Here is a 72,089-nt window from a genome sequence, read left to right as displayed (position 1 = left end):
TTCAGATCATGATGCAATAAGAATTATTTGTAACAAAGAACCATGGAAAAATAAGCTAAAAAGTAATTGGAAGCTAAATAATCTAATTCCAAAGAATGAGTGGGCCAAAGAACAAATCAGAAAAACAATTAATAACTTCATTCAAGAGAATGACAATAGTGAGACAACATACCAAAACTTATTGGATGCAGCAAAAGCAGTTCTTAGGGGAAGTTTTATATCCCTAAATGCTTACATGAATAAAATAGGGGAAAAGGAGATCAATGATCTGGGCATATAACTGAAAAAGCTAGAAAAAGAGCAAATTGAAAATCCCCAATTAAATACCAGATTAGAAATACTGAAAACCAAAGGAGAGATTAATAAAATTGAAATCAAGAAAACTATTGAATTAATAAATAAAACAAAGAGCTGGTTTTATGAAAAAACCAATAAAATTGATAAACTTTTGGTCAATTTGATTAAAAAAAAGAAAGAAGAAAATCAGATTGCCAGTATCAAAAATGAAAAGGGTGAGTTCACCTCTAATGAAGAGGAAATCAAAACAATTATTAGGAATTATTTTGCCCTATTGTATGCCCATAAATTTGACAACCTTAGAGATATGGATGAATATCTACAAAAACATAAATGGCCCAGGTTAACAGAAGAGGAAGTAAAATTTCTAAATAACCCCATCTCAGAAAAAGAAATTGAGCAAGCCATCAATGAACTCCCTAGGAAAAAAATCTCCAGGGCCAGATGGTTTTACATCTGAATTCTATCAAACATTTAAAGAACAGTTAATTCCTATACTTTGTAGACCATTTGGGAAAACAGGTGAAGAAAGAGTCCTACCAAATTCTTTTTATGATGCAAATATGGTACTAATACCCAAACCAGGTAGAGTCAAAACAAAGAAAGAAAATTATAGACCAATTTCCCTAATGAATATTGATGCAAAAATTTTAAATAAAATATTAGCAAAAAGATTGCAGCAACTTATCTAGAGAATAATACACTATGACCAGATAGGATTTATTCCAGGAATGCATGACTGGTTCAATATTAGGAAAACTATTAGCATAATTGACCATATCAACAACAAAACTAGCAGAAACCATATGATCATCTCAATAGATGCAGAAAAAGCCTTTGACAAAGTACAACACCCATTCCTACTAAAAACACTAGAAAGCATAGGAATAAATGGAACCTTCCTTAAAATTATAAATAGCATCTACCTAAAATTATCAACAAACATTAATTGTAATGGGGATAAGCTGGATGCATTCCCAATAAGATCAGGGGTGAAACAAGGATGTCCATTATCACCCCTACTATTCAATTTGGTACTAGAAACTTTAGCTGTAGCAATAAGAGAAGAAAAAGAAATTGAAGGAATTAGAATAGGAAAAGAAGAAGCTAAATTATCACTTTTTGCAGGTAATATGATGATTTACTTAGAGAATCCTAGAGAATGAAGTAAAAAACTACTGGAAATAATAAACAACTTTAGCAAAGTTGCAGGATATAAAATAAACCCACATAAATCTTCAGCATTCCTACACATTACTAACAAAGCCCAAAAGCAAGAGATAGAAAGAGAAATTCCATTCAAAGTTACTGTAGACACTATAAAATATTTGGGAGTCTATCTGCCAAGACAAACCCAGGGCCTATATGAACATAATTATGAAACACTTTTCAGGCGAATAAAGTCTGATCTAAATAAATGGAAAAATATCAGTTGCTCATGGTTGGACTGAGCTAATATAATAAAAATGACAATTTTAACTAAATTGATCCGTCCATTCAGTGCCATACCAGTTGAACTACCAAAAAATTATTTTACAGAGCTGGATAAAATAATAACAAAATTCATCTGGAAGAACAAGAGGTCTAGAATATCTAAGGTATTGATGAAAAGAAATGCTAGAGAAGGTGGCCTAGCCATACCGGATATTAAACTGTACCATAGAGCAGGAGTCATCAAAACTACCTGGTACTGGCTAAGAAACAGTTGTGGATCAGTGGAATAGGATAGGAACACAAGATGGAGAAGTCAACAACTATAGCAATCTACTCTTTGATAAACCCAAAGAGGCCAGCTTCTGGGCTAAGAATTCACTATTTCACAAAAACTGCTGGGAAAAATGGAAAATGGTAGGGCAGAAATGGCATAGACCAATATCTGACACCATATACCAAAGTAAAGTCAAAATGGGTTCATGATTTAGGAGTAAAGGCTGATACTATAAGTAATTTGGGAGAGCAAGAAATAGTTTACTTATCAGATTTATGCAAAAGAAAAGAATTCATGACCCAACAAGAGATAGAGAGCATTACAAAATGTAAAACAGATAATTTTGATTATGTTAAATTGAAATGTTTTTGTACAAAAAAAGCCAATGCAACAAAAATTAGGAGGGAAGCAGAAAATTGGGAGAAAATCTTTACAACTAGTGTCTCTGATAAAGGCCTCATTTCTAAAATATACAGGGAACTGAGCCAAATATATAGGAATACAAGTCATTCCCCAATTGAGAAATGGTCAAAGGATATGAACAGGCAGCTTTCAGAGGAAGAAATTAAAGATATCTATAGGCATATGAAAAAATGCTCGAAATCACTACTGATTAGAGAAATGCAAATCAAAACAACTCTTAGATACCACATATCTCCTATCAGATTGGCTAGAATAACAAAATAGGAAAATGATCAATGCTGGCAAGGATGTGGGAAAATTGGAACATTGTTACATTGCTGATGGAGTTGTGAGCTGATCCAGCCATTTTGGAGAGCAATTTGGAACTACACCCAAAGGGCTATAAAAATGTTCATACCCTTTGACCCAGCAATACCACCTCTAGGGTTGTATCCCAAAGAAATCACACAAGTGGAAAAGCATCCATATGTACAAAAATATTTATAGTGGCTCTTTTTGTGGTAGCTAAGAATTGGAAATCAAAGGGATGCCCATCAATTGGGGAACAGCTGAACAAGCTGTGGTATATGAAGGTAATGGAATACTATTGTGCTATAAGAAATGGGGATGATGGACTTCATAACAACCTGGAAAAACCTACACGACCTAATGCTGAGTGAGTGGAGCAGAGCCAGGAGAACATTATGCACAACCATAGATATATGGATTCTGTGAGGACCAACCCTGACAGACTTCGCTCTTCTCAGCAACACAAGGTACAAAGACAACTCCAAAGGACTCACGATGGAGAATGCTGTCTACATCCAGGGAAAGAACTATGAAGTATGAATGCAGATTGAGTCACATTTCATGCTAGCATTTCCCGCCCCCCCCCCTTTTTTTTTTCCTTTTCTCTCTTTCATTTTTGTTTTCGGGTTGTTTTTTTGGTCCTCTTTCTTCTTTCGCATGATTCATTTCATTGATCACAGTTCTTCTCCATAACTTGACTAGCGTGTAAATTAATTCAATTCGAAGTTATACATAGAAGCTATATGGGATTCCATGCCATCTTGGAGGGGGGGAGGGAGGAAAATCTGGAACTCAAAATTATGTAGAACCAAATGTTGTAAACTAAAAATAAATAAAAAAAATAAAATTGAGATTCATTATAAAATAAAGGAAATACAATCCCTGTGCAGATATTAAAAATTGTCTGTGTGTGTCAGGCCTCCCAGCTTAAGAAAAATTCTTAGAATGCCCTTTCTATCCTGAATGGTCCTATTTCTTTTCAGGGATAGGGAATAATTATATCCCATTTGCAATTCCATTTCCTCTCCTAACATCTCATTTTGTTCGTAATACAGAAATGGTGACCTGACAATATGCCACAAGTGCAAAATGGGGTGAGAATTGTAAACAGTTTGTGATCTTTTCCCAATTAAAGGTGAATAGATGGGAGGACTCATGTTTCCAGGCCATGGCAGTACAATTTGGTGTTCTATCTAAGTTTGTCTTATTGATGACAAAAGAATAATTACCCAAGTCCTGGGTGTCTGCTGCCATGTCCACTATGGGTATCCCTTCTCCTAAGGACAAAGGGGACATGTGCACATATCCAGAAGTTGGTCCAGTTAAAAGCATGGCTGGCATGTTGGAACATATGTACATAAATGTTGCGCTCTCTTGTTCTCCCATCCCCAAGGGTGCAAAGCAAGGCATAAAGGGCAAACAATAAATGCATGGTAGACAACAAATGAAAGATTGCGTCCTGATTATCAGGTTCAAAGAAACAAGCAGCCAAAGACCACTGATTGGTTTTGGGGTCCCTTTTCAGCTTAACTGGGTCCAGAGGTTGATCAGGGGTTGCATATTTTGGAGCAGGCTTCACAGGCATCCTCTGCTTGGCAGCCTTGGTGTTGCAAAATCTGGAAAAGCCTCTACCAAATCTCAATTGGTCTCTGCATACCAAAACATCGCTTAGTCCACAGACTTTGGCAGTTCAATAAAGTCAGTCTCCAAGCGTTGAAAGGGCCACTCAATTCCTGCCCCTGCCTTTTGTCACAGTTTTCTTCCTTGAGGAATTAAATTGTTGACGAGAAAGGCAGCTAGAGATCGCCCAATGGGCCTCTGCATAAATCCCCTGGGCAAACTATGACCAGCAAACTTGTAATACAAGGGTCTTGGCTCACAGATTGGTATCAGTATGAGCAGAAATGAAAAGCAGCAGTTAACAGGTCCATAACACACAGAACTAATAAAACAAGCAAAATTATAATAGAGTGAATAAAGAGACTCAACATAGCTGAAGCCGTAGGAGTGTCAAGTCCTTTGGTAGTGTCCATATTCCTCAGGACTCTAGTAAGCATCTCTTGTACTTCTCTCCTACAGCTCTGCATGGATCAGAGTGGTTTGTGGAGGTATTTCCTGAGCTATCTCCAAATTCCAGGTCACTTGTGGAGATTGTCTAGGTAGTGCTACTAAAACTAAGACTTAATATAATTCAGTAAAATGTGACAAAATCTAATCAGATTGGCCTACCAATTCATGTGGTAAAAACCTGTTCAGACCTTATGGATCTAATCCTATTAACAACAGAGCTATAAGAACACCAAATTAGGAACCCATAATTTACCTGAAACTTCAGAGAATTTCAGTTTTTACATAGCACTTCCCCCTTTTATCTTTACCCAAACCCTGTATCAGATATAGACAGTGTTGTCTACAGGCTGAAAGAAGAAGACCTGATTTGGAAAATGAGCCATTCTCTCCCCTCATATTACCAGAGACTTCAAAATAGGAAAAAGACAATTTAAAAATCTCTTCGTAATTATTATTGCAAATTTATATGTAAAATCCTTAATCCAATTTTAGAACTTATTACTAGAAAATACTCAAAGCCTATATTTACATTAGAAACATTTGGAAGCTAATTGTGTTTGTGTGTATGTGTTTTGTGTGTGTGTGTGTGTGTGTGTATGTGTGTGTGTGTGTGTGTGTGTGTGTAAAATATATTAGTCTTTAGGTTTCCAATGGTTTAATCTTGTTGCGTTCCCAAAGTTTACTACTTCAGTAAAATTTTAAAACACTTTTATACCTTTATCTTACTCCTCATTTTGAGGATATTTACATACATATATATGCATTTGTGTAAATACACACATGTATGTACATATATCTGTACATATACATACACCCTTGCATACATATATGTGTGTATGTATGTGTGTGTACATATATATTTCTCATAAAACCCCAAACGAATGAAATATTTCAAGGGCCTAATATGTTACTATTAGTAAGGAAATGACAAGTCTAAGAACTCTTCACTTAGTTTCTCAGGATATAGAGCTGGCCACAAATTCAGATTAAAAATAGTAAGACTTTTTTTTTTACACTTGCATCATACTTTATAGTAACTCAGGTGTTTTTAGTAAGAATATGTTCATTAATAGATTTAGTATTACAATAGCAAAAGTTCCACTGTTTACCTGCCCTGATAATAGAAATTTGCTATGAAATAAAAAGAGAGGAACATGGTTGTGACTATATCAAGACTACCCCTTCAAGGACACAGACTGATCTAACATAAGCTATAACAGAGGAAATCCTCCCTTAGTTTTATTTAATTCCAGGTAAAAACCATAGTCAACAGTGAATCATATAGCAAAGTTCCACATTATTCGCAGGATACCAAAGCCAGGCTCAGAATTAACCAGGTGCAAAATTTCCTGTTCAGAAAGGAAGTAGCATAATGGTGAATCTGAATCAAGAGATTGATTCCCTTGCATATATGTGAGTTCATCTCCTTTACTTTTCCAGGCACAGACATTCACCTGTAGCAATTCTCAGACTTCACTCCCTTTGGGTAGCTCATAACATTCCCCTTGAATGGTGGACAACTGGCTTAATGACAATTCAGACAATCATACTTGAAATAAAAACTTGGAACAGTATCAAATTATAATCCCAAGAGATTTTACCTCAAATAACAAAATTTCAGTAATCACAGTTTAGGACTAGGATATTATCATCATTTTTCTCATGTTGCAATAGCAGTTAACAATGATCACATATAAAGACATTTCATTTATCTTTCATTTATAAATTAAGAATAATTATACTCTGGAGTTTCACACATACAGCAAATACATGGTAGTTGACTCGAAACCCCAGAAAAACTCTGATTACAGAAAGATTCCAATCTGTATTCCTTCTTTACCTTTAAGGCAAAATGAAATCTTTGAAATTAAGGTCTATTGTTGTTTATTTGATTCAAAGATGTAACTTCAATACACATTATCCATTTACAGATACAATTTCATAATTTTCATAAGTTATGATCAAATAATCTTAGAACAAACTCACTCCTTACTATAAACAAACTTGTAAGTCCCCCCCAACTTTGACGGGGAGTGGTCCTAATTTCTGAAACTTAATTATTTTAGCATTTTAAAACATGCTGTCAGCAGGTATGATAGGATCTTATGACACTGCCTGAATAGAAAGTCCTAAAAATTTCACAAATAAGGACAACTTAAGATATCTTTGCTACTTCTCCCCGCACCTGACAAGAGCAAGTTAGTATTGTTATCCATTTTAAACAAAAGATACCCAATTAACAGTTTTCAAACATTGAACCACCTTCTTTAACAGCTCAATTCAGAATCTAATGTGTTCAGATCAAAAGGGAAGTTGTTTTCCTAATAAGACAATTGCAACACTTTCTGGATATCATTTTTTTTTTCAAGTTAACGGCATTTCTTATACAATGGTTTCCCAAATTGCGCAATACAAGAAAAATTATAAGCCTAACAATAATGTAAACAATGCTATGGATTTCAAAAATATAACACAAAATTTTTTTCCAGTCAAATAATGTAAATTCTTTTGAATGCAATTCAAACCTCTCCTATAGAAAATCACCATTTATCAGTTGGGCATTCTATATCCATCTTATTCAAAACACAGCAAAGAGTATTTTAGTTAATAAAATAATAGTTAACATTTATGTAGTGATTACCATGTGCCAGGCACTGTGCTAAGTGCTTTATTATTATTTTGTTATTTGGTTCTCACAAAAACCCTGTGTAATATTAATTAAGTTGGGAATTTTTTACTGCTTTAGAATGCTAAATTAATTAAGTATCTTTGATTGAGCCTTAGCAGATGCAAAGCCCCAGGCCTAAACCTCTAATTACTAGGTGTTAAGCCAATGTGGGTGTGAAGCCCTTGGGGTCCTAAGGGGAGTATGCACCTAAGTTTTGGTCAATCAGATGACATTCTAGTTGATTGGGTGATGTCTAAGGACTTATAAAAAGAGAAAACAGTTGTTTGCTTGGAGCTCTCAGCCACTGGAAGAGTGGTGTGGGACTCTGGGCAGCCACTCTAAGAGCCTTCTGGCTCATGAACCCAGATGCTGATGCTTTCCTGGTAACGATGAATTGTGATTTAGTCTGTTTATATTGTGTATGTTTGTAATTTGTATTTGCTCTGAAGTTCAAGGCGCTGGCTTTTCCTCCTGAACTAAGTGAGTGATATTTGTATGTTGGATTAAAGATTGTTAACCCCTTAATGTTGCTTTCCTTAGTAAAGCAGATCAAAAGAACCTGTGTTGGAAGCTCTGTATGCTGGTCTTGTTGGGTCTTACACCTTAACAGTTGCTGCTGGTCACATTGTTGTTACAAAATGGCGTAGTCGGCAGGATCTGCAGGCCTTCTGTATGTTGGTTGTTGTTGATTTTACACAGCCACAGTAGCTGCTAGCAAGATTGTTGCAACACCCTGAGAGGTGGGTGCTATTATTATCCCATTTAACATATGGAGAAACTGAGGCAAACAGAAGTGAAGTGATTTGTTTGACCTCATCCAGCTAATAAATTTCTGAGACCATATTTCAAAGATTTTCCTGATCCATGCATTTTCCAAATATATTGTCTTAATGCCAAATATCACAAGCATTTAAATTAAATTTTAATTTATCACAATAATCCTAATAGGGAGAACACATCCAACTGTGAGACTACATTTTAATTTAGTTTCAAGACAAATTTCAACCAAGTCAAGTCTGGGTTTACAATTACAAATGTAACATTCAAAAACTCAATTTTCTGAAGGACCATAAGCTCAAATTTTAGAGCCCATTGCTTTCAGTTAGCTCACTTTCAAAGACATGTGGTGGTAGGCAAACATTTCCATCCCTACTTTTCGGAACCCATGGGGTTCAAAGATTAGGACATAACCCTTACAATGGTCCTTCAAGGAGAGAGTTTTTGTATCCTATACTCAAATAATTTCATGCTACAAATCTATTTCTATGGTTTCCATTTGTTAAATGTTATATCATGATAGAATATTATCTGTCTGAGATTGCTAACAGTTATTTCCCAATTTTTTTTAAATAATGGCACAAATTTCTTTTTTTAATTATTTATTTCTTTTATTTTTAGTTTACAACACTCAGTTCTACATAATTTTGAGTTCCAGATTTTCTTCCCTCCCTCCGCCCTCCCTCCCCAAGATGGCATGGAATCCCATATAACTTCCACGTATAACTTTGCATTGAATTAATTTACACACTAGTCAAGTTGTGGAGAAGAATTATGACCAATGGAATGAATCATGAGAAAGAAGAAACAGAACTAAAAAAAACTGAAAAAAAGGAGGGGAAAGGCGAGCATGAAGTGTTCCTCAATCTGCATTCATACTTCATAGTTCTTTCTCTGGATGTAGATAGCATTCTCCATCGTGAGTCCTTTGGAATTGTCTTTGCACCTTGTGTTGCTGAGGAGAGCAAAGTCTATCAGGGTTAGTCCTCACAGAATCCATATATCTGTGGTTGTGTATAATGTTCTCCTGGCTCTGCTCCGCTCACTCAGCATTATGTCATGTAGGTTTCTCTAGGTTGTTATGAAGTCTGTATCATCCCCATTTCTTATAGCACAATAGTATTCCATTACCTTCATATACCACAGCTTGTTCAACCATTCCCCAATTGATGGGCATCAGTGGCACAAATTTCTACAAACCAGAAAAAGATTTCCATCTTTTTCTTGTCAGGCTTTATTTCTGCAATCTCCAAACTGGCCAGGGTTGTGAAGGCAGAAATAAAGAAATTTGCAGTTTCCCTCCTTATCTCTCACCAAACAACTAATCAAAACTCCAGTGAGAATGACTCTCTGATTGATATCATTGACAGCTGAGAGAGCTGTTTTGAGACTTCATTAGTCTTCCTCACCTTCTAAACTCCTTTTCTGTGCTGTCTCACTGAAGTTTTTTGTGAATGATAAAGTGTTCCCTTCCAAAGTTCTCCAAGGTGAAGAGACCTGCATGCTAAAGAACTTCTGAAGTGGAAGCTTCCCATCTTACTGCCTGCATTCCCCTTTTCCTGGGGGCCTATCAAAATCTTTTCTTCCTTCTCTTTCTCAAGTTCCTTCTTCTCTGATAATTCCCTACAAAAGTGATTTTTAAGAATGCCATGGTCTTTGTTTGTTTGTTTGTTTTGAGAAATCTGGATTGTATGACCACATTAATGAGGGACAGTCTCAGCTTGAAAGTCCTTCCCCACAACACCAGTAATCCATTTTTCTTAGGCTCTTCAAGGTTGGTTTTTAGAATGTGCAGCTGACAGTAATCAAAGATTTTGTATTTATCTGGCCAAATTTGCTTCCCTCATTTATCTAAGTACTGAGTCCATTCACCTGCTTTGGACATTCTTGGTTGAATGGGCAGTATTCCCCTACCCAACATTTAAGGGGTTGCCTAAGTGACAGTCAGCAAAAAGTTTATCCAGTCCCAATCTGATTTTGATATTATTATCACCTTGCCTTGCAGCAACTTAAAGTTGAGCAAGACCATTTACTCACCACTGCCCTGTTTCCATGCACTTGCATTTCCTTTTCTTCATGCACAAATGAGTAAAATATCAGTTTTTGGTTTCAGCCCCATTTATCCTTATCCTTCCTGAGTTTGGGGAGTTTAATTCTCCAACTGCTTCATGGATGACTAATCTTCAGAAGAGTCCACTCTGGCCTATGATTGGTCAAAGGTCTAAGTGCCAGCTGTGCAATCAAAACAGACTTACTCAGTGATATTCACACTAGTGAACGGCCCATCCTGGCTGGCTCACCAAATTGTTAAAAGGAAATTCTCCATTGAGGCGTCACCCTGATTTATAGGGCAAACTCAGGAAATAAAATAAAAAGGAGTTTATGGTAGCACATCAAGGCAGCAGTGTTGGGTATAGCTTGGGACCGAATTCAAACTGCTTTTGTTCAGTGGAATATCAGGCAAGGTTACCAGCCATGAGAGCCATGGAAGGTTTGAGAAGGGATAAAAATATTTGGAAAATCCTGTGGTGAGTAGTATAGTGAGTTACGTAGAGAAGTTTAAAAGGGCCACAGTGAAGGCCCAGTTGAGATTATATAACAAATTTATAGTGGACCCAATCAGCATGGTTTACAATTTATTTTCTCCAGCCTTGTTCAACATCATGTGAATAGGAGGGAGGTGACATGTGGTTGGCGTAATCCAAGAAGGAGGATTAGCAGATTCAGAAGAAGGATAGGACATGGGAAAAGGGACTGAAGAGGACAGATGTAAAGTTGAATTTGTTTACCAAGGAGTTAAGTGTAGAAAGGAGGGGAGTGTAGCCAGTTCAAGGATGATGGCTTGAGAAAGAACTGAAGGATCAAGAGTTTGGAAGTCACCATGAAAATTCAGAACAAGATTTGGGGTATCAAAGAAAAAAGAGATGTAGCATGAAAACAGACTGTAATCAGATAAGAAGATTTCAGATTTAGCGAACATGGAAGTGATGTATTTGTGGATGATGGCAAGATCAAGGATATGGCCACCTCTGTGTATCTGAGGTAGGGTAGAAGAAGTCATGTGAAATAAGCAAGTTTAAGAACTGTAAGGTTAGGGTATTTGAAGGAATATCAACATCAATATCTATATCTTTTTACATTTCTCTCTCTCTCTCTCTCTCCGTTAAGTCCCTTACTATAAAGGCAGGATTTGAAGAAGAAAGACTGTGAGCTAGGCATTGAACTGATTGATGAAAGAAGGGCAATATTTGGAAGGTGGCAGACAAAACTACCAGAATGTTGATTGGGTGGGAGTTAGTAATGGAGGTAAAGGGAGAGGTTAGAAGAGGTAGTGGAGGCAAAGAGTATACCAATTCTCCCACCTTGACCTTTGAGTCAGGGGAAGAGGGAGAAATGAGTGAAAATGTGACCACTGATGGAAAAGGTGGCCAAAGAGGTTGTGTCATTAGAAGGGAGGAAGGTCTCAATGAGAGTCAAATGATGAAAAGAATAGGAAAGCAAAAGATTTAAGATGAGCACAAGTTTGTTGCCTATGGATCAGGCATTCCAGGGGCACAGAGGAAGAGGTGGCTAGCCTTAAAATGGAACATGGGGGTTGTGGGGTTTGGAGAGGAGAAATGGAATAAGTCATTAGCATTCAGAGAAGAGAATGGGGTTTGAATGATGAAAGCCAGGAATTCACAATCACTGGAAAGGTAAAGGTATAACAAGTGGGAGCTTATTAATTATTGAGGAATAAGTTCAAGCAAGTTGTCAATATCTCTAGGAGGTTAGTCTCAGGCTAGAGTCCTCTCAAAACCTTAGGTTGATCAAATGAAGAGAACAGTTTGGGGAACTGAAGAAATGGTGTTTCTCTACTTCCCCTGAAGGAAAGAGACCCATTAAGAGACCTGGCAGCTGATGGAATGACCTTTCTCTCCTTACTCTAAAGTAATTTACTAATGTGTGCTCTAGGATGATTCTCCTCTTCTCTCTGAGCCTGTTTCCCCATCAGGAAAATGAGGAGGCTGACTTAGATGACCTCTAAGATCCTTTGTAGCTTTGAATCTTGATAGTTCCATCAAGTGTCCCTGGGAATGTATGTGGAAAGGGCACATAAATCTGGCTCCTCGTCCCCAACTTGAAGTCTTCTTCCCTCAACCCCATTTTTGGAACTCACCTTTTCACCACTAGTTTCCTGCCTCAGGTCACCCAACCAGGTTAGTGGCTGAATGCTTAGAGAATTAGTGCTGGTTTGGGTCTTCCCTGGCAATTTATCTTTTTCTTGTTCCATATCTTGTCCCATATCTTTACCCATTTTGACAAAAGTTGTGCCAGATGAGCAGAATGGATGGATGGCAATCTATAATGCTGAAGGGAATATCCACATCATGGACTGCATAGATCCATTTGTGTGTTAAAGGATGGCTGGATTAAGAGTTGGGGAATTATGGGGATTCTGCTTCAGATGGGCAGGTATGACTTCTTTCAGATCCTTGGGTGCATCAATGCCTGATTCATCCTAGGGTTAACTTGATTAAAATCATGTCTCCAAACCACCTTCCTTATTCCTAACTACCCATCCTGATCTCTCCCCATGGCTAACCATGGAGGTGGAGTAGTGATAAGAGCATCTCAGGAAAGCAAATTTGGCTTCAATATAGGAATGAATTTGTCAGCTTCAGAGCTGCCTAACAGTAGGATGGGCTATCAATGTAGAAGGTGAGCTCCCTATCTTTATTGTTCAAGAAGTTGAAAGACAACTTGTTTGGGTCTTTGGAGAGGTTCCTAATTCACTCAAGCAGGGCTTCAACTGGATGCCCAACAAGATCCCTCCCAGTTCTGAGATTCCAGGATTTTTGTGTCCAGAACAATCATGAAAGAAATAGGAAGAGTGATAAAGATGAACACTGAATGGGGAATGAACTGGAAATGAAGGAGTTCAAGGACTCAGAGACAGTAAGCCCTGCACCATTCAAGTTCTGTTGTTTCCTCTCTGGGTCTGGTGAAGCACAGGTTCCACAAATCCATTTCTACCTTGAATGAGCTTCTCTATTTTCTGGGATCTACCAGCAATGACTCCCTGCTGATATAGAAAGACAGGTCTAAGGCTAGCCAGACCACTCCAGCCCTAGGCCTGAAACCTAAGACTCTTTCATTGGCTTGGGGAGCAGCCATCTCCTTCCACATCTCTTTAGGGATATGTGGTAGTCTCTCAGGGACTCTTCTAAGGGGTCTTCCTGTTCCTTCTTCATCACCCTCCCCCTCACTCTATTCTTCTAAGGAATGGGGACAGGCCTCAGTAGCCAAGTCTAAGGACAATGGTTCAAAGGGAAGGGCTGTTCAAAAAATCACTAAATTCACCATAAAAAATCCTCAATAGAGACATTACATCCTTCCTCCTCTAATCTTGATGTCCAGTAAAGGTGGGGACAGAGACAGACATAGGAGACAGAAGTGAGGGGCCCCCATCCAACACATGATTTGTTCTATGGAGTCTATGTTTAATTAGAATCTGAGACATTTCCAGGATGACTTGTTCTTCAGGCAGTCAGGTGACCAGTCATCCAAGTATCTTCATTGAGCTGAACTAGGTTATGCCATTGGGACAGGCTCAGTGGGAAACTAGCCAGTTCCTCAAACTCCTCCGGGCCCGAATGTCCATGCCATCTTTGGACTGGAGTCTCCCATTGCTTTGCTCTACCACTGTCAACTGCTCATCACTTGAGTCTTCCTCCTCTATATCACTCCTCACATCATTCTTCACCTGAAAATCAGAGATACAATTAATAAGCATTCATTGAGCCCCTCCCATGCACCCATCACTGTGCTAAGCAATAGAGAAATCAAGACAAAAATACAATAGTTCCTGCCCTCAAGGAACTTCCATTCTATCAGGAGAACTAGCCTGCACTTATAAAATTATGTACAAAATAAATGCAAAGTAAATAGGAAAGGACATTTTGGAGTAGATGGCAGTAGAAGTTGGGGTGGGACGAAAATCAGCAAATGCTTAATTTAGGTGATGCTTGAGCTGAGTCTTGGAAGAAATAAGGAATTCTAAGAAGTAGATTGGGGGGGTTACATTTCAGGCATGGGGGGACAGCATGTGCAAAGACAAAGAGATGAAGATGGAGTGTCCTTGGTGAGGGACATAAAGAAGGCCAATTTGGCTAGACAGAATGGTGAGTAAAGCAATGGGAATAATGTGTAGTGACTTTGGAAAATAGACTGGGGCCAAGTGGTACAAGGCTTGAAATGACTAATAAAGTCTATACTTTCTTTTGGTGGTAATAGGGAGCTACTGGGATGGCCACTGTTACCTTGTCATTGATCCTGCCTGCTGTTTCACCCTATGGATCACTGGGTCTTGCATTTGCCCTGGCACTGTGTGAACCCTCAAACCCCCTTTCCCTGATTTCCAGCTTTGTAACATGCATCAACATTCCATTGCTCCAGGAAAAGGCATGCCGATCATGATTCCATTTACAATCCCAATGATTTCCCAAAAGAGATGATGTTTGTAAAGTGCTTTGCAAATCTTAAATCACTATATAAATGCTAGCTGTTATTCTCAAAGAAAATATCCTTTTCTGGCTACTACCTTCTATGTATTATCTCCCTTTCCTTAGAGATAGGAACAGTCTCAATTTTGTATCAGTATCCTTGGAGCTTAGCATAATGGTAAGGCTTTTAATAGCTATTTTTTTTCATTTATTCATTCACTGAGTAGGAAAGTTTATTCTTTACTCAATTCTTTACCCAATCTAGCTCTTCATGACTGTTATCAACAAATAGACAGAGCTGTTTCTTTCCTTCTACCCTCAATGAGTTCAGTATCTAGCTCACAGTGTTTCTCTCCCGCAAACTTCTACCCTAAAATTTTCCAACTCAACTACTCAATTCTTATGACCTACTCCTCTCCACCCCAGGCACACATAAAAACAATCATTCCCTTGATCATGCCATCACTCACAAATATTCCGCTTCCATGTACATAAACCTTGAGTTTCTCATAATCTTTTATTATTCCATCTTTCCCTTTGCTTTACAATCCCCAAACATATTCCTCTTCACTGTGATCTCCAATTCCCTCACCCTTTAGTTATGTATCAGGTCATTCCCGCACTGGTTACACTCTCTTTTCTTTCCTATTTTGATTCCTTGGTCAATCAGTCCAACTGGATGGTACCCTCTCCATTTGAATCTCCTGCCTCCTTGTCCTATTAGCTATCATACTTTGCCAAACCCTAACCTTGAAATACTCCCACCACCCATCTCCTTTGTTCCTATTAACAGGCTACTGAATGGAAGTTGAGAAAATCACAGGACCATAATAATTGAGATCCCAGACAATTTTATGCTATACATGCTCAACTGAGCTCTCACTGAACCAAGGGAATCCTTTTATACTTCCCTAATTGATTTGTTAGACCACTCACCATGATATAAATTTCAAACCTTTTAATCCATCCTCAACACTCCCACAGTACTCTTCACTCTACTCTCTCAGTTGAAGACCTCACCTCCTACTTCACTTAAACAATTGAGACCATTCAATGAGTGTTCCTTTATCTCCCCTCCTCCTCTTCTCACATCACGGAGGTATCTTTTCCTACTATCTCTTCACTCACCATTCTCCCACATAAAAATGGTGGCCTTTCTTCTTGTCAAGGCAAACTCCTTGATATACATACAACCTTCAACCCATCCTTTCTCATCTTCTCCAATATATTGTCCTCTCTATCATCTCCTTTCTGGTATAGCCTGTGTTTTGGGAAAACCACTTTTAAGCTGTAGGAAGGATGAATTAGATAGTTCAGGTAAAAGGTCCTGAACTGGGATGATGGGTGTCTAAAGAAAGAAGGGGTTAAAAGGATGAGATATTGTAGAGGTAGAAGTGACAATATTTGGCAGCCAATTGAATATGCAGGGTGAGACAGAGTAGAAAAGAACGCTGGACTGAGATGGGGTGAAAGAAATAAGAAAGGAGAGAGACAGACAGACAGGCAGAGACAAAGAGAAGGAAAGGGAAGAGAAGAGGAGAGTAGAGAAGAGAAGAGAAGAAAAGAGAAGGGAGATAAGAGAAAAGGGGAGGGAAGGGGAGAGGAAGAGAAGGAGAGGAGAGAAAGAGGAAGAGGGGAGAGAAAGAGGATACAGGGAGTAAAGGAGAGAAATGAGAAGAGAGAATGGGAAAGACAAGAGGTGAAAGACAAGGATACTGGGTAGTAAAATGACTTGAAGACACTACTTGGGTGCCTATAGGCACTAGGATGCCAGGCCTGAACCTCCATGCTCCCCTTCCATACCCCTCTGCTTTTCCCCTCTTCTCTGCTGATGGTCATGGACTGGGGGAAGGGTGGATAGGCCAGGGCAAGGTTTGTACCTACCTGACCCTCTGATAAAAGCTTGTAGAACATTCGGAGGATGAGGAAAAACCAGAAGGCATTGAGACTCTGCAGGATCATCAGGAGGGCGTTGGCAAAATAGTATCCAAAGAAGACCTGGTAGTTAGTTAGGAAAGTATAGGAAGTGGTGTAGAGGACTCTATCAGAGAGAGAGGGAGAGACAGGAAGTGAGGGTTACAATGTAGGAAGGGGGAGGAGGAAGGCTACCAGGACTCAAACATGTTGGTCATCAGAAACAACCCCCCTACCCCCAAAGAAATGGGAGGGGCAGAGTGAAAGGCCACTGGGATGGGGGAAGAACATCCTAAAAGGACCCCTGGCTTGGCCTTATCCCATCTTTCCCACACATAGAAGGATTTGTCAGGCAAAAGACTCACTCCTCTTTCTAGGAGGCAGGTCTTGGCAGCAGAAGGTCCCCAGGACTCAGACCCTTTTCCTCCTCCCTGCCTTTAACCTGCCCCACCTCTTAGGACCAGGCTCACTTGATTGGGAAGAGAATGAGTCTGCTAACGAAGAACACCAGGGCAAAGACGACGAACATTATGTCCCGAGCTCGACTCCATTGTGTGTAAATTAACATCTTACAAGCCTAGAAGGAGATGACAGAGGGAATTTTAGTAATGCATAAACCCAGAATTGAGAGCCCTCAAATGGTGTCTAGTACAACCTACATTTTTTGAAGGTTCCCCTAGAGAAATAATCATTTCACCTGAAGGCCTGCAATGATGGAGAACTCAATACATCTCATAGATGATCCATTCTCTTCTCAGTATACTCTGATCCTTAAGGGGTTTTTCCTGACGTGCAACTTTAAGTTGTCCCCTAGAAAGTGGGCTGAGTTTCAGGGCATCGACCAGCGAGAAAGAACCTTACTCTATCTTTTTAATTTTGGATAGGACAGTCACAGGATAAACACACATGCCTGGATTGTGACATTCAGTATGGATCTCTCCCCCTCAAACCCACCCCTCTCCAGAATTTCTCCATTTCCTGGAAGGAACCACATCCCTGGTCACTCCAATCTGAAACTTTGCCATCATCCTGGACTCCTCACTTTTGCCACAACTCACCACACACCTATCCAAGCAGTTGCCACATTTCTCATCTACATCCTCTTATCTCTAGTTACACAGCCATCCGAATCAGGGTTAGTTCCTCTTGCTTAGATTACCACAAACAGCCTCCTGTTGGATCCCCTGTCTCAAGTCCTTCTCCACTCCAGTCCATTCTCCACTCAGCTGCCAAAGTAATCTTATTAAAGTACAGATCTGACCATATCACTCCCTTACTTGAAAAACTCCAGTGGCTTCCTATCACCTCCAGGATCAGATATAAATCCTGTGTTTGGCATTCAAAGCACTGCATGACCTAGCCCCTGTTGACCCTTCCAGCCACATTAATCTCCTTCCTGCACTCTACTCCCCGACCAAGCTGAACTATTTTCTATTCCTCAAACTCATACAAAAACACAATTAAAATATACAAACCATAATAGTAGCTAGCAAGTGTATAGTACTTTACAAATATAATTTCATTTTAATGTAATATCATTAATCACTTTGGGTAGTAGGTGCTATTGTTATTCCCATTTTACAGATGAAGAAACTGAGGCAGACGGAGGTTAAGTAACTTGGTAAGTGTTTGAGGCAGGATTTGAACTCAGATCTTCCTGACTTCATATTGAATACAATAGCCACTGGGCCATCTAACTTAAGGTATGAAGCCAGCATAAATCAAGTGCTCTTTGCAGTGTTGAAATCACAGACAATTCACTTTTGCTTGTCATATTTGCATTGACATTGGTTTGTTCATTGACAGTTATGATTTATTGTTATATTTTGAATCTCTTAATAAAGCATCATCTTTTCTTTAAATAAAAGAAACCTGCTTGACTAGCTACAGTGATCTAATTAACCAATTAATTACTAGATAGAGACAGAGATAGGGCCCCGATCTGTGACTTCTCTGGTCCAGGGAACTCTGGGAAGAGGAAATTGTCCCTATCAATTCGAATTGGCACCTTTGCCTAGAGCGGCGGTATCAAATTCAAATAAGACAAGAGTCACTAAACCTGATATCAGGATTCCTCAGCTGCATATTGACATAGTAACATTGTCTGTGTTCGATTATATTTTTAATTATTTTGTTAAATATTTCTCAGTTACTTTTAACTTGGTTCCCACTGCATTGTGGAGTGTTGCTTGTGGAAACCTCTGGCTTAGAGCACTGAAAGATCTAGAGTCTTGCCCAGGGTCACAGAGCCAGTATGTGTCAAAGGTGAGACCTGAAACCAGGCCAGCCTGGATTTGAATTTAGCTTTTTCTTATCAATAAACAAGGCATATATAGGATAAAAAAATGAAGTGTATTCAGTCACATTGCTCTCAAGAGAATAATGTTTTTAATACATCAATAAATAGTTTTAAAATTTTTATTTTATTTTTATCTTCCTTTCAAAATTTATATTTGTATTTTTACAAGGTATTAACAAGTACAAAGGGACATGAAAATAATTTATAAATAAACACACATATGGAGGAGATGCAAGCTCAAAAAATGTTTTACTGAGAAGGATATGAACTCACAAGAGCTTGGCTGCTTCTGTGATAGGTGTTCTTGAGTTTGTCAATTCCTAAAATTCCTGCCCAACTACTGACAGTTTTCTATGGAAAAGTATCTTTCTCCCTTCAAGGAGAAGGGGGCAGCACCAGCAGGTTGGGGCTAAGAACAGCTTTCTGCACAAGGTGGTGCTTGTTTTGAAGGAAGCCAGGGATTCTACGAGGCAGAAGTGAGAAGGGATGGCTCATTCCAGGCCAGAGGGACTGTCAGGGCAAAATCAAAGAGGCAGGAGATGACTTCTGTGTGTGAGGAGCACAAATAGGCCACCATGGCTGGACCATACAGTTCATGATGGAGAATACAGTTTAATTAGACTAGAAAGAGAGAAAGAGGTGAAGTTCTGAAGATCTCTAAATGCCAAATAAAGGTATTCTCATTTAATCCTTAGGGATGGAAGCTAGGTGTTGCAGTGAATAGAGTGCCAGGCCCTCAGTCAGGAAAACTCCTCTTCCTGAGTTAAAATCTGACTTCAGAAAATTACTAACTGTGTGACCCCGGATAAGTCACTTAACCCTGTTTGCCTCAGTTTCCTCATCTATAAAATGAGTTGGAAAAGGAAATGGCAAACTAGTATCTGCCAAGAAAATCCCAAATGGGGTCACAAAGAATCACACATAACTGATAAATGACTAAAATGATAACAACAAGAAAAAAGGAGTCACTGGAATTTGCTGAATAGTGAGGGCAATATGGTTAGAATTGCACTTTAAGAAAATCACTTGCACTGCTTAGGATGAATTGGAGTAGGGAGCAATAAGTCAGGGAGCCCATTTAAAAATCTTATTATTTATTAAAACATTCATTAATTTTTTAAGTTCTGAATTTTTCCCTCCCTCCCACCAGTCCCCCACTTATTGTGAAGGCAAGACACATGACATCAATCATATATATATGAAATTATGCAAAACATATTTGCATGTTAGCCACACTGAAAAAAAACACAAGAAAAATAAAGAAATTGAAAAAAAAATGTGTTTATGCATTCAGACTCCATCAGCTCTTTCTCTGAGGGTGGATAGCATTTTTAATCATAAATCTTTCAGAACTGTCTTGGATCACTGTATTGATCAGAATACCTAAGTCATTCACAGTTGATCATCCTTACAATATGACTGTTACTGTGTACAATGTTCTCTTGGTTCTTTTCACTTCACTTTGGGTCAATTCATGTAAGTTTTCCCAGGTTTTTCTGAAACCATCCTATTCATCATTTCTTATAGCACAATATTCCATAACGATCATATACCACAACTGTTCAGCCACTTCCCAATTGATGCAAATCCCCTCAATTTCCAATTCTTTGCCACCACTAAAAGGGCTTAAACATTTTTATACATATAGATCCCTTTCCTTTTTCTTTGATCTCTTTGGGATATAGACCTAGTAGTGGCATTGCTGAATCACAGTTTTATAGTCCTCTGGACATAATTCCAAACTGTTCCCCAGAATAATTGGATCCATTCACAACTCTACCAACAGTGCATTAGTGTCCCAATTTTTCCATATTTGCTTCAACATTTGTTATTTTCCTTTTCTGTCATATTAGCCAATCTGATAGATGTGAGGTGGTATCTCAGAGAAGTTTTAATTTGTACTTCTCTAATCAATAGTGATTTAGAGCATTCTTTCATTTGACTAGAGATAACTTTGATTTCTTCTTCTAAAACTGCCTTTTAAGAGACTTTGTTCATTTATCAATTGAGGAATGACTTGTTTTCTCATAAATTTGACTCAATTCTCTACATATTTGAGAAAAAAGGTCTTAATAAAAGAAATGTTCTGTAAATCCTGACCCTCCCACCACTGCCAGTTTCCTGCTTTCCTTTCAATTTTGACTGCATTTGTTTTATTTGTCAAAATTTAAATTTAATGTACTCAAAATTATATATTTTACTCTTGCTTGGTCATAAATTTTTTCCTTATCCATAGATCTGAGAGGTAAAATTTTCCATGCTTGTCTAATTTGTTTATGAGATCAGCCTTTCTGTCTAAGTCATGTAGTCATTTTGACCTTATGTTGGTATACTGTGTGAGACATTGGTCTGTACCTAGTTTCTGCCAAACTGCCTTCCATTTTTTCCCCAGAAATTTTTGTCAAATAGTGAGTTCCAGTCCTAAAAGCTTAAATCTTTCTATTTATCAAACACTTGATTACTATGGTTATTTACTACTGTGTACTGTGTACCTACGTTATTCCACTGACCCTCTATTTGATCCTCTATTCCACCACTCTAGTTGTAAGCCAGTACCAGATTGTTCTGATGATTACCATGTTGTAGTACAGTTTGAGATCTGGTACTGCTAGGCTACCTTCCTTCACATTTCCCTCCTTGATTCTCTTGGTATTTTTGACCTTTTGCTCTTCTAGATGAATTTTGTTATTATTTTTTTGAGACCTATAAAATGATTTTTAGTAATTTGATTGGCATGACACTAAATAAGTAAAATAATTTAGATAAAATTGTCATTATTATTATATTGGCTCAGCTAATTATATAATATTTCTGCAGTTGTTTAGATCTGTTTTTATTTGTCTGAAGTGTTATGCAGTTTTGTTCATATAGTTCCAAGGTTTGTCTTAGCACATAGCCTCCCAAGTATTTTGTATTGTCTATGGTTATTTTAGATGGAATTTGTCTTTTTATCTCTTCCTGCTGGACTTTGTTGGCAATATATAGAAATGCTGATGATTAATGGGAATTTATTTTATATCCTGCAACTTTATTAAAATTAATTATTTCAACTAGTCTTTTAGTTCATTCTCTAGAATTCTCCAGGTATACCATCAGATCATCTATAAAGTTTTGTTTCCTCAGTGCCTATTCTAATTCCTTCAATTTCTTTTTCTTCTCTTATTGCTATGGCTAACATTTCTAGTACAATACTAAATAATAGTGGTGATAATAGACATCCTTGCTTTCCCCCTGATCTTATTGGGAAGAATTCTAGCTTATCCATATTACAAATAATGTTTGCTGATGGCTTTAGATATCATTTTGGTATCATATGATTTCAAGTGTTTGTAATAAAAATGAGTGTTGTATTTTATCAAAACCTGTTTCTGCATCTATTCAGATAATTATATGATTTTTCTTGGTTTTGGTATTGATATTGTCAATTTTACTGGTAGTGTTCAAAATATTGAACCAGCACTGCATTTCTAGTACAAATCCCATGTAGTCATAATGTATGATCTCTGTGACATTTTACTGTAATCTCCTTGTGAGAATTTTATTTAAAATTTTTGCATCAATATTCATTAAGGAAATTGAGAAATAGTTTTCTTTCTGTTTTTGCTCTTCCTGATTTAATTGTAATTGTGCCATAAAAGAAATTGGGAAGGAATCCTTCTTTGCCTATTTTCCCAAATAATTCACATAGTAATGCTATTAATTGGGGATTTTTTAATGTTTGGTGTAATTTATTTGTGAATTCATTGGGTCCTGAGGATTTTTTCTTAGGAATTTCATTGATTTCTTTTTATAAGATAGGGTTATTTAAATATTCTATTTCTTCTGCTGTTACTCTGAGCAATTTAAAATTTTATAAATATTCATCCATTTTACTTATGTCAGATTTATTGACAATTAGGAAAAATTACTCCTAGTAATTCCTTTAATTTCATCTTCATTGGTGAATTCACTTTTTTCATTTTTGATGCTAGTAATTTATCTATTTTAGTGTGTGTGCTTTTTACATAAAACCAGCTCCTAGTTTTATTTATTAAGTCAATGTTTTTTTTTTTACTTTCAATTTTTTAAATCTCTCCTTTGATTTTAAAATGTCCAATTTGGTGTTTAATTGAGGATTTTAATTTAATTTAATTTTTCTAGTTTTTTAAGTTGCATGCTCAGTTCATTGATCTGTTCTTTCTCTATTTTATTGATTTATCCTAAGTACTATAAGTACTCCTAAGTGCTACTACTAAGTACTATATCCCATAAATTTTAGTATGTTGTCCCATTATTATCATTTTTCTGATGAAATTATTGATGGTTCCTATGATTTGTTCTTTAGTCCATTTATTCTTTAGGAGTAGGTTACTTAGTTTCCAATTAATTTTTAGTCTGTTTCCATGGCCCTTTATTGAATGTATATTGTATCATGATCTGAAAAGGATGCATTTAATATTTCTGTCTTTCTGCCTTTGGCTGTGAAATTTTTGTACATGATTAACAAGGGTGTAAGTGGAACAGTAGCCCAAGGCCAAGGGCATAGCCACTATTTTTTTGTACTGTTTATGTACTTTTTAGTCATTTAATATGTATTAAACTATGATACTATTTTTATTAGGTTCCTATATTTTATGTGTTACCGATGAAGTTTTTGAGTATTGTGCTTTTAACCTCATCACCAAAATCTCTTTGTTTTTTATTGGGTGATTTTGGTGGCAAGGTGTTTCTTGGGAAGGCTTAATGTCACCATTATAGCAGAAAAAAACCATATACTCTAATGCACACTTAGAAATATTTTGTATCAGACATGCCCTGTGATGGGAGAAGTAAATAGCTATTCTATACCTAATACCCATATTTTATAATAAAAATTGGGGGTTTTTTAAGAAGGGACACAGTTAGCATGCCTCCTCCTCTGTTTTCTTGAAGACTCCAAATATAAACCACAGCTAACTTTTGTTTTTAGAGATTTCCCTGGACTTTTACTCTCTGATAGGGACAGAGCCAGGAAGAGAAAAAGTCTCACCTCTCTATTTGGGGTCATTCCCATTCTCTCCAGGGTTGGAGTCAGGTCCATGTAAGCCCCAAGTCCCTACCTCTGTTAGAGATCCCTGGGCCACTAAGCACAATGGAATACCATAATGGTGAGGGAATTTAGGGACAGCTCTTTTCCCTTCTCTGGGGCTATGGCCTCTGTACACAGGAGGCCTGAAGGGACTCAGGCAAATCCCAGCTCTACCCTTCCAGGGCAGGCTCACTCACCTCCATGAAGATATCTGACACATCATGTAGCAGCAGCACCAGGGCACCAATGCGCAAAAAGTTGGCAGAATAGGAGAATAAGATCAAAGTGATAGTAACAAAATGGTGGATGACCTGCTCCTTGAAGTCCTGGGAAGAAGAAGGCAGCCATGAGGCCCGGACCTTGCTTACTTCCCAGAGGATGTAGCTGCATTTGTCCATGCTTAGGGCTAGATTTTGACCCACAGTCTAGGTACACCTTTCCTCCCACCACTTCTGCCCTGATTATATGACAGTCCTCTTGGGGAAGGTTCAAGTCTTTTAAGAGGAGACAGAAGGAGGAGATGAAAGAAGAAGGTCACGTGTCTGACAGTATGGTGGGGGGAAAGCTGGTGATTGGGTTAGATATAGACCTAGTGGTAGCAGCTCCAGGGAGAGCACCTTGGCTATCGAATTGAACAGAATGGAATTGCCCCCTTAGCTTTTGGCCCCCTTACTCAGTCTTCCACAGAATCCACCAAACTCAAGTGGATCACACCTGCCTTTACTGTTTCTGTGGGATAAGGCCCTGTGCTTTATCCAGGGGACTGATCTTAAGGGCCAGGGCCAAGCAAGGGACTGATCTTAAGGATCAGGGCCAAGCAAGGGACTGTTCTCATGGGGGCAGACACTACAAACCAGGTTTTTCTTTCATCTACTTTTCTCTCTTGACTGGGAAGACAAGAACTTTCCCCCAATCCTGGACTCCCTCCAGACTCACCTTCCTCTTCACATCGAAAGTCAGAGTGAGCAGCAAAGAGAAGTAGAAGCTGAGCTCCAAGAGGTACCACCAGTATAGGGCAGGCTGCAGAGGCTAAGGATCAAAGTAGTCACTTAGGCATGACTATTGCTCATAGAGAGACACAGGGTTCAACAGAGAAACAACTATTTAGGAACTCTAGTACCATAGAACAAAGCACCCTACTTTACCCCATTCTCCAGCTGTGGTAGGCTATGGTCTATGGTTATGACACACCAATATAATTGACCAGTCCTCAATAAGTCAGGACATGCTTAGAAATCAAACAATCAACAAGCATCTATTAAACTTACCTATTATGTGCCAGGTACTGGGCTAGGCACTGGAGATACAAAGAAAGAAACAGTTCCTGCCCCCAAGAAGCTTACATTCTATTAGGGAAAACAACATGTATATGCACATATTCACACAATACATACATTCACAACACACCTACATGTAATCAAAATAGATACAAGGCAATGTGGGGGGAAAGACATTAGCAGCTGGGTAATCAAGGAAAGCTTCATGAAGAAAGTGGCATTTGGACTGAGTCTTGAAGGATTATAGTGATTCCAAGATGTGGAAGTGAGAAGGGAGTGCATTCCAAGCATGAGGGGAGCACATTGAAATGGAAGAGGAAGAATCATGTATGAAAAGAGTAAGAAGGCAAGTTTGGCTGGATCATAGTACACATTAAGAAGAGCATACAACAGGCTGGAAAGGTAGGTCGGGGCAAGGTTATTGACTTTAAATACGAAACACAGTAGTTCATCTTTGACCTTTGAAGTATAAGGGAACCAATGGAGTTTACTGAATTAGGATGTGATGTAGTCAGACGAATCTCTCTGGCAGCTGTATGTAGGATGGATAGGACTTAATAGTATTTTATTTTTTTTCCTAATTACACATAAAGATAGTTTTCAACATTCATTTTTATAAGATTTGAGTTCCAAAATTTTCTCCCTCTCTCCGCCCCTTGCCCTTCCCCTCCCCAAGACAGCAAGCAATCTGATATGTTATGCATGTACAATAATGTTAAACATATTTCCCCATTAGTCATGTTGTGAAAGAAGAATCAGAACAGAAAAGAAAAACTATGAGAAAGAAAAAACAAACAAACAAATGAACAAAAAGTGAAAATAGTCTGCTTAGATCTGCATTCAGACTCCATAATTCTTTCTCTGGATGGGGATAGCATTTTCCATCATGAGTCTTTTGTAATTGTCTTGGATCATCGTATTTCTGAGAAGAGGTAAGTCTATCATAGTTGATCATCACACAACATTGCTGTTATTGCATATAGTGTTCTCCTGCTTCTGCTGGCTTCACTCAGCACTAATTCACGTAAGATTTTCCAGGTTTTTCTGAAATCCACTTGCTTGTCATTTCTTATAGAACAATCTAATTCCATTACATTCATATGCCACAATTTATTCAGCCATTCCCCAATTACTGGGCATCCCCTCAATTTCCAATTTCTTGCCACCACAAAAAGAGCTGCTAGAAATATTTTTGTACATGTGGTTCTTTTCCCCCTTTTAATGATCTCTTTGGGATATAGATCTAGTAGTTGCATTGCTGAATCAAAGGGTATGCACAGTTTGATTGCCCTTTGGACATAGTTCCAAATTGCTCTCCAGAATGGTTGGATTAGTTCACAATTCAATCAACAATTCATTAGTGTTTCAATTTTCCTACATCTCCAATGTTTATCATTTTCCTATTTTGTCATGTTAGCCAACCTGATAGGTGTGAGGTAGTACCATCTTAGAGCTGTTTTAATTTGAATTTCTCCAATCAATAGTGATTTAAAACATTTTTTCATGTGACTATAGATAGCTTTAATTTCTTCATCTGAAAACTGCCTGTTCATATACTATGACCATTAATCAACTGAGGAATTTACTTGTGTTCTTATAAATGTGATTCACTTCTCTATAGAAATGAGGCCTTTATCAGAAACACTGGCTGTAAAAATTATTTCTCAGTTTTCTGCTTTCCTTCTAATCTTTGTTGCATTGGTTTTGTTTGTGCAAAACCTTTTGAATTTAATGTAATCAAAGTTATCTATTTTGCATTTCATAATGTTCTCCATCTCTTGTTTGGTCATCAGTTCTTCCCTTCTCCATAGATCTGACAGATAAACTATTACTTGCTCTCCTAATTTGCTAATGGAATCGCCCTTTTTGTCTAAATCATGTGCCCACTCTGACCTTATCTTTGATGTGAGATGTTAGATGTATAGGATATATAGGACGTGAGATGTTGGTCTATGCCTAGTTTCTGCCATTCTGTTTTCCAGTTTTCCCAGCAGTTTTTGTCAAATATTGAGTTCTTATCCCAGAAGCTGAAGTCTTTGGGTTTATCAAACAGTATATAACTATAGTCATTGACTACTTTGTCTTGTCTACCTAACCTATTCCCATTGATCCACAACTCTATTTCTTAGCCAGTACTAGATAGTTTTCATGATAGCCAGTTTGTAAAATAGTTTTAGATCTGATACGGCTACTCCACTTTTCCTTGCATTTTTTTCATTACTTCTCTTGATATTCTTGACCTTTTGTTCTTCTAGATGAATTTTATTATTTTTTTCTAGTTCTATAAAATATTTTTGGTAGTTTGTTTTGGCACTGAATAAGTAAATTAATTTAGATAGAATCATCATTTTTATTATATTAGCTTGGCCTGTTCATGAGCAATTGATATATTTTTCCAATTGTTTAGCTCTGACTTTATTTTGTGGGAAAACTGTTTTGTCATTGTGTTCATATAGTTTCTAGATTTGTCTTGGCAGGTAAATTGCCAAATATTTTACATTGTCTACAGTTATTTTAAAAGAAATTTCTCTTCCTATCTCTTCTTGCTGAGCTTTGTTGGTAATATATAGAAAAGCTGATGGTTTATGTGGGTTTATTTTATATCCTGCAACTTTGCTAAAGTTATTAATTGTTTCAAGTAGTTTTTTAGTTGATTCTCTAGGATTCTTTAAGTATACTATCATATCATCTGCAAAAAGTGATAGTTCTGTTTTCTCATTGCTTACTCTAATTCCTTCAATTTCTTATTCTTCTCTCATTGCTGTCATTAAGCATTTCTAGTACAATATTGAACAATAGTGGTTATAATAAACATAATTGTTTCAACCCTGATCTTACTGGGAAGCCTTCTTGCTTATCCCCATTACATATAATGCTTGCTGATGGTTTTAGATAGATAATGCTTATCACTTTATCCATTTATTCCTATGCTCTCTAGTGTTTTTAATAGGAATGGGTGTTGCATTTTGTCAAAAGCTTTATTCTGTATTTATTGAGATAGTCATATGATTTCTATTAGTTTTGTCATTGGTATGGTCTATTATGCTAAGAGTTTTCCTAATATTTAACCAGCCTTTAACCTCCTAATGTTTAACACTCATTTTAGAAAAAGATATTGAGCAAACCATCGATAAAATCCCTAAGAAAAAATGTCCAGGGACAGATGGGATTTACAAGTGAATTCTATCAAACATTTAAAGAACAATTAATTCTAATGCTATATAAAGTATTTAGAAAAATAATTGAAGAAGGAGTTCTACCAACTTCCTTTTGTGGCACAAATATGATGCTGATACATAAACCAGGAAAAACCAAAACAGAGAAAGAAAATTATAGACCAATTTCCCTAATAAATATTAGTATTTAATTAGGGATTTTAAATTTGTTCTTTTTCTAGCTTTTTTTTAGTTGCATGCCCAATTCATTGATTTTTTTTCTTTATTTTATTGATGCAAGTATTTAGAGATATATGATTTCCCCCTAAGAACTGCTTCAGCTGCATCCCATAAGTTTTGATATGTTGTCTCATTATTGTTCTCTTTAATGAAATTATTGACTGTATGATTTGTTGTTTGATCCACACATTCTTTAAGATTAGATTATTTAATTTCAATTAATTTTTAATCTATGACTCCATAACCCTTTATTGAATGTAATTTTTATTGCATCATAATCTGAAAATGATGTATCTAATATTTCTGCCTTTCTGCATTTAATTGTTAAGTTTTTATGCCCTAATACATAGTCAGTTTTTGTGTAGGTGCCATGTACCACTGAGAAAAAGGTGTATTCCTTTCTATCTCCATTCAATTTTCTCCAGAGGTCTATCTAATTCTACTCACTTCTTTAACTTCTTTCTTGTTTATTTTGTGGTAAGAACTTTGGAATTGATTGTGTGACATGAGAGACATGGCACAGGACAACTCAGCATGGCATGCCTTCATCAGAGAAGGTGCTGTGCTCTATGAGTAAAGCAATATCAAAGTAGCTCAAAAGAAACACGAGATGCACAAATTTAGGGAATCCACCCCTGTTCACATGGAGCATTATTAGCTGGTATTGGTCTGATCAGCCACAGGTGGACACACTGTAACTTTACTCTAGCACAGTGATATCATTTTGGTCCCCTTCGAGAATGAAGGACAACAACCAACCAATCAGACTTATCTAGTTCTGAGAGGTGGAGGTGGAGGTACCTCACTAGTATAGTTCTGGTGTCTATTTCTTCCTGTAACTCATTTAATTTCTCCTCTAAGAATTTGGATGCTATATTACTTGGTACATACATGTTTAGTGTTTACATTACTTCATTGTCTATGGTACCTTTTAGCAAGATGTTGTTTCCTTCCTTAAATACTTAATTAGATTTATTTTTGCTTTTACTTTGTCTGAAATTAGAATTGCTACCCCTGCTTTTTTTTTACTTCAGCTGAAGCACAATATATTCTGCTCCAGCCTTTTTACCTTTACTCTGTGTGTATCTCTCCAAATCAAATGTGTTTCTTGTAAATAACATGTTGTAGAATTCTAGTTTTTTTAGTCCATTCTGCTATCCACTTCTGTTTTATGGGAAAATTCATTCTATTCACATTCACAATTAGAATTGCTAACTGTATTTCCCTCCATCCTATTTTTTCCCATTTATACATTTCTCTCTCCTTTCACCCTGTCCCACCTGACCAGTGTTGTGCTACTGACCACCACCTCCCTCAATCTGCCCTCCCTTCTATCAGCCTCCTCCTTCCCTTTTCTTTCCTCTTTCCCCTCCTACTTCCCTATAGGGTAAGATAAATTTCTATATCCAACTGAGTATGTATGCTATTCCCTTTTTAAGCCAAATATGATGAGAGTAATGTTAAAACAATGGTCTCCCCCGTCTTTTCTTTCCCTCCAATATAATAGGTCTTTTGTGCCTCTTCATGTGATGTAATTTACCTATTCTGCCTCCCCCTTTCCTCTTCTCCCATTACAATCCTTTTTTCACTCCTTAATTAATGTTTTTTTTATCGTGACAACAAAGTTAATGTATACCCAGGCCCTCTAAGTATACTCCTTCTAACTGCCCCAATAGAGACACAGTTCTAAAGAGTTACAAGTATAATCTTCCCATGTAGGGATATAAATGGTTTAATTTCATTGAATAATGTGTTTTTTTTCTTTCTTGATTGCCTTTTTATGCTTTTCTTGAGTCTTGTATTTGAAGATCAAATTTTCTGTTCAGCTCTGATCTTTTCATCAGGAAAGTTTGAAAGTCCCCTATTTCGTTGAATTTCCATCTTTTCCCCTGAATGATTATACTCAGTTTTTCTGGGTAGTTGATTCTTGGTTATAATCCAAGCTCTTTTGCCATCCAGCATATCATATTTCAAGTCCTCTGATCCTTTAATGCAGAAGCTGCTAGGTCCTATGTAATCCTGACCGTGGATCCTTAATATTTGAATTGCTTCTTTCTGACTGCTTGCAATATTTTCTGACAGTTCTGAATCAGATAGTTCTGGAATTTGGCTACAATATTCCTTGGAGTTTTCATTTTGAGATTCAGGAGGTGATTTCAATAACTATTTTTACCCTTTGGTTCTAGAATACCAGGGTGGTTTTCCTTGATAATTTCTTGAGATGTTCTTCAGTCTCTTTTTTTGATCATGGCTTTCAGGTAGTTCAATAATTCTTAAATTATCTCTCCTGCATCTATTTTCCAGGTCAGTTGTTTTTCCTATGAGGTATTTTACATTTTCTCCTGTTTTTTCATTCTTTTTATCTTGTTTGAGTGATTCGTGATATCTTATAGGGTCATTAGCTTCCATTTGCCCAATTCTATTTTTAAAGGAATTGTTTTCTTTAGTAATTTTTTTTCCATTTGGCCAATTCTATTTTTTAAGGAGTTGTTTTGTTCAGTCAATTTTTCTGCTTCCTTTTCCAAGTTGTTGACTCTTTTTCCATAATTCTCCTACATATTTCTCATTTGTTTTCCCATTTTTTCTTCTACCTCTCTTACTTGATTTTTAAAATCCTTTTTGAGCTCTTCCAAGATAACTTTTTGGGCTTGAGTCTAATACAATTTGAGGCTTCACATGTAGGCATTTTGACATCATTGCCCTCTTCTGTGTTTGTGTTTTCATCTTCCCTATCACTGTAGTAGCTTTCTAAGGTCAGGGCTCTTCTTTATTTGCACATTTTTTAAATTTTGAGCTCTGCTACTGGGATACAGGGAGCACTGTCCCAAGTTTTGTGTGGTGGGGGCCAAGGTCTTGGTCACTGGCTTTTTGCCCCAGAGTCTTAGGTGTTGCTGGCTTGCCCACTGCACTGGGGTGTGCCAACCTAGTCATGGCTTTTTTGCTGGGGTTCTGGTGCTGGCAATTTGCCTATTGTGCTGGGACTTGGGGCTTCATATGTGGCCTTCTGTGCCACTAGTCTGCTGAGCCAGGACTGGAGGGCCCCTGGTTGCTGATCTGTACTGTGACTAAGAGCCTCTTGCCGGCTTTCTGGGGTGCTATCTGCACTTTGTTGTGCTCTGCCTTTACCCAAGTGAGACAGACCTTTCTAACATTCTTCTAAGTTATCTTAAGCTGGAAAATTGTTGCATTCTGTCCTCTTGTGGGTTTTGTCATTCTAGAATTTGTTTAGAGTCTTGGTTTAATGTTGTTTCCAAAAGAAACTGAGGAGAGCTCAGGCATCTTCCTGACTTCTCTTTGCCATCTTGCCTTCAAAGTTCACATAGGATGGATTGGAATGGGGAGAGACTTAAGGCAGAGAGGTCAATGAGGAGGCTAATGCAATAATCTAAGTTAGAGGTAATGAAGGTCTGTGGCTATGTGAGTGAGAGAAGGGGACAGATGTGACCGATGTTCGGGAAGTAGTGACAAGATTTAGGATATGACTGGATATGAGAGAGAGAAAAGTAAATGTTGAGAATGACTACCACATGAAAGTGTAAACCTCATTTGGAAGGATAGGGCTGTTCTCAGCAGAACAGGGAAGTTCAGAAGACAGAATGGTTTTGAGGTAAAGATAATGAGTTGTGTTTTGGACATATTGAGTGTGAGTTGCAAGCAGGCGATCCAACATGAAAGGTCCAAAATACAGTTGGAGATGTGTAATTAAAGCTCGGGAAAGAGAGACTAGGGCTAGTTATATAGATCTAGCAGTCATCAGCATAGAGGTGATGATTAAACCCAAGGCCTTGATGAAGATCTGCAAAGCACTTTACATATGTGATCTCACTTAAACCTACTAACAACCCTGGGCAGTGGGTGCTATGATTATCTGCATTTCTCCAAATAGAAACAGGGCTAAGTGACTCGCCCAGGGTCACACAGCTAAGAAGTACCTGAGACAGGATTTGAACTCAGGTCTTCCTGACCTCCAAGACCAGCATGCTATGAACTGCATCACCTAGCCAGCAAGAGAGAGTTGTAAAGAGAGAAAAGGACCCAACACAGAGCCTTAGAGATAAGGGGTGTGACATGGATGATAAGTCAAGAAAACAAACTGAGGTGGCAGAGTAAGACAGTAGAAAAAAAAAGGCAGTTAGATGGCCCAGTGGATAGAGTACTGAACTTGGAGTTATGAAGCCCTGAGTTCAAATCCTCCTTCAGATATTTCCTCACTGTGTGACCCTGGGGAGGTCATAATCTCTTTCAGCATCAGTTTGTTCATCTGTAAAATGAGGATAACAGCATATACTTTTCAGGGTCATTGAGATGATCAAATGAGATAACATAAGCAGAACCCTTTGAAAACCTTCAAGTATTACCTGAGTGCTACTATTAAGAATATTGTCATTGAGAGGGCAATGTCACAAAAAACCAAGGAGGAGAGAACATCCAGGAAGAGAGGGTGTTCAAAAACATCAAAGGCTGCAGTCCAGAAAGATGCAGATTTTTTTAAATACCATTAAATTTGGTAACTAAAAGGCTACTGGTGACTTTGGATGGAGTGGTATAATTGAGTAATGAGGTCAGATACCAGGTTACAAAGGACCGGAGAGAACTGCAAGTAATGTGAGGGGATTATAGGGTCTAATGATAGCTTTTTAATGAAGGAATGGACTTAAGTATGTTTGTAGGCAGGGAGAAAGAGCCAGGAGATAGGTATAATTAAAGAAGAGTTTTTTGAAGGAGAAAAAGGGGATGAGATCAAGGAAACATGGAGAGGCTTTGGCCTTGGTGAGAAGGCCCATCTCTTTATCAGAGACTTTTGTATAGGAGAAAATGAGAGATGATATGAAGGGGTTTTGAGATATGGACAAGGGAAGAAGTGGAAGCTCATGATGAATGGCCTCTTTTCTCAGTAAAATATGGGACAAAGTTTTCCTCTGAGTAAGGATATGTAGAGGGGGTGGTATGGGTAGGTCAAAGAAAGAAGAGAAGAATAGGGACAGCTGCTATGGAGAATGTCCAAGAGAATCAGTTGCAAGAAGGAGATTGTAATGAGGGAATAATTAAAGTTACAGACCATAACAACTAACCTTATTAGTTTTTTCCTGAAGAAGTAAACAAATTGGAAAGTTAGAGAAATGCTGCAGAGTTGACCTAAATGTCAAGCATTTGATAAAATCTCTCAGGATATTCTTGCAGAAAAGATAAAAAATGTTAATTACTAAATGGTACCGTTAGGTTGATTCAAACATGGTTGAATGGCCATACTCTAAAGGTGGTCATTTAGTCACAGTTTGACAGTGACTTGGAAGGAGGCCTCCACTGGGGTGTCCCAGGATCAATGGTTGTTTGACATAATATTTTTTATGAGTGGCTTGGATAATGGCACAGACAACAGACTGACAAAATTTCAGATGACATGAAGCTGAATGGATAGCTAGAAAACTTGATGACAGGATCCAAAGAAATCTTCATGGTCTAGGATGTCTACATAAAACTAGTAAGATGAAATTTTTGAGGGGTAACCATAAAGTCTTTAAAAGTTACAAAATCGATTTGACCAGTACAATATAGGACAGAAATGGTTAGGTTTCAACTGGTATCAGTTAGGTATCGATAGATATCAATCTGACAAATATCTGAAGGTTTTAGTGGACTACAAACTCAATATGTTAGCAATGTAATGAGACAACCAAATGAATTATTTCAATATTTGTCTACATTATGAGAGGAGTAATATTCAGCATTAAGCAAGTGCTTTTGCATATAATTATGGAGCAATTAGTTGAAGGAGACAGGAAGGGATAAAATCAAGGGAATCTGTAGAGGGGTTGCCCTTGTGGTAAGAGGAGTCATCTCTTCATCAGAGATATATAGAGGAGAAAAAGAGGGATGAGGTCAAGGAATTTTGAGATGTGAACAAGGGGAAAAGAGAGAGTTCGTAGTAAATGGCTGCTTTTCTCAGTAAAATATGGGACAAGGTCCTCAGCTGAGTCAGGATGTGTGAAGGGGTTGATGTGGGCAATTCAAGGACAGAAGAAAAGAATTGGGGCAACCTCTTTAGGGAATGCCCAAGACAATCGATTGCCAGAAGGGAAGGAATTACAGTCAGTCTGATGTCACTGTACTTATGTTCTGGGTGCCATATTTTAGGAAAGACATTGACAAACTGGAGAAGTTTTCAAAGAAGAATAATCAGGATCATTACTGCAAGCAGTGTTTATTTTTTAAAATTGAGTATGGTTAGCTTGGAGAAAATAAAACAAAGGGGCATGGTTAATATTTCCAAATACCTGAAAGGCCATGATATGGATGATGACCCCAGAGGGAAGAAGTAAACTCAGTGGAAGAAAGCTTTTCTCGGGCCAGATTTAGGTTTGATGTAAGACCTAACTTCTTACCAAAGACAGTTATCCCAAAGTAGACTAGGCTGCCTTGGAAAGCAAAAAGTTTCCCCTAGAGAACTTCAATTAGAGGCAACTCAACCATTTTTTGAGTAATTATGGAGGAGAATTTTGTTCAGTTATGGACTAGGCCAGCCAGCCTTTCTGGTTCTTTCCATTGTTGAGATTCTGTGATTCTGAAGATTTACAGAAGGGATAGGAAGAGCGGGGGCGGGGGGTGCAGCAATTATATTCATTTTTGGTCACTAGGGAGCAGAATGGATGAAGTACTAGACCTGAAGTCAGGAAGACCTTAGTTCAAATTCAGCCTCAGATACCTACTAACTATGTGACCTTGGTCAAGTCATTTAACTTCTATCTACCTCAGTTTCCACATCTGTAAAATGAGGATAATCATAGTACCTCCCTCACCAAGTTATTGTGAGAATCAAGGGAGATAATATTTGTAAAGTGCTTTACAAACCTGCTTTCATCATAATCATGATCATCGTTGTTCCTAGGGCTTGTTTCAGTGGATAAATCTGGTACCTGCCCTTGTCCCAGGACTGCTCACCTGCTTAGGGTATCCATTCCAGACTGTCTGTGGCTGGACAAACCAGGTTTTCTGAAAGAAACAAGGGACATGTCCTAGACACTGCTCTCAGAATGGCTTGTTCTCACAGGTAATGGTTCCTCTCTACAGCTTCAAGCATTCCTCCAGGGTACTCCAGGCACTCAGCAGGAATGATGATATTGCCACCTTACATCATTTCCTATCCTTATCCTGACCTCCCCTTTGTCCCTCCTCCCCATGTTCAGAACAAATCAGAATCAAACTTATTAGGTATGACCCCTGGTTACATGAGAAGCTTGACCCTTTGTTTCTTTCTATACCATCCCAGGCCATTAGCTTCTGGTCCCTCTGTTAACTCTGGAATAGCTAGGGCAGGGTTAGAGAGGGCTGTCAAAATAAGAAGCTACTACATGATTGGACCATTTGAGCAGTCTCTCTCTCTCTCTCTCTCTCTCTCTCTCCTTCTCTCTCTCCATAAAGATATATATATATATATACACACACACACATATATGTATATATATGTATACACACATATGTATATGTGTATGTATATATAGTTTTAGCAGTGTAATATGGCAGCCAAGTGAGGTAATTGGACATTGGACTGCCTTAAGAGAAGCATAGCTTCCAGGAATAGAGAGGAGTAGGAGCTGTATTCTGTTCTCATCAGACCTAACCTGGAGGACTGGGTACAGTTCTATGCACCATTGTTTAAGAAGGAAATGGACAAGCTGGGGAGTGTCCAGAGGGCAATCAGTAATGAGAAGTAGGTGAATTTGTTGAGAATGTGGTGTCTAGAATATGGTAGGGGCCTATATGTGATAAGCCTAAAAAGATAGATTAAAGACAAATTGTAAAGGGCTTCACAGGCCAAAGAGAATAGTTTGTATTTTATCTTAGAGGCAATAGGGAATCATTTAAATTTCTTGAGGAGGGAAGTGACGTGGTCAGATGGAAGCTTTAGGAACATCTGTGAGGAGGATGGACTATTAGAAAGGGGTTAAATGGGGGCCACAGAACCAATTAGGAGGCTATTACAATAGTGGGTAGCAAAAGTGATGAGGACCTGAATTAGAGGGCCTCTGGTGGCAGTGGAGAGGAGATAGTCTCTAGAGATGTTATCAAAATAGAATTAGCAAGACTTGACAAGTGATTGGATGGGGAAGCACTTTGAATTCATATCATACGAGGATCTACTAGAGAAACTGAGCAAGTTTAGCTTGGAGAAGACTCAAGGGGAATATGATGACTGTCTCCAAGTTAGTTGTCATGAGGAGGATGGATTCACCTTGTTCTGTTTGGCCCCAGAAGACAGAACCAGGGATAATGGGTAGAAGTTACAAAGAGGCCATTTTTGGCTTGATCTCAGGAAAAAACTTCTCAATAATGAGAGCTGTCCCAAAGCAGAATGGGCTACTCTGGGACATGAAGTGTTCCTTCTATATGGAGGTCTTCAAGCCAAAGTTGGGTGATGGCCATATGTCAGGTATGTTATAATGTGGTCTACTTTTCCATATGGATTGAAAAAGATGACTGCTGTGGTCCTTTCCCATTCTCAGTTCCTAGGATTCTGTGATCTGCTTCTTCCTCCTCTCCTAACTCACCAACCCTGGCCTTGCTCCCTCTGAAATCCTCCTTTCTGTGATTGAGTGGCACTATGTCTATCTCAGTACCTATCCAACTCACCCTTTCTGTAGGTCAGACTGACCAGTCTAGTTATATCATCTGTAGAGAGTGTGACCTTTCCTCCCCATCCCAAACACCATAGTCCCTGTGGACTACAAAGTGGGGTAGTGTTAGAGGATGTAGGACAATTCAGGGTTGATGGTGGATTGAATGGTGGATTTGGAGCAAGGTAGGGTGGGCCGATGGTGAAATAGAAAAGAGAAGAAACAGGGTGAGAGAGAAAGACGGTAGGGATGAAGTATATGGAGAGCCTAAGAGGGCAGAGAATGAAGAAACAGAATCCAGAAAAGAAGAATCAAGGGAATGGGAGTGGAAAAGATTGAGGGACAGAGAGGACAAGGGAAGGAGTGGGGAGAGAGATGAAGAGAATGAGAGATGGAGAGTACAAAAAGTCCCAAAGTGTAAAGGGAGAGGGATGATGAGTGTGAGGACATGGGAATAGAGAGGATGGGAAGGGACAGGAAGGATGGAAAAAGCAAGAAGGGACAAGGTTAAAAGTATGAGAACAGAACAAAGAGGACCGGGAGAGAGAAGATGAGGGAATAGAAGGCATTGGAGGAAGATGGAAGAAGATGAATGGTCAGAAAAAGGGAGAAGGACAAATACAATGGGAATGGAGAGAATATGGAGTCAAATGAGGAGAGATAGTCATGTGCCGGGGATGGGACAGGACATACTCACATTGTAGAAGATGAGCAAGCCGTCGAAGAAAGAAGTGGAGTAAAATAAAAATTTCCAGCTGAAAATACAGAATGGGGTAGAGATGAATACATGAAGTAATATCACTAGGGGTGGGAGAAAATGGGTAAAGGGATGAACAAATGAGGCCCCTGCTTTCCAAATCAGGCCTGGTCCCATGGCCCACTGACCCAAGTCTTGGTACGTTGGAGTCAGTCTTCCATCAGGTCCCCCCAGCTCACCAGGCTTCAGAGAATTTCTTGCTCAGTAATGGTCGCTCTTGATTTCTGCGGCGTCGAAACCAGCATTCAGCTTGCCTTAAAGAGAGGCTACACTGGCTGGCCAGGTGATTCAATTCATCCTGGGGACAGCAGGAAAAGATTAGGGTTAGGGCAGACAAAAGGAGGACCTTAACTTCAGATGACTGTCTGCTCCCCTAAGGTCATATAGTCTCTCTAATCAGGGAGGGCCCAAGAGCACAGCAGGGGGCATGTTTCAGTCCAAAGGGTTTGAGCCTAGCTTCCAGGGGTAGGTCCAAGGAGCTTCATCCTCCTCCAAGCCCCTCCCCACTTAGTTGAGGTGCAAATCCCCCAATAACAGCATTCCCCCAGCCATACCCTGGCCCCTGCCATAGCTTTGTTGTCTGTCCTTTGGGAAAGAGGGGGTCCACACTGGGAGAGAGTCTCTGAAACCAACTTGTCAGGCACTATAGAAAGATTCCCTGAGCTTACCTTCTATGTGTACATGTAACTAAATATAAAATAGATGCAAACAAATACAAAGTGATTTCAGGAGAATATTAATAATTAGGAAAAATTAAGGAAATTTTCTTGAAGGATATAGAAGCCTTGAAGGCAGTTGAGGGTTTCCACAATGAAGAAATAAGAGAATTCCTGGAGAAGGAGCATACAAGAAAGGGGAGCCAGCCTATAAAATGGCATGCGGGTGGGAGATGGAATGCCAATTACAAATGACAGTGAGTAGGTAGATTTGGCTAGAACAGAGTATGTAGGGTAAGCAATAAATCTTGAAAGGTAGATTGGAGTCCAATTGTAAAGGGCTTTACAGGTCAAAAAGAATTGTATTTAACTTGGAGTCAATAGAGGAGTCAATTCAGGGAAGCAGAGAGGTGGCACAGTCAGATATGACTGATTGGTGACTGTGTGGGGCGTGGATTGTAGAGGGGAAGACAATGGGGGCAATGGAACAAACTAGGAGGCCATCACAATAGTGAGGGGAGGCAGAGGTGGTGAGGTCCTGGATTAACGTGGCTGTGGGAGGAGTGGAGAGAAGCAGGTGGTTTCAGGAAATGTTACAGAAACAGAATCACCAAGACCTGGCAACTGATTCAATATGGAGAGGCGGTATTGGGAATGACTCATAGGGAGAAAATTATGTCTCCAGCACATAGAGTGGGACAGCCTGGAATGTCTTTAGAGATCATTCCCTCATTTTACAGATGAAACAATTAAGGCTTCAAAAAAAGGTCAAGTGACTTGACTAAGATCACAAAGTAAGCCAGTGGCAGAGGTGGAATTAGAACCCAGTTCTTGTGAACTCTTAATCCTCTCTGAGGCTAGAGGTTGGTAGAACTTGATGCTCAGAGTATCACCCTCTCTAGAAGAAACAATAACATAGACAGCAGGTGTCTGAGTGAGCCCTGGGCACTTAGCACCTCCATCTCCCCCACTTCTTATTCAAGGACCAGAGACTGCCCTGTTGAAGGGGATGGAGACCTAAACGTTGTAGGATTTTTAATGGTATCCAAACCTGGGTCCTGCTCACCTTTTTGGGATTCTTACTCTGGGTCCAGAAAAATGACTCCAGGATGCGGTTGGGAGTAACCTTGATCCTGACAGGGTCACGTACACCCAGGGCTCTGCTCAAGGGCAGTCCTATGATCCTGTGAGAGGACAGGAGGAGCTGAGTATTCAGGAAGTCTCCTATTTATAGCCCTTTGGGAGACTTCTGCTAAATCGTACCCACCAACTCATCTACCACAGCTAAATTGACTTAGCCTGGGGGAGATGGAGAATGGGAGAAGGATGTATGAAAGGGACGGGGTGCCTGTGGGCTACATACTAGATTTTTATCCTGGGGGCAAAGAACATCCAAATTTTCCTTACAGGAGGAACATCTGGGCTTTCAGAATAGAGAGCAAGAATACCCTTTTCAGTGAATCAGATGAGTGCCCCAAGATTCTGGGGCTACAACCAAAAAGCAAACATTCTCCTCCCCTTAAATTTATTAAGTGTTTGGTAAGTACCTATTGTGTACCAAGCCAAGTGTCCAGTGTTACAGGGAGAGACAGACTTTAATTAAGACACTATCCTTGCCCTTAAGAAGCTTATGGTCTGGTAGGGGAATAAGACACCCACAAAGATATCTATAATATTATATAGTAAGTGCTTCAAAGTAGTGAAAAGGAAAAGGTGAGGGCCATTACCGACTAGGGACAAGGGAGGGAAAGAAGTCAAGGAAGTCTTCCTGGAGAAGGTGGCATTAGTTCTGGACTTCAAAGGTAAGTGAGGAAAGAAAGCAAGCTAATGTGTAAGAATTATGCGAGAGTTTTCAGGGAAGCAGTGTCCTACAATTTATCTGGACCTGAATACAAGGCAGAAAAAATGCTGAGGCACCACTCCATTTCTTATGGCTCAATTATATCTGATCATATTTGTATGGCTATGAGTCACTGCACCTGCAAGTGAAGGAGCCAGGAATGTAGGTGAGAAAGAAGCAGAGACAAGCAAAGGCCTTACTCTTGGGCATAGCTTGCCTCTGTATCTTTTTCAACCCAATCATTGGGATGGAGACAACTGGAAAAATTGAGTGTTTAGAAACTAAGGAACTCTGACCCCAAGAGCTATTTGATAATCATTAAGTAAACAAACGTACATTATCTGATTTATACCCAAGCCTTTGAACAGAGGAAAACTGTTATCAATAGAAAACTTACTCTAAGCTAGCATGAGGTTTCTGATGTAAGGGACCAAATCAAGTACCATAAATTGTCTAAAGACATGGTCTGGGCATTCAGTGCCAGGAAGGACCCTGTTGCTTTTTTTCCTAAAGAATTTGACCTCAAGGGTTGAAAATTGGTGGGGAAATAAAAAGCTTCAGTAGGGAATAAAACAGAAGTTTCTTCTGGTCCCAGAATAAGGATTCTTCTCTCTTTTCTAAAAGAGCTAGGTAAAAACATCTTGGCACAGTGGTAGCTCAGGGAGCTAGTCAGAAGCTGGAAGTATTACAAAGAGACTATAGCCAAGCTAGCACACCACAGTCCTGTGGGGACCAGGAGATTGGGGGCCAAAAGATAAGCATTTGACAGGGACTAGACCAGCATGGACCAGGGCCTATTCAGTAGCCTATGAGACTTATGTCAACAGGAGACATCTGCAACTTAGCAAGATAAGAGTTGCCTTTCCACACAAATAACCTACATGTGTAACTCCCCATGTATCTTACAGATATGTGGTCATTCTTTCCACTGGTACATTGTATTTTGGGGAGATTAGGCTCTAGGTATGTGGGGCTACTTTTCTTACCCTAACATTTTATTAAATGCTTTTAATTTGAACTAGTTATGTCTTCTGGCTGATTGTTAAAGGGGCTCATCAGTAGGGACTCATGAGGTAAATATTTTAAGGGAATGGATGTACAGAGCTCCTTGAACCTGGGGCACCCATCCACTGGAGGATGCCTCTTAGAGTTGAGGGGCTTCCCAAAGGAATTAAACATTCAAATATTACAATGTCACAAGATTTAAGAGGAAAACACTTTGTAAACCTACTTAGAACAGTGTGATATGGTGAGAAGAATGTTAGATTTGGAACTAAAGGATCTGGGTTGGAATCTCTGCTCTGTCACCCATTCTGTGACCCTGAGCAAGACACCTTACTTCTTTGAGCCTTAGTTTTCTCTACTGAAAAATAATATGACTGGGCTAAAAAGAATGCATACTGGTGATCCAAGGGAGATCTTGTTGAAACACAATAAGATGAAATGGGTGTGAGCAAAACTAAGTTCAAGGATACATCATAGACTCAAAAGAAAGGCATAATAGTTAATGGCAAAGGAATAAATGGAAGAAAATGAAAACCTAACAAATATAACCTTAACTAGTAAAAAAAATTTTTTACCATTAAATATCTTTGGTAAGAGTCTTCTATGCAAGATATATTGAAAACTAATACATATATAGAAAGCCAAAATAGTTTGGCAATAGATAAGTCATCTAAGGATACGACAAACTGTTATAGAAAGAATTACAAACTGTCAATGGCCAAATAAAAGATTGCTCTATGTCACTAATAATAAGAGAAATGCAGAGAAAAATGACTAAGATGTATCACTTGACACCCATCAAAATAGCAACATGACGAAAGATGGAAATTGTCAATGCTGGAGGGGCTGTGGGAAGATAGGCATACAATATTGATGGAGCTCTGAATTAGTCCAAATTTCTAGTAAGAAATTTGGATTAATGCTACAAAAGTTACTAAACTATTGAAACCATTTGACTCAGACATCTCATTGCTAGGTATATATAGTGCCCTAAGAGTGTCAGTGCTGTAAGGAAAGTTCTCACATATGATAAAATCTTAATAATTAATAACAGCACATTTTGTGGTAGGAAGCAAAAAAAAACAAAAACTGATAACATAATACATTCTTATTGTTTAGGGAATAGCTAAATAAATTCTGGTGTATGAATTTAATGGAAAATTATTTGCTAAACAAAATGATGAATGTGAGGAATTTAGAGAAACTTGAAAAAAACTTGACTGAACTAATGTCTAGTGAAGTAAAACTCCTAAGAACAGTATGCACAATGACTACAATAATGTAAATGGACTTGAATGTTAATTAATTTAATGACAAATCTTGCCTCACTTTTCCCTTGAAGAGATGAAGTAATTAACTGGTCCCTGCCTTCCTTATAGATGTGGAGTCCTATGGATGCAGAACGTTGCATACATTGTCAGATGTGATTGATGCATCGGTTGTTCTTGATTAACTTTTTTCTTTGTTAGAAGTGAAAGTATACACTGGGTAGGTTGGGAACAGGGGAGGGCATATCCTGAAAGAACCATAAAAACAAAAGGCATCAACAAAATTTTAAGTTTCTAAAAAAGGGGGTACGGGGAAACCCTCCACAGTTGACTCACCTCTCAATGCCATATCTAATGATTATTAAGACAAATGTCAGAGGAATGGCTGCCAGCAGGTCTTTGGGATGAGGGTATGTGATGCCATCTGAATCTTCCAAATCAGCCCAAGTGTATCCAGGGGGCATCCAGTACTCAGCCTTCCAAAATGACTTGTACAGCGTGTCCAGCATCCTGAGGGTAAGACACCAAATTTCTCAAAGGGATCAGCAAGGTAAAGCATGTGTTGATTATTCAAGAACTAGTTAACAAAGTCAATGCACCCAGATCATCAATTTTAGAAACAGAGAATGTCAGAACTGTAAGAGCCTTAAGGAAGTCTAAGCACTTCATCTTACAGATAGAGAAACTGAGGACCCAAAATAGGATACTTACCCAAGGTCACATGGTAAGTTGATGACAGAGCTGAGCCTAGAACTCAGGTCTCCTGCTTCCCCCTCCCAGGCCATTTCTAATGCATTTGCCACCCAAAGTTCCTGGGAATTGGGGGTTAAGGGTCAGGTGAGAACATATTGGCAGGACAGTTCTCATCTCACATGCTGGCTGCTGCCTAAATCTTCCTTGGCATAAGAGATTCAGGTATCCCAATCTGTCCAGCACCTGCCTTAAACAGATTAACTCAGCCCAGTGCTGTTTCTGATGTGACCATGGATTGTCAAGGTGACAGAGGTTCCCAAGAAGGGAAACAGATTCTAGAACCAAAAGAACTGGCATCTCCCACAGAACCCAGAATGCCAGAGGTGGAAGGTCCTTAGTAAATGTCAGAACTAAGAGGGTTAGACCAAAAAAGAGAATGACAGAGCTAGGGGCAACCATTCAGTTCAAGCAAGAACAGTGATCTCCCCATCACTGAAAGTATTCAGGGAGAAAGGCTATGTAATGATCCTTGTTGGTGACAATGTAGGAGAGGATTCTTGCTTCAAGTGAGAGTGGTACTAGACCCTCTCTCAGGGCCTGTCCAGCTCTGTCACTCTAAGCATCTTCTAGAAGAGTTTGCCCTGGCCTGCTTTCTCTCCCCCGTCTTTTGCCAATAACCTCTCTGCAGGCTGCTAGTAAGGAAAGCTTGAGACCAAGGCTCTGCGACCTCACCTCTCTGAGTTCAGGAAGACCTCAAAGGTGCCTCCTTCCCCTGAATGTCCTTCTGCCCCCAAATGGCAGTGGCTGGTGAGATCAAGGAAGACTTTTGGGCCCCCACTGAGAAGCCAGGCCATTATCCCATTTCCAGAGAAAGACATTGACTCTCCTTACATGGGGGTAGTGCCCCTCCCTATATACTATATCCCTTGTCTATCCTGGGCCAGAAGCATTACCCAAAAGAGAATATGAATTCCTTGTGAGGCAAGAGCTGGTTTTTTCTTTGTTTTGTCCATATACCACTAACTCCTAGCTCAGTACCTGGCATCTCATTCTCACTAACTGAGCATCTTAGATTTGAAAGGGATCCTCGAGACCATCTAATCCAACGATGCATGAACAAGCAATCAGTGAAGAGGAATTCCCCCCTCCAGCTGACCCCACAAGGGCCTTGAGCCAGGTTTCCTTTTGAAGACCTCCAAAGAACGGAAACCTGTTACCTCCTGTCGGAGCCCATGCTACTTTTCCATACCTCTTATTTTTAAGAACGTTTTGTTCAAGGAAGCAATTCCAAAGATTAGGAAAGATGGAAGTTTTCTGAAGGAAACATTTATCAGGCACCTATCATATACTAGGTACTATGCTAAGAAGTTGACAGATAACTCATTTGATCCTATGATGACCATGGGATGTAGGTGCTATTATTATCCTCATTTTACAGCTGAGGAAACTGAGGCAGACAGAAATTAAGTGACTCATCCAGGGTCACACATCAGGTGTCAGAGGCCCGATTTGAACTCAGGTCTTTCTGATTCCAGGCCCAGGGCTCTATCCACTTTGCCCTGTGGATGTACAGTGAACTCACTAAGTAGTTCAGATTTTTATAAAGTTATATACAGAAGATGGAAGCAAGAGTAGATAACAGGAGATAAATGAATATAAGAGCATGGCATGATCCTGCAAAATAGCCTCATGAGTGATTAGTTTCAAATGAGTGTAAGATAGAAAGGAAAGCTAAGGTCACTAATATAGGAGTGTTGTTGTTTAAAGCAACATTGAGGAAAAGAGGAGAACCCCAAGAGGGATGGGATCTTTGCTTGGTCTCGTTGAGAGCTGCATGAGTAAAGAGAGGGGGCAGGTTCAAGCTAGGCTGTGGAGACAGATTCAGTAAGACTTGGCAAGGGATTGGATATGAGGGCTAAGGAAGACTGAGTAATTAATGATAATGCTAAGGTTTCAAACCTGGGCAACTGGAGCGCAGGGGAGTATTCCTGGTGCTTAGCTCTGTCCCATAGTTGAAAGTCTAATAAATACTTATCGACCTGATTTGTTGACTGAGAGAATGTCTGTGCCTTCCTCAGAAGAAGCAGAGTTATCCTGGGGCTCTGATCTCTTTGGTGAATTCTGAAGTCCATTCTCCTAGTATTCCCCATTCCCCTCCCCCCTTGCTTTTTGGAATATCTTTCTTTTTCTAGAACTTAGCATGACCCAGCACAAAACATTCAATATGTGCTTGTTCACTGATTGACTATCTAGGGCATGTGTCAAATATTTCCACCTTTACCCTCTTCTTCTCTAATGAACTTGAAGAGGAAGCTCCTCCTTGTTGACCAGAGAAATCTACAACTTCACTTCTCCCATCTCTCCTATCTTCTGGTGCACCATCTGAGATAAAATTGTCCTCAAGCCCAGCTAGGCATATATGCTGCCTCCCCAGCTTTGAGGGGAAGATGGTATCAGTTGTGTAGTCTTGATGAGGAAGGCATCCAGCAACCACATTAATCAATATAATATGCCTAGTAGGGCTAGAGCATTATACATAAGCATTACATGGAGTATTCTGCTAATTCCCTTGGACCCTGACCCAATGGAAAATAGAAGGTGGGCACAGCATGAGCAACTGAAGTAGGAATGAATATCTGTGCGCTGATGAACTAATCCTAGGAGAGGAGCCATATTCCATCCAGTTACTTGGTAACTATATGGACAGTCAGGGTACAGCTGACTGTGTTCTCCTGTAATATACAGGCCCTATCTACCTCCCTGATGTTCATTCCCTTGCCAGTCCTGGGGTTTACAGATGGAAAGAGGGTGATAAGCTGTTCTGCCTTCTCTGGACAAAAGTAATTTTCAGAGGTCTGGCTCATAATGAATGGGAAGAAACCAGACTATGCCTCTCTTTTCTAACCTAGAAGCCTTTGTGGGTCTGCCCTGAGTCAGATGCCCCAGAGGCTGCCAGCAAACCTCAATCTGCAGCTTGTTTTTACACTGCCCCTTCCTAAATGGCATCTCATGGGTTTTGATGGCTCAGAATGAGTGTAAATAGCAATTGTTTCCATTCTGGCTAGAAACTCTGAGGGTCTTCCCTTCCCAGGTATATTCTTTTCTGAAGGCAAACTAGGCCATCTTCTGCCTCAATTCTTACCTAGCCTTTAATTACTGAATGGGTGTTGCCTGAGACAAACTGAGACCTCGGAAAGACGTTAACTTTAAAAGGCTCCCACTGCATCTGGAGCCACTGCCAGTCATCCTGACTTATGTCTTGTCATTGGACTCCAATGATTCTGGAGGAGACGGCGAGAGACAACTCTGCACAGCTACGCTTCACTTAAATCCAATTCACCTACATTTCAGGATATCACCCTCCTCGTGTCATTGATCCTCTTCAAGAATGAAGGATGAGTAACAACAATCTCAAGAGCTCTGTGAGGAGGCAGGAAAGGAAAAAGAAGGGTTGGATGATTAAGCAAGAAAACATAGGGGAAGGAAGCCTAGTAAGGTCCAAATTGGAACCCACTCACCAACTACCAACTATCTACAGACAAGTAAAAGATCAGACTTGGAGAGGTCCTTAGAACACAGAATGTCAGAGGTAGGAGAGCCCTTAGAGCAGAGAATGGCAGAGCTGAAAGAGGACCTTTATTTAGACTAGTCCAGACTTTTTGTTTTACAAATGGGGAAACTGAGTCCAGGAGAGGGGAAGGCTACCCTGGCAGGACTTTTTTTCACTAGTCAGTGCTTTCTTCTGACCACTGTCACCCACTTCTTGGCTCAATGAGCCAATAATGATGTATGAATTTTTACACTCAGAAGTGAAAGTAAATGCCAGATAAGATTGTTATTGTTATCATCTTATTGTTGCTATCTCTAATTCTTATTCAATAAGAAATTATTACTGTAAAGTCTACTGAAAATGCACATGCAACTCCCACTGTGGGAGACAACTAGGCAGAAGCATGTTTTGCATCAGGTATTTCTTCTTATAATCCCTTTTGCTTGTATGTTAAAAGTTAATTGTTTTCTTTGAACCATGGGGCTTGGAGCTTCATAAATTCACATACCATATTTGTTTTATTTGTACAAAACTTTTTAAATATAATTGAAATTATCCATTTTACACCTAACTTTGCTCTCCATCTCTTGTTTATTCATAAATTGTTTGCCTATCCATAAGTCTAATAAGAAATATGCTGTGTTCTTCTAATTTTCTTGTAAAATCTCTTTATAGCTAGGTCATGTATTGATTATAACCTTATCTTGGTAAATGGTGTAAGGTATTGTCTATGCCTAGTTTCTGTCATATTGCTTTCCAGTTTTCCCTAGAATTTTCACAAAATAATGAATTCTTATCCCATAATCTTAAATCTTTAAAGGACGTATGAAGAAACTATCTGCATCCAGAGAAAGAACTGATAAATAGAAGTATGTATAGAATAATTTTAAATATATGTATGTATATATAGATATATGTATATGTGCATATATATATGTACACACACACATATATGCATATTTATTTGTGTCTAATGGTAGTCATCTCTAGGGTGGGGGGGAGGGAAGGAGGAAAAAGAAATTTACTTGATAATTTTGCTGTATATTTGAATGGATTAGCAAATTGTGCATAGTGGATTTGCAGTTTCATGTACAATCATCATTTTTATTGTACTTTGTTATGGAAATGCTTGTTTTATTGCATAAATTAAAAATAAAATCTAAAAAATGTATAAAAGACCAAAAGGGTAACATATTTTTCTTTTCTTTTCTCCTACTTGTTTCAAAAGTTTTCTCTGCCTGGCATGCTATCCCTCACCTATCCCCTTCTCCCCAAATAAGGTAACAATAGGCCTGAAAGAGTGTGTCTTTCATCTGGAAGTATCTCAGGGAGCCAATAAGAGTCTCATTTGCACTCCCTGCTCTCAATATCTGTTTAAGATCTGAGTGGCTATAACTTATCTCTGCAAAGACTCATATCCTCATAGTCTTACTGGTGGTACACGTAAGCTGTATGTACTGCTGTATGAAGGTGATATATTGCATTTTGCTTTCACTTTTTAGTGGCACAGGGCTAATTATCAGTATTCTTTTAGAGAGCACTTCAGACTAAATGTTGGGGAACAGGCAGGAGAGTTTGATCCCCTCCCCTTCCTTTGGAATTAGCTACCACAAACAGAGAACAAAGAGGTTTGCTTGAGGTCACTCAGTAAAGTTATTGGCATATCTAAGAACAGAAACCAGATATACTGCCTACCAAAGTGAAGTCTCTTCATTGGACTACCTCTTTTAAGAGAAGTGACAAGGATGGAAGAGATTTTCCCAAGTCCAGAGGGCTGGGCTGAGTTCAGATATCCTCTAGATGAATACGTGTCTAGCCGTAGCTCCCTCCTCTTGTATTTGGGAAATTAATTTTTTAACCCATGGGTAAGGCAAATACCTGGGGAGCTCCCCTGGAGACTTCTTCTAAATTCTTTATTATCATCATCATTATAGCTAACATCTACATAACATCTACATGGCACCTAAGCTTTAAAAGCGTTTTACAAATATTAACTCCTTTTATCCTTATAAGAATCCTAGAAGGTAGATGCTATTATCATCTCCATTTTACAGATGAGGAAACTGAGGCTGTGAGTGTCTTGCCCAGAGTCAGACACTGAGTAAGTGTCTGAGGCAGAATCAGAATTCAGGTCTTCCTGACTCCAGGTCTAGTACTCTATTCATTGCTCTATCAAGCTGTCATCAACTAGTAATTATTATTCTAAATATTTATCTTTTTTAACATTCATTTTTAAAAAATTTTGAGCTCTCTCCATCATACCGTTCTTCCACCCATTCTGAAGGCAGAAAATGTGATGTTAATTATACACGTGAAATATTGCAAAAATATGTTTCTGTGTTAGTCATGTTGCAAAAAATAAAAATACAAGAAAAATTGAAAAATATGAAAAAAATTACGCTTCCATCTGCATTCAGGGTCCATAAGTTCTTTCTCTGAAAACGTCTCACTGTGACCTTTTATTATCTCTGCTACTCCAGAATGCAATTTGAGGCATTATTTTAAAGTTATTTAGAGGGGTATGCTTGGAGAGTTCAGCTGAGTTGCTACTTATACTCAACCATCTTGGCTCTGCCTCTCTGGGAATTCATATTTCTTACCTAGAGCTCTGAAGCACCTGAATTGCAGAACTAGAAGGGTCCAATTCATATACAAACAAGAATCCCTGTCCATCCATCATCTTCTTGAAGGGGAACCCATGACCTCTCCATGCAACCCAATCCACTTTGGGATAGCTCAAACTGTTCAAATATTTTCTGAAATCAAGCTAAGAATAGAGAGACAAGAATAAAGGAAGCATGGGAGGAACATGACTTTGAGAGTCAAGACCTTATAGAACCAAGTTGACTTCGGAGTCAAGACCTCATAGAACTGAAAGTTCTAATATAAGGGGGTGCTGGATTGTGGACTACTGTCCACAAAGGCTGAGGGAGCTCAGATGAGAGCAGAAGTGCCATGGAAATCATGCAGGTAGTGGACCCAATGCTCTGGATGATCATATTACCATCCAATTTCCCTTCCTGAGGCAGGGTAGCAAAATCTAGAAAGTCAGAGGTAAAGTTGGAAGGAAGTTGGAGAGTAATATGATTGATCAGGGCATAGGGAGATGTCATAGGAGTTAGGGTGAAACAAAAAGGAAGGGTATTAGATGGGGAAGTGAGATCACTTGGGAGCCATAGGAGCAGGGCAGAGAGAAAAGAAGTATGAAGAGAGTAGTGGAGGAAACAATGAAGCCTCCCTTGGGAATGGGGGCCTGAACTCAGCATTCGTCTTTAATAGTCACAAGAAGGCACAGGAGACTGGCCCTGGGGGGCCAAGCATAGGTTTTTCTCTCCAGGTAACCTCACCCTGAGGACTATGCCTCACCCTATCCCATCCCTCTCAGCACCAGCAGTTCAGGCCATGGACGATACCCATGAGCACCAGTCTGTCCAATATTTCTTCCAATAGGACATTCTTCTGCCTCTTAGCCAAGCAAGTTGGGAGGTTGAATCCTGGTTGGGGTCCACCTTGATCCTCAACCTTCTACCCTCAAGAAGTGAGAAGAAATTTTGACCAGATTTCTTCTGGGTTTAGGATTATCTTGGACCTGAGAGCAAACCTGGACTAGCCTCATGTCCCTAGAAGTAGATGTGTGAAAGATATAAAAGAAGGCGTGAAACAGGGATTAAATGTGTTAACCTGAGGGTAACAGATCTTTTCAGAAACTGGGTGTGAACCAAGAAAGACAGAGATGTGTGACACAAATATTTATATGTATGTTTGACATGGGTATGTATTTGTGATATGGGTGCCTGGCATTTGGGATGTGTGTGTGTATAAAATGGGGGTATCACAGAAGGGGGAGCCCTGTGCTATGGGAGGGGGGGTGAGGTCACTTGGGAAGTACAAAAGGATAGAGGGAAAGGAACAAAGTAAGGAGGGTGTGTGTGTGTGTGTGTGTGTGTGTGTGTGTGTGTGTGTGTGTGTTTACCAGGAAGCCTCCCTTGAGGTTTGGAAGAAGCATGTGTTAGACAAATTAATCAGCAAGAATTTTTTTTTAAGTCGAACTACGTGTCAGTCACCGTGCAAAGTACTCAGGCTGCAAAGTCAAAAGTGAAATACTCCCTGCCCCCTAGAATTTTCATTGTACTCGTGGAGACATTACACATATAACTATATACCGGAAAGATACAAGATAATGGAGGAAGGAGAGGCACTTGGGCACTGTAGGGGGTGCGGGAGGAGGGGAAAATATCTCAGGCAGGAATTACTGTTTGATAAGATCCTTAAAGGAAACCAAGGATAAACGCTTGTTGAATGAAGAGGAGCTGAGGAGGAAGTGTGCTCCAGGCATGAGGGACAGAGAGTGCCACCGGCAGGACAGACCTATAGGAGCCTCCTGGTTGGGCAGGCGGGGCGGGCAAGATCCTGGGCAAAGGGGCTGGGCGCAGTGAACATCAACCGAGTGGCTGTGAGTTGGTGAAACCATTAAGAATGGGGGCTGGTTAGCTGCCAGGACAAAGGATAAAGGGGGTGGGAGGAAGCACTTACCTGCTGCCGAAGGGCAGAAAGACGGAAAACAGGACCGAGTCTCCCCTCCTCTGGAGCAGCCTTGGCTCAAGTGGCACGGTTTGGTTCTGTGTCCCTTCTCAAGTGGAAGGCAAACAGGGTGAGTAGGCTACCCTTAGGGAATGGTCTCTAGGGGAACTGCAGGGGCCCTGGAGGGTGGAGAGTAGAGAAGAGCCTGGAGCGAGTTAGAGCCCGAGCCTAGAAAGCGGAGCAGGCGGGACAAAGGGAGCTTGGTGATGAGAACACCGAGAGGATCTGGGGCGGGCTCTGGAGGGGGGGTGGTTTTGGAGGGAGGCGGGTGGCTCCCTGGCTAGAGGCCAGAGGCTGGGGGAAGAAACAGGTGTCCGCAGGGCGATTCCCCGGGCAGGAGGGGTGCGGAATGAGAGGAGGTGGAAGGAAAGTGAGGAAACGGGTAGGGGTGCGGGAAAAAGAATTAGTGGAGCCCGACAGATTCACAGGAGTCATCAGAAATCCCTGAACCTTCTCCCTCTCTGGCCTGGCCCCAGTCACTGCTCCAGCCGGATACTAAAGGTGGGTGAACTGACTTTTCCGACCACCGCCTCTGGGCTTCCAGGGACTTAGCCAGTCTCCAACCCGGCACCCACTCCTCCATGCAAGCTCACCTCCACTCATCCCCCTCCCCACAGGATCACCACCCTGCCTCACGCTGGGGCACTCAGCCCAACTGAAGAAAGAGGAGTACCTCCTCCCACCAGACGTCTCTGGTACTCCCAGGGTCATGACACCACCCCCTCCAGACACTGAACACAAGGACACAGGGCCCTTTCCCACTTTTCCAGTAGTCAAACACTTTACACTTCCTGCCCCCAGACACCTTCCCTGTCCATATACTCTATAATCCAGCTACCCTGGCCTCCTTGCTTCTCCTAGCATAAGTCATCTTCCCACTCCAAGCCTTCTCTCTGGCTTGCAGTGCCTTCCTCATGTTACTGTGAGTCTTGGCTTCCTTCAGAACTCAGCTCAAATTTCCCATCTCCAGGAGGCCTTTCCCTGTCCCACCCCTCTTCTTCTCTTCCCCCTTTACCTCTACCCCTTCCCTCTGAGTTACCTCCCATGTACACTATAAATATCTTGCATATTGTAGAATGGGAGTTCCTTGAACTCAGGGCTTCTGTTTTTGTCTTTCTTTACATACCCAAAGCTTAGAATAGCGTCTGGTATATAGTAAGTGCTTAATAAATGTTAACTCACTCCCACTGGTCACAGTTCCCTCAAGGCAGACAGGTTCATGGCTTCCAAGGAGCACTCTCGCCCACTAACAGCTCCCCACAGGTTTAGGGGTTCCCCACCACAAGATACTAATGCCCTCTCAGACCCAGCTGCCCCAACACCAAGTACTACCCTAGCATATTCAGACACAGGCTCCCTTCCTCCCTCAATTTTCTCCCCTTTTTCCAAGTCCTAGCTTCAGGAAATTTTTCCCAATCCCCCCTAATGATAGTGCCTTCCCACTGTTTCCAATTCATCCTTTATCTAACTTATTTCAACATAGCTGTTTGCATTTTGTCTTCCCAATTAAATTGCGAGCTCCTCAGAGCAGGGACTATTTTATTTACCTTTCTTTTTTTATCCTCAGTGATTAGCATGGTGCCTAACACATCATAGGCACTTAATCAATATATATTAACTGATTTCTCCCTGCCCGGCAAAGCAGGAGGATTAGGGGACTGTGTGCACAAATTGTTCTCCTCATGGACAAAGCCTGGGGCAAGAGCTTTCCTGGCTCAGACCTCCTATCCTTTCCTTTCCATAAGAACAATCAGTTGTTCACATGTATTTGGTAACTTACCAGCTCTGCCCAGTGTAGGCTCTCCTCTTCTCTCCCCAGAGACTAAGGAGGTGTGGGAGTGGGGGGGAAAGAGGATGAAAGAAGAAAGAATGGTGGGAAAAGGATTATGCTTCTCACACTTAGGGGGAATAAGTTTGTATATTTGTCATTATATCTTGAAGGAATATTTCTGTATAGAAGTTAATCTTGCTGTCAGTAGTTAATGGAATTAAGGATCACTCTCAATAATTGGTGGGAAAAACTTCATTGATGGGAGCTGGAACCATTTGCAAAGAGCCTCTCCTGTAGGGGTACAAGAACAACCTTGGGGAGGAGTGAAAAAATAACTTACCTAGCCTTCAGGTGGTAGAGGCCAGGGTGGTCTCTGTTACACATATAACTCATTTTTGTGGAGTTGGAGATGATAGAGCTGGAAGGACTCTGAGAACACAGAACATCAGAGCTGGGAGGGCTCTTAGAAGACAGAAAATTATAACTAGGGAGGAAATTAGAACACAAATGTCAGAGCCAAGTGGGCCCATGGGACACAGACTGTGAGAGCTGGGGAGAGTTGTGAGTACACAGAAAATCAGAACTAGGAGGGTCCTGAGGACACAGAATGTCAGAGCTGGGAGGGACCTTAGGACATAAAATGTCACTGCAGGGACACCATAGTCACCATGAATGCACAAGATCTCATCTACCTCATCCTATTTCTTGTACAAGAGAAAAGAAAACCAAGTCCCTGGCAAGGGTAGGGCCTAAGTCCAAGGTCACACAATAAGTGTCTGCACACCCAACACTTTTTTTTTACTTCTAGTACATGGCTCTTTTCAATGATGTTACACTGAGAAATAGCAGATGAGTTTTTTCTCTGATTTAACAGGTTAATTGTTGGGTATGAGATTTTTAAATAACATGTAGTTAATTAAAGATGCTGTTTAATTTTCAGAAGGTGTTCTCTCCCTCCTCAGATTTCCCTGGAGTCCTTTTTCTTTTTCCCGTATCTTCATCCTTCCTATCTATCAATGGATAAGTTGCATCCACTCCCACAGTTCCCCCTTGAGGATAGGGATGGTGTCAGTTTTTTTTAATTCTCCAAACCTGGCACCACCTTTGGTACATAGTAGGAACTTAACAAATGTTCACTGAATTTGTTTTTTTTTTCCTTTGTCCCTTTGGTGGGAGGAACATCTTAACAATGCCCTCTCCAAGCAAGTAGGGCTAGGTTATTTTTTTCCTTCTGAGAGGTTGTAAGGCTGTCTATGGGACTTAATTGACCCAGAGTGACAAGGGTCAAGCTGTGCCTCAATTAATATAGCTTCCTGGTGGCCACTGGTCCTATTTACATGGCTTCCTGATCATCCAAGATCATAAAAAGTCCCATCCAGGTGGAAATATCTTAAGGCTGTGCCAGTCACCAAAATCTGCCCTGCTGACCAAATCCATTTCCATATGGAAGTAAGGAGGAGCCATGTTTCCCCAAGCCAGTTGCTGGAGTGTGCTTGGTAAATATCCTTTCTATGGTATGGCTAAGTAAACCTCCTTTAGTTAATTGTAGAAAGACCTGTCAGTGCCTCATTTCATTCCAACATCAAACCTAAATTAATAGGGTATTGGCTTGAGTCAGGCTGGCCCATAAAAGCCCCCACTGCACTGTCCCTTGTGTTATACTTCTGTGTATATTCATTGCAAAGTTATCCACAGAGCACAGAGAGAGAACCCTTTGAAAAAAAATCTCAGACCTAAGATAAGAACTAGAAGGAACTTCTAAATCATATAATCTAATCCTTTCGTTCTATAGAAGAAAAAATTGAGGACCACCCAGTGAGGTTAAGTTACTTGCCCAAGATTACACAATGGTAGCATTGGGGTAATTGAACCTAGGTCCTCTGAACACAGTATCCAGTTCATTTTCCATTGGATTGAATCATGTTCCCAAGCTTTAATGAGGACACAGGATTATCTGTAGTTGATCAGCTAACAGAATTTATGTCCTCCATTACTAAGCCTCCTTGCATCCTTATCTCTTCCTTTCTTAGGCTTAACCCTCTTGGGATGGTTTTCTGGATCCTGTTTGTCTCCTGAGGTAGTTCTGGAGCTCCTTTTGCCATCATTTCTGGAAGTGAAGAGCTCAAGTAGAGTAAGGCCCATTTGGGAAGGCTGCTCAGGGAATAAGGTCAAGTATCTTGACTTGATTGCCCTGATTTTTTCCTCCCCCAACTGTGAATCTTTCTAAAAGTTACCATAAACAATGAAGTAATATCAGTACTAAACATATCAGTACTAAACATAAATGTATCTAATGATATAACATCCACATTTTTAAAGGAGAAGCTAAATGAGTTACAGGAGGAAATAGACAGCAAAACTATGCTAGAGGGGAACCTCAATTTTTCCCTCTCAGAACTAAATAAATCTGACTAAAAATAAACAAGAAAGAAGTTAAAGAGGTGAATAGAACTTTAGAAAAGTTAGATGTAGTGGACCTCTGGATAAAATTGACAGGGGATAGAATGGAATATATCTTTTTCTCACTGGTACATAGCACCTTCACAAAAACTGACCATGTATTAGGGCATACAAATCTCACAATAAAATGCAAAATGGCAGGAATATTAAATGAATCCTTTTCGGGTCATGAGGTAATAAAACTACATTCAACGAAGTGCAGTGGAAAGATAGATGAAAAATTCTTTGGAAATTAAGTAATCTAATCCTAAAGAATCAGTGAGTCAAAGAACAAATTATAGATAATACTTTTATTAAAGAAAATGACAATAATGAGACAACATACCAAAACTTATGGGATGCAGCCAAAAGAGTATTTAGGGGAAAATTTATATCTCTAAATGCTTACATTAATAAAATAGAGAAAGAACAGATCAATAAATTAGGTGTGCAACTAAAAAACAACTAGAAAAAGAACAAATTAAAAATCCTCATTGAACATCAAATTGGAAATCCTGAAAATTAAAGGAGAGATTAAGAAAATTGAAATAAGAAACCTATTTAACTAATAAATAAAACTAAGACCTGGTTTTATTAAAAAATGAAATACATAAATAGTTGGTTAATTTGATTAAAAACAATAAAAGAAGAAAATCAAATAGCCAGTATCAAACATGAAAAGTGCAAATTCACCATTAACGAACATGAAACTAAAGCAATTATTAGGAGCGATTTTACCTAATTATATTTCAATGAACCTGACAATCTAAGTGAAATGGATAAAAATTTCCAAAAATATTCAATTCCCCCAGATTATCAGACAAGGAAATAGAATACTTAAATAATCCTATCTTAGAAAAAGAAATTGAAGAGGGCATCAGTGAGCTCCATAAGAAAAAAAATGCCCAGGACAAAAAATATGCCCAAAGGACTATAAAACCATGCACACCCTTTGAACAAGCAATACCACTATGAGGTCTGTATCCCAAAAAGATAAAAAATAAAAAAGGTGGAAAGGACCCACTTGTATAAAATATTTTAACAGCCCTTTCTGTGGTGGCAAAGAATTGGAAATTGAGGGGATGCCTATTAATTGAGGAATGACTGAACAGGTTGTGGTATATGATTGTAATGGAATATTATTTTGCTACAAGAAATGATGAGTAGGATGTTCTCAGAAAAACCTAGAAAGACTTACACAAACTGATACAAAGTCAAGTAAGCAGAACCAGGAGAACAGTATACATAGTAATAGCAATATTGTATGATGATCAACTATGAATGACTTAGTTATTTTCAGCAATATAATGGCCCAAGACAAGTCCAAAGGATTCACAAAAAATGTCATTCATTTCCAAAGAAAGAACTGATGGTGTCTGAGTACATTTTGAAGTGTACTATTTTTCACTTCCTTTTCCAGATGTGAGGTGACAAACGGTTGCTCCAGAGTGGTGGTAGTGTCAGAGGAGAGAAAGGGCCATATTTGAGAGATACTGTAAAGGTAAACCTGACAGACCTTGGCAGCAGATTGGGTACGGGGTGTGAAAGATAGGAATCTAGAATGATTCTTAGGTTATGAACCTGGGGGACTTGGAGGATGGTGCTGCTCTCTATAGTAAAAGGAAAGTAGGTTTTGGGGGGAAAGAAAATTAGTTAACTAAATGAAATGGATGGATATTTAGAAACGTATAATTTGCAGAATATGAAATAGCGTACTTTTGTAACCCTGTCTTAGAAAAATAATTGAATAAGCCATAATTAAACTCCAAAAGGTGGAAGGGGGAAGGAGAAACAAGATCAGATTAACACAAATTCTATCAAACATGTAAAGAACAATTAATTCTAATACTACATGAACTGTTTTGGGAAAAGATGGGGGAAAGAGTTTTACCAAATTCCTTCTTTGATACAAATATAGTTTAATATCTAAACTTCAGAGAGTCAAAATTGAGAAAAGAAAACTATAGATCTATATACCTAGTGAATATTGATGAACATTTTAAAATAAAATATTAGCAAGAAGACTATAGCAACCCATCACAAAGATTATATACTATGACTAAGCTAGATTAGCACCAGAAATGCAAGACTGGTTCTGTACTAGGAACACTATAAATATAATTGTCCATTTTAACAAAAAGAATAAAAATCATATGATTTTATCAATAAATGCAGTAAAAGCTTTTCACAAGATATAGTATGAATTCCCACTATTAGAAAGCATAAAACAAATAGAACTTTCCTTAAAATGATAAGTAGCACTATCTAAAACCAAAACCCAGAATTATGTGAAATAGAGGTAAATTAGAGGCCTTTCCAATAAGATCAAGGGCAAAGCAAGGATGTCCAATATCACAATTTCTATTCAATACAGTGCTAGGAATACTAGGTATAGTAATAGGGCAAGAAGAAGAAATTGAGGGAATAAGCATAGGCAAAATGACCATCTTTTGCAGGTGATATGACAGTTTACTTGGAGAACTCTATAGAGTCAACTAAAACATGATTGAAATAATTAACAGCTTTAACAAAGTTGTAGGAGCTAAAATAAGTCCCCACAAATCATCAACATGTCTGCATATTGCCAAGAAAATCTAGCAGGAAGAGATAGAAAGAGAAATTTTATTTAAAATAAGTATTGATAGCATAAAATACTTGAAAGTCCACCAGCCAAGACCTACACAAGAACTATACAAACACAATTTAAAAACTCTCTTTACATAAACATAGATCTAAGTAATTGGAGAAATATTCATTGTTCATGAGTAGGTCGAGCCAATATAATAAAAATGACAATACTATCTAAATTAACTTATTTATTCAGTGTTATGCTAAACTACCAAAGAACCATTTTATAGAACTAGAAAAAATGACAAAATTCACCTGGAGTAACAAAAAGGTCAATAATATCAAGGTAATTAATGGTGGGGGAGGGAAGTAGGAAGGAAGAGATCCTAGAAATACTGTATCTTAAACTATATTGCAAAGTCATAATCATCAAAATAATTTGGTACTGAATAAGAAATAAAGAGATTCGTGAGTGGAAAAGTTTGGGTACTCAATGCACAGAAGCAAATGAACTCAATAGCCTAGCATACAATAAACCCAAAGATCCCAGCTATTCAGAAAAGAACTCAATATTTAATAAAAACTGTTGAGAAAATGGGAAAGCGATCTCAGAGAAATTGGGTATAGACCAACATTTCATGCTGAATAACAAGACAAGCTCCCAATGGTGACATAATTTAATTATAAAGGGTGTCATGTATTAGAGAAAGATGAGGAAAATTACCTACCTGAACTATGGATAAGTGAAGAGTTCAAGGTGAAACAAGAAATTGAGAGGTTTTCCTGAAAGTAAAATGGGCAATTTTTGATTACATCAAACTAAGAAGTTTGTGCACAAACAAAATCAATACAGCTAAGTTTAAAAAAGAAGCTGGAAATTATAGGGAGGGAATCCTTGCCACAAGTTTTTCTGACAAGTGTCTGATTTTTAAGACACATAGAGAATTGATTCAAATTTTTGACTGTCATTCCCCAACTGATCAATGACCAAAAGATACTAGCAAGCAGCTTTCAGAGGAAGCAATCCAGGCTATCAATAATGCTATAAAAATATTTTAAATAACTATTAATTAGAGAAATTCAAATTAAAATAACTCTCTGGTGCCATCTAACAGTCATCAAATTGACAGAGATGATTAAAAAAATTGACAAGTGCTGGAGGGGCTGTGGGGGAAAATGTTGGTGAAACTACGAAGTGGTCTAGTCATTCTGGAAAGCAACTACTCCCCTACAGCTCTCAAATTATGCATACATTTTGGCCCTGGGATATTGCTGCTATGTCTATACTCCAGAGAGATCAAAGAGGAAAACGACTCATATGTACAACAATATTTACAGCAGCTTTTTTAAGTTTGCAAAGAATGGCAAACTGAGGGGAAGCCCATCAATTGAGGAATGGCTGAACAAATTATGGTATATAAATGTGACAGAATAAAATTGTGTATTAAATATATGTGTGTATATACGTATAATTATAAATTATGGAAGGCATGGTTTCGGAACAACCTGAGAGGACTTGTATGAAACAATGCAGAATGAAGTGAATAAAACCAGAAGAATAATTTATACATTAACAGCAACATTATAAAGACAAACAATTTTGGAAGACTTTAGAAACTGAAAAACAAAACAATCAGCCACAACTTCTGAGGAAATATGATGAAGCTTGCTGCCTACTTCCAGATAGAGAAGTGATAGAACCAGAGTGCATTTGTTTTTCTTTGCTTGTTTGTTTTGACATTACTAATACAAGAATTTTATTTGTTTGACTATACTTGTTTGTAACTGGTTTTGTTTTTCTTGCTTTCTCAATGGGGATGAGGGGAGAGGCAGAACTGATAGAAATAAAAAGTTAAACATGAAAATAAAGTAAAATTGAATTTTGAAAAAGAAAACCATGACTTAAAACCTTTAGTTCAGTTTCAAGCTTTAGTAGCTTAAAACTCAAACATTAAGACTTTTGGGACCCTATGTGTGAATATCTATATCTACATTTACACCTCTATCTCTATAACTACATATGTGTGTATACACACATGCATATAGAGGTATATATGTAGTCATATGTATATATATATATGATAACATATAATATATACACATATTTATATGTATATACATATACACACAGGCACACACATATATGTATGTATATGTATGTGTATATATATATGTATATGTAAGTAAGCAGTATGAAATGGAGATTCACAGTTTCATATAAAATCCTCTTTTGGTAATTAGCTCTCTATATGGAAATACTCCTTTATAGAGTTTGAGGTCAGAATAGATAAATAGAGATATACTCTCTATATATACACATATATACCTATATATATATATATACATACAAATATATAGTATATATTTGAACACATATAATGTACATATGCATGTATACATGCATACATTTAAAGAAAATATAGAAAAATTAAAGGAAATATGCTCACAGTGGCAGGGTATTGTGATGAGAAGGGTTGCTTAGACCCTTATATTCACACTCACCCTCGTTGTTTAGATGAGTTTCCCAATACAAACATACTCTCTTTGTTCTGGGAATCTGTAACAAAAGAGTTACTAAAATACTCATAGTTTGAAGGGACCTCGGCAGCCTTGTACTCCCACTCATATGCAAAAGTGAAGATTTATGGGGACATTGTGCTTGGTGAACAGGAGGGTATTTAATAAATTCTTCTTGAGTTATTAATTGATTGGAACATAATTTTCAAGCATTTAAGGGCTGTAAGTGGGATCAACTTGTTCTATTTGGCTCCAGAGGAGAGAACAGGAGGTAGGGGTGGGGGAAAGTTACTAAGAGACAGTTATAGGCTTGAAGTCATCCAAATACTACCTCTAGAGGTAGTGAGTTCCCCATCCCTGGTGGTCTCCTTGTTGGGAATGTTGTAGAACAACTGTGGGTTGTATTGGTTGATTTCTGAGACCTCTTCCTGCTCTGATATTAAGTGATTCTAAAGCCCTTCCATATTATGTAAGGCTGTGATTCCAGGTCTCTACAAATACACACACACACACACACTCACACACACACAAATGCACACCAGCTTTCCTAAACTCAGGGGCCAAAGAATTCTCATTTGTCTTTCTTCCCATTGGTAACTTGTATATGCTAACATGTCTCTCCTCTTGCTGAATCACTTTTTCCCCAACCTCCAATTCCTTTATCCTTGTAAGAATATAGGATTTAGAACCAGAAGAAAAACTAGGGATTGTCTAGTCTGGTCCCCACAGTTGATATGAAACATATGAAAACTCTTCGCAGAATGATATTTCATTTAGCAGTAGGGAGTATGGTTGGAATAGATAATCATGGCCAGAAGATGAATCAAAGTCAACTCTACCACTCTCTGCTGTTACTCCTTCTATTTGTCTGACCACCTTTTCTCAGTCTCTTTTGCTGGATAATCATCTGGATCATTGTTGATAACTGAGGTCGTCCCACAAAGCTCTGGGCTGGGCCCTGTCGTCTTTTCCCTCAATACTATATTTCTTGGTGATCTCATCAGCTTCCATGAATTTAATTATCATCTCTGTCCAAGTCTTAAATCTATTTATCCATCACAGATTAATCCAGAGAGATTACTCTCTCCAGTTTTTCATCTCCTTTTGCATATTGGTCATCTCAAACTTGATGTCCCACAGGTATCTAAAACTCAATGTATTTAAAATAGTATTCACTATCTTCCTCCCTGCTTCCTTCCTAACTTCCTTTTTACTGTTGAAGGAACCACCATCCTCCCAGTCACCCTGGCTAACAACCCATGTGTCATCCTCAATCCTTTCTCCTACCACTCCCCACCTCCATGTCCGATCACTTGCCAACTCTTGTCATTTCTACCTTCATAACGTTTCTTGTACAGAACCCCCGCTTCTCTCTAATGACACTGCCACCACCCTCGTGTAGGCCCGCATTGCCTTACAACTGGACTGTTGTAATAAGCTGCTGATTGATCTCTTTATCTCGTTTCTCTTCACCCCAATCTATCCCTCGGAGCTGTTAAATTGGTCTTCCTCACTCCCATTCAATAAACATAAATGACTTCTTATCATTTTCAGGAACAAATATAAAATCTTCTAAGACTTTTAAATATAGGCAGGTAAACAGATATAGATGTATACATATAGATATATTTACATACACACATAATTTCTTAATTCTTAACATTCTTTTCTTTTTAAATTTTTAAGTTTCAAATTCCCTTCCTTCCTCCTACTCCATCAGCCATCCACTGAGAAGGCAAGAAATATATCTATACATGTGAAATCATGAAAATATTTCCATACTAGTCATATTTCAAAAAAAGCAAGAAAAAATAAAGAAAGTGAAAAAATAATTCTTCAATTTCAATTCAGTGTTCATCAGATTTTTTCCTTTGGAGATGAATAACATTTTTTCATCATTAATTTTTTGCAAGTGTCTTGGATCATTGTGTTGATCAGAGTAGCCAAGTTTTTCACAGTAGATCATCATTACAACATAACTGTTACTATACACAATGATCTCTCAGTTCTCACATCATTTTGCCTCAGTTCAAAGAGGTCTTGCCATGTTTTTTCTGAAACTATGCCCATTATCATTTCTTATAGCACAAGAGTACTGCCTCGCAATCATACGTCCAGCCAGTTCAGCCATTCCCTTGATTTCCAATTCTTTTCCACCACTAAAAGAGTTGCTATAAATTCTCTTGTGCATATAGGTCCTTTTCCTTTTTCTTTGATCCCTTTGGTATATAGACCTAATAGTGGTATTTCTGGGTCAAATGTTATGCACAGTTTTATAACTCTTTATAACCCTTTGGGCATAGTTCAAGATTGTTCTTCAGAATGCTTGCACTACTTCACTATCCCACCAAGAGTTCACTGGTGGTCTATTTTTCTTAATTCCCTCTAGCATTTGCCATTTCCTATAGGTTTGAGGTGGTACCTCAGAATTGTTTTAATTTGCACTTCTCTAATCAGTAGTGATTTAGAGCATTTTTCTTTTGACTATATATGGCTTTGATTTCTTCTTCTGAAAACTGTCTGTTCATATATTTTGACCCTTCATCAATTGGGTTATTCTTGGTTATAATTATAGCTTTTTGCTTCTGGAATATATTCCCAGCCCTTACTTCTTTGATGTGGAAGATGCTAAATCTTGTGCTATCCTGACTGTGGCTCCATGATATTTGCATTGTTTCTTTCTGCCTGCTTCCTGTATTTTTTCCTTCACCTGGGAGCTCTAGAATTTGGCTAAAATATTCCCAAGAGTTTTTATTTTGGGATGTCTTTCAGGAAATTCTTTCAATGTCTATTTTACCCTCTGGATTTAAGGTATCAGAACAGTTTCCATTTATAATTTCTTGAACTGTATTGTGCAGTCTCTTTTTCTAATCATGGCTTTTACGTAGTTCAATAATTCTCACATTATCTCTCTTCAATCTAGTTCCCAGATCTATTGATTTCTATTGAGATAATTCTCATTTTCTTCTATTTTTTCATTCTTTTGACTGTTTGTTGCTTTTATTTTTGGAGAGGGGAAGGCAGGGCAATTGGGGTTAAATGACTTGCCCAAGGTCACACAGCTGGTGTGTCAAGTGTCTAAGGTGGAATTTGAACTCAGGTCCTCTTGACTCTACAGCCAGTGCTCTACTCACTGCACCACCTAGCTGCCCCTGTTTGATTGTTTTTTGATGTCTGATGGAATAATTAGCTTCCATTTAACCAGTTTTAATTTTTGAGTAATTATTTTCTTTAGTGAGCTTTTGTATCTCTTTCCATTTGATGAATTCTGCTTTTTAAGGAATTTTATTCTTTAGTAAATTTTTGTGCTTCTTTGGCCCAATTTTGGATTTTTAAAAAATAGTCTATCAAAATCAGTCATCATATACTGTGGCTATTAAGGTATACAATGTTCTCCTGGTTCTGCTCACTTCACTCAGCATCAGTTCATATAAGTCTTTCCAGGTTTTTCTGAAGTCCACTTGTTCATCATTTCTTTTTTTCCACATTTTTATTACTTAATACTTTTAGTTTTCAACATTGATTTCCACAAGATTTTGAGTTACGAATTTTCTCCCCATTTCTACCTTCCCACTCCAATATGGCATATATTCTGATTGCCCCATTCCCCAGTCTGCCCTCCCTTCTGTGACCCACTTGCCCCCCTCATCCCCTTTCCCTTTACTTTCTGGTAGGGCAAGATGGATTTCTATACCAAACTGCCTGTATATCTTGTTTCCCAGTTGCATGTAAAAACAACTTTTTTTGAGCATTTGTTTTTAGAACTTTGAGTTCCAAATTCTCTCCCTTCTTCCCTCTCCACCCACCTGCCTTAAGGAGGCAAGCAATTCAACATAGGCCATACATGTATCACTATGCAAAACACTTCCATAATATTCATGTTGTGAATGACTAAGTATATTTCCCTCCATCCTATCCTGTCCCCCTTTATTCAATTTTCTCCCTTGACCCTGTCCCTTTTCAAAAGTGTTTGCTTTTGATTACCTCCTTCCCCAATCTGCCCTCCCTTCTATCATCTTCTCTCTCTTATCCTCTTCCCCCTACTTTCCTGTGGGGTAAGATATCCAATTGAGTGTGTATGTTATTCCCTCCTTAAGTCAAATCTGATGAGAGCAATATGCACTCATTCCCTTTCACCTGCCCCCTCTTCCCTTCCAATAGAACTGCTTTTTCTTGCCACTGTTACATGAGATAATTCACCCCATTCTATCTCTCCCTTTCTCCTTCTCCCAATATTCCTCTCTCACTCTTTAATTTTATTTTTTTAGATGTCATCCCTTCATGATTCAACTCACCCTGTACTCTCTGTCTATATATATATATATATATATATATATATATATATATATATATATATATATATGTATGTATGTATGTATGTATGTATATATTCCCTTCAACTACCCTAATACTGAGAAAAGACTCATGAATTACACACATCATCTTTCCATGTAGGAATGTAAACAAAACAGTTCCAATTCAGTAAGTCCCTTATGATTTCCCTTTCCTGTTTACCTTTTCATGCTTCTCATGATTCTTGTATTTGAACGTCAAATTTTCTATTCAGCTCTGGTCTTTTCATCGAGAAAGCTTAAAAGTGCTCTATTTTATTGAAAATACATATTTTGCCTCGGAGTGTTATACTCAGTTTTGCTGGGTAGGTCATTCTTGGTTTTAATCCTAGATCCTTTGACCTCTGGAATATCATATTCCAAGCCCTTTGATGCCTTAATGTAGAAGCTGCTAGATCTTATGTTATCCACAACACTCAAATTGTTTCTTTCTGGATGCTTGCGGTATTTTCTCCTTGACCTGGGAACTCTGGAATTTGGTGACAATATTTCTAGGAGTTTTCTTTTTGGGGTCTTTTTCAAGAGGTGATTGTTGGATTCTTTCAATTTCTATTTTAACCTCTGGGTCTAGAATCTCAGGAGAGTTTTCCTTGATAATTTCTTGAAAGATGATGTCTAGGCTTTTTTTTTGATCATGGCTTTCAGGTAGTCCAATAATTTTTAAATTATCTCTCCTCAATCTCTTCTCCAGGTCAGTGGTTTTTCCAATGAGATATTTCACATTGTCTTCCATTTTTTCATTCTTTTGGTTCTGTTTTATAATTTCTTAATTTCTCATAAAGTCACTAGCTTCCACTTGCTCCATTCTAATTTTTTTTCTTTTTTAAAATTTATTTAATATATTTAGTTTTGAGCATTGATTTTCACAAAAGTTTGAATTACAAATTTTTTCCCCATTTCTACCCTCCCCCCACTCCAAGATGGTATATATTCTGGTTGCCCCGTTACCCAGTCAGCCCTCCCATCTGTCACCCCACTCCCCTCCCATCTCCCTTTTCCCTTCCTTTCTTGTAGGGCAAGATAAATTTCTATGCCTCATTGCCTGTGTATCTTATTTCTTAGTTGCATGAAAAAAAAACTTTCTTGCTGTTGTTGTTTTTTAACGTCTGTTTTTAAAACTTCAAGTTCCAAATTCTCTCCCCTCTTCCCTCCCCACCCACCCTCCCTAAGAAGGCAAGCAATTCAACATAGTCCACATGCCTATCATTATGTAAAACCCTTCTACAATACTCATGTTGTGAAAGATTAACTATGCAAATAGTTAATAGCAAAATAGCAAAACTATGTTTTGCTCCTTCCTAACCTATCCCCCTTTATTGAATTTTCTCCCTTGACACTGTCCCCTTTCGAAAAGTGTTTGTTTTTTATTACCTCCACCCCCATCTGCCCTCCCTTCTATCATCCCCCCTTTTTTATCTTCTTCTTCCTTCTTTTTTCCTGTGGGGTAAGTTACCCAATTGAGTATGCATGGTATTCCCTCCTAAGGTCAAATCTGATGAGAGCAAGATTCACTCATTCCCCCTCACCTGACTTCTCTTCCCTTCCTATAGAACTGCTTTTTCTTGCCACTTTTATGAGAGATAATTTACCCCATTCTATCTCTCCCTATCTCCCTCTCTCAATATATTCTTCTTTCATCCCTTAATTTTATTTTATTTCTTTTAGATATCTTCCCTTCATCTTCAACTCACCCTGTGCCCCCCCCTCTCTCTCTCTGTATGTATATACACATACATATATATATATACATACATACTCACATATATATATATATATATACATAAACATATATATATATATGTATATATACATGAATATTCCCTTCAGCTACCCTAATACTGAGGTCTCATGAATCTTACACATCATCTTTCCATGTAGGAATGTAAACAAAACAGTTCAACTTTAGTAAGTCCTTGCAACTTCTTTTTCTTGTTCTTTTTCTTGATTACCTTTTCATGCTTCTCTTGATTCTTGTGTTTGAAAGTCAAATTTTCTATTCAGCTCTGGTCTTTTCACTGACAAAGCTTGAAAGTCCTCTATTTTATTGAAAATCCATATTTTGCCTTGGAACATGATACTCAGGTTTGCTGGGTAGGTCATTCTTGGTTTTAATCCTAGCTCTATTGACCTCTGGAATATCGTATTCCAAGGCCTTCGATCTCTTAATGTAGAAGCTGCTAGATCTTGGATTATTCTGATTGTGTTTCCACAACACTCAAATTGTTTCTTTCTGGCTGCTTGCAGTATTTTCTCCTTGATCTGGGAGCTCTGGAATTTGGTGACAATATTCCTAGGAGATTTCTTTTGGGGATTTATTTGAAGAAGCAATCAGTGGATTCTTTCAATTTCTATTTTACCCTCTGGCTCTAGAATATCAGGGCAGTTTTCCTTGATAATTTCTTGAAAGATGATATCTAGGCTCTTTTTTTGATCATGGCTTTCAAGTAGACCAATAATTTTTAAATTCTCTGTCCTGGATCTATTTTCCAGGTCAGTGGTTTTTCCAATGAGATATTTGACATTGTCTTCCATTTTTTCATTCCTTTGGTTCTGTTTTATAATATCTTGATTTCTCCTAAAGTCACTAGCTTCCACTTGTTCCAATCTAATTTTTAAGGTAGTATTTTATTCAGTGGTCTTTTGGACCTCCTTTTCCATTTGGGTAATTCTGCCTTTCAAGGCATTCTTCTCCTCATTGGCTTTTTGGAGTTCTTTTGCCATTTGAGTTAGTCTATTTTTAAGGTGTTGTTTTCTTCAGTATATTTTTCAGTATTTTGGGGTTTCCTTAGCAAGTCATTGACTTGTTTTTCATGGTTTTCTCGCATCCTTCTCATTTCTCTTCCCAATTTTTCCTCTACTTCTCTAACTTGCTTTTTCAGGTCCTTTTTGAGCTCTTCCATGGCCTGAGACCAGTTCATGTTTTTCTTGGAGGCTTTTGTTGTAAGTTCTTTGACTTTGTTGACTTCTTCCGACTGTATATTTTGGTCTTCTTTGTCACCAAAGAAAGATTCTAAAGTCTGAGACTGAATCTGGTTGTGTTGTTGCTGTCTGGCCGTATTCCCAGCCAACTAACTTGACCCTTGAGTTTTTCATCAGGGTATGACTGCTTGTAGAGTTAAGAGAACTATGTTCCAAGCTTGGGGGGATGTGCCAGCTCTGCCACACCAGCACTCCTCCTTCCCCAAGAACCCCCAACCCGGACTGGACTTAGATCTTCAGCAGGCTCTTCACTCCTGCTCTGATCCGCCACTTAATTCCTCCCACCAGGTGGGCCTGGGGCTGGAAGCAACTGCAGCTGTAGTTCTGTAGCTGCCCCACCTCTGCTGCCCACAGGGCGGTGGCCAAACTGCCAACTCCTTTTTTTCACTCTGTCCCCAGCAGCTTTTCCCACTAATCTTCTCTGTTGTCTTTGGCGTTTGTGGGTTGAAAAGTCTGGTAACTGCTGCAGCTCACTGATTCAGGGCGCTAGGGCATGCTCCGCCCAGCTCCTGGTCTGGTTGGTCCTGCCGCCGCCCATGCTGGGCTCTGCTCCACTCCACTCCGCTCCCAACTCCGTGTGGGATAAACCTTACCCAGAGAACATCCAGGGTGTCCTGGGCTGGATCCCTGCTTCCCTCTGCTCTTTTGTGGGTTCTGTAGTTCTAGAATTGGTTCAGAGCCATTTTTATAGGTTTTTGGAGGGACTTGGCGGGGAGCTCAAGCTAATCCCTGCTTTCCAGCCACCATCTTGGCTCTGCCCCCCGCAAAGTGGGATTTTTGCTGCATTGAATCTGCATTGAGTTTTAGCCAGTCAGAGACTTGCATGTGCACTGATTTCTAGCCAATCAAATGTGCATGGAGTTAGCCAATCAGAGACCTGAGTTCTAGTAAATCAGATGCTAGCTAGAACTATATATAAGGAGTGCTCAGAGTATGAGAGAAACAGCCATTGAGAGAGCATTGAAGAGAAGACAATAAGAGAGCTGCCAGTGTTAAGAGGAGAGACAGAGAGAGAGCTGCCGGCATTGAGAAGAGAAGAATGAAGAGAAGAGATGAAGAAGAATGAGCTATGAGCATTGAGCTGAAAGGAAACCTAAAAAAGCTAGCAAGAGACCTAAAAGAGTTGGGAGGGGACCTCTATAGCAGGGAGGAGACCTCTGAGAGCACAGAGGAGTCCTTTGATGGCAGAAACTTGTTGAAGGAGCCTCCAAATTTTGAAGGTTATTGGAGCTGTAGGGCAGAGACCTGCCCATGGGGTGGAGGCTTAGCTTAAGCCCCTTTTGAGAGCTGTTAAAGTGAACTGAGCTGTTAACACAGAGCCTCTGGACTTTGGAGGTAGATTGAGATGCTAGTATTTGTGGTATGTGTTGCTTCTCTGTTAAGCTTCATTTTCCCAGAAACAGAAGCTATGAGCAGGAACCCCTGGAGCCTGTTGTCAAGCAGGAGCTTGGAGTGGAGTAGGCTTTGTGAGCTGAGACCTGGTGCAGGAGCAGAGAGCTGCCTACATGTGAATCTAAGCAAGAGTCAGGAGTGGACATCCTAAAGAGGAAGACCCATGGGACTTGGAAGTCAACCTCAAGTCAAGATGAAAGAGGACTTTACTTAGATGCTTGGTAATGATTAAGGAGATTGTGCTTACAGTGACCTAGGGATGGATGGTGTGGTGTTTCCTACTACCCCTTAAGGATGTGTTGTCCTAAGGAAGACCTTAGACCAGAACCCCACTCTGTGTAAACATGTATTTGGAGGAATGCTACTGAATGCAATGGTATACACTATGTGCCATATGACATGCTGATAAGAGATATATGAATGTTAAATGATATATTTTTCTTAAGGATGTTATGTAATGAGATATATGTATAAATAGAGAGTTCATTATACTGTGCAATTGGACCCTGAAATTGATCACAGCAGTGGTCCTTGGATGTGCAGCAGGGATTGGCATTACAAGCCCTAGAAGTGGTATTGCTGGGTCAAAGGGAATTCCCTTGATATTCTTAACCTTTTGTTCCTCTAGCTATATTTTGTTATTAATTTTTTCAATCTCTATGAAATATTTTTGAGGGTAGTTCGATTGTTATAGCACTGGATAAGTAAATTGATGTCAAAAAAGCAATCAAACTGTGCATACCCTTTGATCCAGCAATACCACCATTAGGTCTGTGTCCCAAAGATATCATAAAAAAGGGAAAGGGACCTACATGTACAAAATATTTATAGCATCTCTTTTTATGGCGGCAAAGAACTGGAAAGTGAGGGTATACTCATTAATTGGGGAATGGCTGAACAAATTGTGGTATATGATTGTGATGAAATACTACAGGGCTATAAGAAATGATTAGCAGAATGCATTCAGAAAATGTGGAAAGACTTACATGATCTGATGCACAGTGAAATGAACAGAACCACAGGATCATTGTATATAATAACAACAATATAATATGATGATTACCTGGGAATGACTTAGCTATTCTCAGCAATGCAGTGTTTTAAGATAATTCTGAAGAACTCATAATGAAAAACGCTATCCATTTCCAGAAAAAGAACTGATAGAGTCTGAAAATGGATAGAAGCACACTGTTTTTGCTTTCTTTATTTTTATTTGCGTTTATATTGGGTGGTCTGGGTTTTCTTTCACAATATGACAAATATGAAATATGTTTGGCATGGTTGCACATGTATAATCTATATCAAATTCACTGCTGTTTAAATGAGGGGACAGAAGTAGGAGGATGGAAAAAAATTTGGAACTCAAAAATTTTTTAAATTAAAATTAAAAGTTGTTTTTGCATGTAATTGGAAAAAAGATATAAAAATAAAATAAAAATTTAAATGTTTAAAATTAGGTTTTTTTCTTGCATCACTCTCATTTCATTTAACATTTTTTCCACCTCCCACTCATTTCTTTCTTTAATTCTTCCAAGAATTCTTATTGGATTTGTGTCCAATCAGTATTTTTCTTTGTAGCTATTTTCATGTTATTGTCTTCTTCTGAGTTTGTGTCTTATTCTTCCCTGACATCTTAGTAGTTTTTTCTGATCAAGGTTTGTTTTTGTTGTTTTCTCATTTTTCCAGCCTATTTCTTGACTTTAAACTTTATATTATAATTGGGCTCTGCTCACCTGGGATTGGAGTGGTGCTGTCCCAAGCTTCAGGCTTTTTTGTGCTACTGTTTTCAAAGCTAGTTCTGAGGGTCTATGAGTTTTAGCTACTTCCGAGCTGGTGTGATCTTGGGAGAGAGGTGCGTTGCTCTCCTGCCTGTGCTCTGGTCTTTACCCAGGAGGGATGCCAACTCCCCTGCAGCCGCATGGATTAGCATTACTTTTGGCTCTGCAACTATGGTTTGCAATATACAAATAAAACAACCTGGCCTCAAAATAGGAAAATGGGCCAAGGTACTCTTAATTTGAATTCTGGCTCCAACACTGTATTTTTGTAAATATTCATCCATTTCTCTAAAAGTATCAAATTTACATACAATTTGCATACAATTGGACAAATTGGTTTTAATTTCCTCTTCATTGGAGGTGAATTCACTCTTTTCATTTTTGATACTGGTAATTTAGATTTCTTCTTTCTTTTTTAAATCAAATTGAACAAAAGTTTATCAATTTTATTAGTTTTTTCATAAAACTAGCTCTTAGTTTTATTTGTAAGTTCAATAGTTTTCTTGATTTCAATTTTATTCATCTGTCTTTTGATTTTCAGTAATTCTAATTTGGTTTTTAATTGGGGATTTCATTTTGTTCTTTTTCTAGCTTTTTCAGTTGTATGTCCAATACATTGATCTCCTTTTCCTCTATTTTATCCATGTAAGCATTCAGAGATATAAAACTTCCCCTAAGAACTG

General features: G+C 38.8%; 1 protein-coding gene across 1 annotated transcript; it reads right to left on the bottom strand.

Annotated features, from left to right (window-relative positions):
* Nucleotides 1–13,757: 13,757 nt before the first annotated feature.
* On the bottom strand, nucleotides 13,758–51,602 carry LOC118833083 (ceramide synthase 4-like). Its single transcript, XM_036740475.1, has 11 exons — nucleotides 51,563–51,602; nucleotides 43,123–43,296; nucleotides 39,740–39,857; nucleotides 38,197–38,315; nucleotides 37,958–38,015; nucleotides 35,588–35,638; nucleotides 24,913–25,005; nucleotides 24,174–24,302; nucleotides 17,101–17,207; nucleotides 16,601–16,757; nucleotides 13,758–13,977 (listed from the first exon to the last, which is right to left on the bottom strand). Exons 2-11 carry the CDS (start codon nucleotides 43,293–43,295, stop codon nucleotides 13,825–13,827), a joined length of 1,158 nt encoding a protein of 385 aa, XP_036596370.1. The 5' UTR covers nucleotide 43,296; nucleotides 51,563–51,602; the 3' UTR covers nucleotides 13,758–13,824.
* Nucleotides 51,603–72,089: the final 20,487 nt, after the last annotated feature.

The sequence above is a fragment of the Trichosurus vulpecula genome, chromosome 1 (assembly GCF_011100635.1).
Source record: "Trichosurus vulpecula isolate mTriVul1 chromosome 1, mTriVul1.pri, whole genome shotgun sequence".
NCBI lineage: Eukaryota > Metazoa > Chordata > Mammalia > Diprotodontia > Phalangeridae > Trichosurus > Trichosurus vulpecula.
The sequence above is the reverse complement of the archived record's forward strand: the minus strand, read 5'-3'. Positions and strand labels throughout refer to the sequence as shown.

What these genes read in the sequence shown, in the direction of transcription:
- LOC118833083 (XM_036740475.1), bottom strand. Translation starts at nt 43,295, where the DNA reads ATGCTGGACACGCTGTACAAGTCATTTTGGAAGGCTGAGTACTGGATG. An exon ending in AAGAAATTCTCTGAAGCCTG is followed by an intron (nt 38,016 to 38,196) that starts GTGAGCTGGGGG and finishes CTGTATTTTCAG; the next exon opens with CTGGAAATTTTTATTTTACT. An exon ending in TGTCAGATATCTTCATGGAG is followed by an intron (nt 17,208 to 24,173) that starts GTGAGTGAGCCT and finishes ATCTCCTTCTAG; the next exon opens with GCTTGTAAGATGTTAATTTA.